Consider the following 71,689-nt stretch of genomic DNA (forward strand, 5'->3'; position numbering starts at 1 on the left):
AGTAGGGTTTGTAGGTAGGGATTGACGGCTCTGGAACTCGATGGTGCAAGGAACACAAAGATTTAGACAGTTTCAGACCGCGAGTTGCGTAATACCCTACGTCCTATGTGGTGGTTTGTATTACCTTAGATGTAGATGTCTTTCGAGGGTGTCTCTGCCCGCCCTTATATATCCGGGGGGACAGGGTTACATGGAAAGTCCTGGCCGAGTATAGTTGGAGTCCTTCTACAACATGACCGGGTAGTTTTCTTGTACTGCAGCTAGTACTACGACTATTCGGGTAGTTACAAAAGAGGTAAGGTACATCTATGAGCTATTCCTTACTCTAGAACATTCTACGCCTGTGAGCAGTCCCGCTGTCCCGGGTCTGACAAGCCCCCGAGCTTTTCATAGCCGAGTCTTGCAGGTGTCGAGTACTTGGCTGGGCGTCTTCGAGTACTTCAAGTAGTCAGAACATCCTTCTGGTTGCTTTTGGTCCTTCCTTTAGATACGTCGAGTAGTCCTTCAAGTACTTCAGTTTGCTCCAAGGCTGTGAGGTGCTCAAGCCCCGAAATCTTGATCATATATGGTGCGCGAAGTACTCGCGCTCCATATGGAGTAGCCCCCGAGCCTTAGGTTGAATCGTAGAATCAGGCAGAGGGTCACTTCAGTTTTTTTCTTCATCTTTATTTTTCAAAAAATTGAAAAATAAATCTCTGATACATATATTCCGCAGCCCCCGAGTCTTGAATTTAAATCTCTCCACTGAAAACTTCCCTGAGAAGGAAAGAATCTGTTGGCATCCCAAATATTCACAAGATTACCCCCGAAGACCATATAAAACCGGTTGAAAACTTCCAAGGGTTTTTGCCCCTTGAACTCCTCACCGCCGTCAGACTCAGAATCACATTCACCTCTTCTCAGTCAAAATCCAAAAGCCCCTCTCGTAGCCCCCGAGCTAGAACTCGTGACTGTGAGATGGCTCCCAAGAAGAACAAGTCCAAGATTGAAGAGGAACCAATCGCCAATATATCCACAGGTTGGCGTAAAAGCAAGATGTCTGAATCACTGGTACGGGAGTTGGAGAGTATGGGTCTCCTCCAAGAGCAGGGCGTAAGCCAGTGGCGCGCTGGTGAAGGAGAAGATTACCCCATGGAAGGTACCCTTGAGACCATTATGTTTCGCGATTTTGTAGAACGTGGTCTCACTCTTCCCGTGTCAGAGTTTTTCTATAGACTTCTTTAGTTTTGGGGAATTCAATTACACCATTTTACTCCCCAATCCATCTTGCATCTTTCGATTTTCACTCACTTCTGTGAGGCTTTTCTTGGAATTCTTCCCTATTTCCACCTTTTTCAACATTTCTTCTTTCTTGTTCCTGTCCCAAATGCCACCAATCCCGCCGTCGTCGGGGGATGTGAATTGGTACTCCGTCCGGAAGCCCGAAGCGAGTACTTGGCTTATGATCCGGTGAATAATGGAGCCGAATAGAAGAAGTTCTGGTTCCATGTCGAGAACTTTGAATCTCCACTTCCAGAAAGGATTGCTGGTGCCCCACAAGTCCAAGAAAGCTGATCAAGTAAAGGACCTGGTGGCAAGCAAGTTGAAGCCATTCTTCGTGCGATTGCCATTATTAAGAAGAAAGGAGTCACTGGAGATCATGTGGTTTTCTCTTTTATCAGTCGCTGGACACAGCCTCTCCAGCTGCGAAAGCATCCAGCCTTTAGATATGAAGGCACACAGGATCCCACTAGGATGTCCCCACTGTTGGGATATGGGGTAGCAAAAACAAAAATTTTCTACCGCATAAACCAGAATTACTACAGTTATAGATCACGGGATTACCACTAGACGTGCGGTTGCGGAACTTCTGTAGCACGTCGGTGTAGTCCAGATGGAAGCCGGCAGTGCAGTTACGAGAACCTCCTCTCGTGCGGCTCGTCCTTGTGCAGCAGATGCGGCACCTCCAAGGTATCCACACGTACAGGAAGAAGTGTCGCGATCCGGACTGCTAGGTCCGCGAAGGTGACCTAGGGCTTGGGCGCGAAGGAGGGGCGGCACTGTAGCGCACTGTGTGACACCCCCGTCCCAGGGCTTAATAGGATTAATAGGATACCCATACCAACAAGTTGCAACTTTTTTTCCGGAAGCCGGTCTCCAAAGAACTCTGAGGTTAAGCGTGCTTGGCCCGGAGCAATTTGGGGATGGGTGACCGACCGGGAAGTTATTCCCGGGTGCGCACGAGTGAGGACAAAGTGTGCAGAAAAGACATGTGTTGGTCTGTGAGGGCAGTCCATGTCCTAGAAAGCAGCCAAATGTAAGCGGGCCCGGCCTCGGGGAGGCGGGATGTTGCACGCCGCAGCTACTGTTCACAGCGGCATTACTATTCACGTGAACAGTACCCATGAATAGTAAAAGGTCTAGGCGCCCCCCTCCCTCTGTTTATATAGCCCCTTGGGTGGGCTGCTAAGTAAGTCGGTTCACATCTTGAGTACATACGACAATCTCAGGTCTTAGGACACAGCATACATATTGTGTAATGAGAAGTCATCATCTTGTGTTGGGTCAGTTTAGTCTCATGTCTCACATGAGCCCACATTATTAGTTTGACATCTCCATATCCATGACTTGTGAAACGTAGTTAATCAACTAATACATGTGCTAGTCTAATATTCATGTGTGTCCTCACATGAACTCCGACTAGGAACATTTTAGAATATTCATACAAGTATAGAGTTTCACAAATACTTCACATAAGCATTAATCAATACAAGTTGTCATCCATGAATATTCAAGGTACACTTTATTAACCATGAATACAAGGAAATATGATTGCCTCTAGGGCATATTTCTAATAGTCTCCCACTTGCACTAGAGTCAATCTAGAATGTATCTAATACACATTGCTCTTGTATGCCTCTCATGCTTGGGCTGTGGAAGGGGTTTTGTCAACGGATCTGAAATGTTTAGGTCCGTGTGTATTTTGCATATCTTGATCTCACCCCGATCGATGAACCATCGAATGAGATGAAATCGCCGCATAACGTGTTTGCTCTTCTAGTGATTCCTTGGCTCCTTGGCTTGCGCAATGGCTCCACTATTGTCACAGTAGAGATCCAGCGGGCTAGAGGCATTAGGGAACATACCAAGCTCAATAAGGAACTTCCTTATCCAAACACCTTCCTTTGCAGCTTCCGAAGCTGCGATGTACTCGGCCTCTGTCGTAGAATCGGCCACCGTCTCCTGCTTGGAACTCTTCCAGCTAACAGCACCACCATTTATTGCGAACACATAACCTGATTGGGACTTTGAATCATCTTTGTCAGTTTGGAAGCTAGCGTCAACACGTAGCCTCTGTTTGGAAGTAATAAAGAGATGCTTCAAAGTACTCGATAACTTCGACAAGTCTTTGACGCTTCCAACACTCTTCTCGGCACAAAATCCTCCCGAGAATGCCTGGGTACTTGTTTTGGATACCATGTCGAGTACTTTGTAGTTAACCATTTTTTGATCTTCTGACTAAGTATTGGCTTCTTTCTGCAGAAAAATTATAAATCCTGGTATTGTATGCCTCCGTCTTCTGTAAATGCTAATTCTAACGACAGTAAGAAATGGAAGGTGGCTCCCGGATCAATGTTGCAGAGGAAAGTTCCTCATCTCAATGCCGGCCAGTAAGTATATAATATTTTGTTGATTGTATCCCATTTGCCTCAGCTTTCTTATTCAGAATCTTGCTTGGCTAGGATCCAACATCTTTCGGTGCATGAGAAAGATCAAGTCCAAGACTTCCGCAACTGGGTGTCGAGTGGTTCGGAAGGAACTAGTCGATCAGCCCCCGAATCTCCTGTAATTGGGTTGATTGAGACCCCGGCTGCGAGTTTGCCAAGTGCAGACACAGCTGAGAATCCAAGCGAACCAAGCCCTGAAACATCTGATACTCCTACGACTGCTGAAGGAGCCTCCAATGCTGGTAGATCTAGGAGTAGTGGAGCAGAAGGGTCAAAAGACCCTTCCGTCCGACTGGTACCATTCCAATCTATGCCTCAGTCAGCCCAGGATGAGTTGGGAAAGAAACTATTTGATGATCCACTGTTGTCTCTAGACAACATGAAGAAACTTGCAGATATTATGCAGTGGAGCTTTAAATTTACCAAGGTGAGTCTTCTGCCACTACTTGTCTTTGTCGAGTAGTTGTTGATGTCTGATCAGATTCGCCTTATATGTCTCAGGATGTAGCCAATCGATCTTTCTTGAAGTCTCATGCTTTATATAAGACTATAGGCAATCAGAAGATCTTAGAGGAGCAAAAGGCCATAATTGCCAAACGACTGGATGAAGCCCTTGCTGCTCGGAACAAACTTTATGAAGCAAATCAGCAACATCATCTGGAGGTTTGTGACATGAAGCGCCAGATTAAGAACCTTGAAGAAGAAAAATCAAAGCTTCAAGAGGAAAAATCCAGGCTTCAGAAGCAATTGCAAACTGCCCAAGCCTGTAAGCACTCGATCTTTTGTCTTGATTTTTCTTTGTCATATCAATTTCTGATATATCTTCCCATCAGGTTCTTTGGAAGACCATACTTGACTAATAGCAGCAGCTCAAGCTCTTGTGGATGTGGTTGATACTGAAGAAGAGTCGTCAAGTAGCAAGTCCTTGGTGGAGCGTTTGGAAGAAGCTCCCCAGAAAATTTTTGATGTTATGACGGCTACTTCCAAGAATTATCTAACCCACATGATAGGAGTTGTCAAGTCATACTTGCCTCAGTTTAATTTAGCTCCGATAGCTAAAGGAATAGCTCCCAGTTGCTCTGATGAGAAATTCCGAGAGTATTGTAAGTAATCAGAAGTGATTGCCGAGGAAATTCTGAAGAACATGGCAGAGTAGACTGCTTGTAACAACTCTTGTAATCTTCATTGGATTCTTGTCGTTGTCCATAATTCGTATCCTGTTAGTGTGTCTTCAGAAGCATGATCTGATACCGTAGGATAAATATGAACGAATCGAGTAGAATACTTGAATGGAGTAATCCTTAAAGTTAATCATTTAGGGTGAGACCCGTCAGACTACCCGATTTGAGAAACTTGTAAAGGTATCCATAAACTACTCGAGCAAGCGAATAGTGTTTCCTTACCAAGGACTGGAGTAATCCGTAAGACAAAACTATTAGGTACAAACCCCGTCAGGTTGCCCAAGACGTAAATGTCATAGGGATATCCAAGGCTTACTCGAGCAAGGCGAGTAAGGTGCCCTTTAACCAAGGACTGGAGTAATCCTTAAGGCAAAACTGTTAGGTATGAACCCCGTCGGGTTATCCAAGATGTAAATGCCAAAAAGATATCCGAAACTTACTCGAGCTTGACGAGTAAGGTGTCTAACTTGTAGACTAGAGTAACTACTAAGATTGACTTGTTAGGGCGAACCCCATCGGGTTGCCCAAGATGGACAAAATATAGTAGTATCCATAATGTACTCGAGCGAGCGAGTAGTTTTGCCTTTACAACAAGGCTGGAATTCCTCATAGTTGACCTGTTAGGATGAACTCCGTCGAGTTACCCAATATGGACAACTAGTAAAGGTATCCAAACACCTTCCCGAGCTAGGCGAGTAGGTTGCAACACCTTCCTGATGGAGAACTGTATAAGCTATCCTGAACTGATGATGCTGTCAGATGGAGAGATTGCCTTTAATGTAGTCGATATACCGTTAAGGACTCTTGCTTTATTAAAGAAATCAACTGACAGCACTAGATTGCCTGGTCAAGGAAAAAACTTGCGCAAGTGCTCGATATTCCAGGAATTCGGTACCTCCTTGCCATCTGCATCAGTGATTCAGTATGATCCTAGTCTTGTAACCTTGGTTACGATGAATGGTCCCTCCCATCTGGAATTTAACTTGTGCAGTCCTGTCTCACCCTGAATCCTGTGTAGTACTAGATCTCCCACATTGAAGGATCTTTGCTGGACATTGCGATCATGATAGCGTCTGACTCCTTGAAGATATCTAGCCGATTGAATTAAGGCATTGATTCTGGCCTCTTCGACTGAGTCTAACTCAAGTTATCGAGCTTCATCTGCTTCTCCTTCTTGATATGCTTCTACTCTTGGAGATTTCCACATAATATCAGCGGGTAGTGTAGCTTCTGACCTGTAAGTGAGGAAGAAAGGAGATTGTCCAGTTGCTTTGCTAGGCTGGGTTCGCAGCCCCCAGACTACATGAGGTAGTTCTTGAATCCACTTGCCACCTTTCTTGGTATTGGCGTCATAGAGTCTTTTCTTCAAGCCGTCGAGTACTAAACCATTGATGCGCTCAACTTGACCATTTGCCCGAGGATGAGCTACTGAGGCATATTTGACCTCAATGCATAAGTTGTCACAAAAATCCAAAAAAGATTGTGACGTGAAGTTGGAGCCGAGATCTGTAATGATGGTGTGAGGAAAGCCGAATCGGTGGATAATGTCATAGATGAAATCCACTGCTCTGTCAGATGAGATCTTGACAATGGGCTTGTACTCGATCCACTTGGTAAACTTGTCGACTGCTACAAACACATGGTTGAATCCTCCTGGAGCTACGGTTAATGGTCCGATCATGTCCAAACTCCAACAGGCGAACGGCCATGACGGAGGGATTGTTATCAAGTTATGTGCTGGGATGTGAGTCTTCTTACCGAAGAATTGGCAGCCAGGGCACCGTCTGACCAGGTCTTCTGCGTCCGAAACAGCTGTTGGCCAGAAGAATCCAGACCTATACGCCTTGCCGACTAGTGTCCTTGATGCAGCATGATTGCCGCAAACTTCTTCATATTTTTCTCGGAGGATGCCTTTGCCTTCTTCGATGGTAACACACTTCATGAGGATGCCTGAACCAGAGTGCTTGTATAGGTTGTCGCCAACGAGGACCAAACCCTTGCTATGCCTGATGATGCGGGCGGCTTCAGCGCTTTTAGGATCAACATGAGGTGGAAGCTTGAACTCCTTGTTCAAGTCGATAAACTGAGTCCGCCAATCTTTTTCAATCATCAGCACTTCTCTAACTGTGGCCGGGGCCTCCGTGTCAGTGGCTTGTTGGCTTTGTTCCTTGACTGATGGGTGGTTAAGTTCATGGACAAAAACTCCCGGTGGAACAGCTGCTCGAGTGGACCCAAGTTTGGAGAGGACATCAGCTCCCACGTTGTTGTTGTGATCGACGTGGTGGATTTCCAATCCTGAAAACTTATTTTTGAGCTTTCTGATTTCTTCAACGTATGTGTCCATTGTATCCTTGTTGATGTCCCATTCTTTATTGACTTGTTGAACGACAAGTAGAGAGTCACCGTAGACAAGTAGTCGCTTGATGCCGAGAGATATTGCTAGTCGGAGACCATGTAGCAATGCCTCGAATTTAGCTTCATTGTTGGAGACCTTGAACAAAATTTGGAAAACATACTTCAATTGTTCTCCTTTGGGAGAGATGAACAAAACTCCCGCACCGCCTCCGTCGATCTTGAGTGAGCCATCGAAGTACATCACCCAATGCTCTGGAACGTTCTGGGGTGCTGGAATTTGATTTTCCCGCCATTCAGCCAAGAAGTCAACTAGTGCCTGTGACTTGATTGTTGTTCTTGGCTTGAAGTTGATTTCCAAGGCTTCCAGTTCAACTGCCCACTTTGAGATTCGTCCAGTGGCATCTCGATTGTGGAGTATATCCCCCAATGGAAAGTCAGTTATGACTGAGATCTTGTATTCGTCGAAGTAATGCCGGAGCTTCCTGGAGATGATTAGAATTCCATACAGAAGTTTCTGAATTGATGGATATCTAACCTTTGATTCAGAGAGTACTTCACCGATGAAGTAGACTGGTCTCTGAACACCGTAAGCGTGGCCTTCCTCCGGGCGTTCGACTACTATCGTCGTACTGACTACATGGGTAGTCGCAGCGATATAGAGGAGTAATTCCTCACCGGGTAGTGGAGCTGTTAGAATCGGCAGTGACTGGAGATGATGCTTGAGATTCTCGAGTGCTTCCGCAGCTTCTGTAGTCCACTTGAATTTATCTTGTCACTTTAGGAGTTTGAAGAAGGGTAATCCCCGTTCGCCAAGCCTGGACAAGAATCGATTCAAGGATGCCATGCAGCTTGTAAGCTTCTGGACGTCCTTGATGGTAGCTAGAGCATCCATGGCCATGATGGCATTGATCTTCTCTAGATTAGCCTCAATCCCTCGGTTACTGATGATGAATCCAAGTAGTTTTCATAGGGTACACCAAAGACGCACTTTGTTGGATTGAGCTTCAAGCTGAATTTTCGGAGGCTGTTGAAGGTCTCTTCCAGGTCAGTAATGAATTGATCCTGGGTCTTGGTTTTGACAACGACGTCGTCAACATAGGCTTCAACATTGCGATGTAGCTGATTGGAGAAGCACAGCTGTATCGCACGCTGGTAGGTAGCGCCAGCGTTCTTTAACCCGAAGGACATGGTCTTGTAGGCGTAAGCCCCGTAAGGGGTGATAATGGCTGTCTTGATTTGGTCTTCTTCTTTCAAGGCGATCTGATGATACCCTAAGTAGCAGTCGAGGAAGGATAACAGGACACATCCTGCTGTCGAGTCGATTACTTGATCAATACGTGGTAGCCCGAAACGATCCTTTGGACAGTGCTTGTTTAGATCAGTGTAGTCGACGCACATCCTCCACTTGTTGTTATTCTTCTTCTGGATGAGCACAGGGTTGGCCAACCAATTAGGATGGTAGACTTCCTTGATGAACCCTGCTGCGAGTAGTTTTGCCAGCTCTTTCTTGATGGCTTCTTGCTTGTCTGGTGAGAACCGCCGTAATCGTTGCTTTTTTGGTGTAGCTTTAGGGTCGACCTTCAGGGCATGCTCGATCAACTCCTTGGGCACCCCTGGCATATCCGCTGGTTTCCATGCGAATACGTCTCGGTTGGCCCTAAGAAAGTTGACGAGCTCGAATTCCTATTTGTCACCCAGTCCTGCTCCGATGATGGCTGTTTTGGTGTCGTCTCCCTCTTGTAACTGGATAGTCTTGGTGCCCACATCACTGGTTGGTTTAACCGATGATTGGCTTGCCTTCTTGGAAGGCATCGACTCCTTGAGTGAGAGTTCCTTAGCAGCAGCAAGTATTTCGCTGACAGAGCTAGGGACCCGGATTGTGGCAGCATGATCAATTGTTTCCTTGTCACACTCGAAAGACTTGAGGAGGTCTCCATATAGTGAAAGGACTCCTGTGTTGCCTGGCATCTTGAGGAGCAGGTAAACATAGTGTGGTATTGCCATGAATTTGGCTAGTGCAGGTCTTCCCAAGATAGCATGGTAGGAAGATTCGAAATCGGCTACTTCGAATTTGATGTATTCTGTCCGGAAATTTTGTTTTGTACCAAATGTGACTGGGAGAGTGACCGAGCCAAATGGAGTAGAGGAATTTCCGGGGACGATGCCGTAGAATGGAGCCTTGCTTGGAGTAAGCAGACTCATATAGTTGAGGCCCATCTTTACCAATGTGCTTGCAAAGATCAGGTTGAGCCCACTTCCGCCGTCGATGAGTACTCAAATAAGCTTGGAGCCCTGAACGACTGGATCGAGTACTAGCGGGAACTTTCTAGGTTCAGAGAAGCTGGTCCACTGATCCTCCCTGGAGAAGGTAATGGGGACCTCGCTATATTTGAGTGGCCTCTGAATTGCTGGCTCGACTGAGAGGATCTCTCTGAGTAGGAGCTTCTGAGCTCGCTTGGAGAAGCTAGGATCTCCTCCAAATATGACGTTGATGATGTTTTGCTGCTATTGGAAACCGTCACGGTCTTTCTTGTCGTCTTCATCATCTTTGTCTTGTTCTTTCTTTGGAGCAGCTGTAGGTGCCGAATGGAAGGATTTGTGCAAGATTGTGCACTCCCATATCGAGTGGTTGCTCTTGGGATGGATTGGGCATCTTTTTGTTGTGTAAGATCTTGTCGAACTAATCCTCCAGCTTGTCGCCCTTCTTGCCATGCGGTGTGCGATCCATAGTGCCAATAGTGTCGTCAGGCTTACGCTTGCGTGTAGGATCCCGCTGGTTGCTGGGCCCTCCACGGTCGTTGTTGCACTTCCCGTTATTGTCGTTATTGCAGTGGGGAAAGCGACTACGTTCTTGCTCCTCTTCATCTGCCCAGCGCTGCATCATGTCACGTAGATCTACCACCATTTTGGGCTGATTACGCCCAAAGTCGCGGTTTAGTGACTGGACGGTGATGCCACTTTGGAAGTAGTTTTTAACGTCGTCGTCAGCGACGTAGGGGGTGGTAGCTCTTGTGTCGAAGAAGCGCTTGACGTAGGATCTGATCGACTCACCTTGCTCCTGCTTGATCATGGATAGGCCGTGGCGAGTAGCTACTCCGTGTAGCGACCCTTGGAAGTTGTCGACGAATGCCTTCTTGAGGTCCTCCCACGAGTGGATTGACTCGCGCGCCAGGCTTTCGAGCCACGTGAGGGGTGCGGGCTCCAAGGCCATCGGGAGGTAGAGGACCTTGGTGTTGGTATCTCCCCTTACAACACTAATAGCGGTCGAGTATAAACGTAACCATTGAGCAGGGTCTTGCTTACCGTCGTACTTTTGTATGTTCGTAGGCTTGAAATCCTTCGGGTACTCGATGTTGTCGAAAGCCTTGCTCAGGGCTTGAAAGTGGTTGGAGTTGTCCGCAAGTTGCGCTCTGCGTCTTGCGTTGATAATGTCCCGTGCGTCCACAATGGAATCAGCTACCTCTTCCCTGTTATTCCCACGGTTGTTGTTGTTGCGGTTTGGCTGAGGGTCAGGAGCTTGATTTGCTTGTGGTTGGCCACCTCTGGGGAGATGACTACTCGCAGCTTCCTGATCCTCTTGGTTTCTTCGGTTCTACTGCTCCTGCTGCTGTTGACGCTGGTGGCCTCCGGGGGTACGGCTTGCCTGAGGTATTGCTGTTGCAGTAGCCCTTGATCGCGTACCGTGGAGGGAGGACAGGGGGTTCTGTTTCTCGAGTTGTTCAACAGCATTTTGGGTGAGATTTATGATTCGTTCCAACTCGGGATTCTGGGGCATCGTCATGAGTCGCAGGGTTGCTTCTGTCATTGCGGCAATTGGTGTTCTGAAGATAGGATCCGCAACATTGTTGAACTCGTTATTGAGGTAGCGCGGTGGAATTTGGGCACGTTCAGCTGCATGAACCCTGCGTGCTTCTTTTCGTTGATTCCTTGCCCTGCGGGTTGTGCGAGTGGCTTCATCTTCGTCAGCTGGAGCGTCTTGGGTCAGATTGTCTACTGAGATCTGATCCAAGGTTTCGTTTGGATCATGGTGGCTTGGAGCACCCCCGGGTTGGATGATTACCTGAACCAAACGCTCGTGAGAGAAGCTTTCCAGGTCTGATTTGTAATCAGCTAGGACAGTTCCACCAGAGCCAGTTTCCCTCTCAGTTTCGAGGGGAGTGTCGTGTTGAAACGGGAGATCATCAATGCTGGCGACCTCTCGCAGATTGTCGAGTAGTTCTGCAAGGATATGGCTTCAGAAAGATTTGAGTTGCATCTTAGCCAGTGCATTGGTGATGAAGTCCAGGCTATCTTGAGGTGACTCGACTGGATCTGAATATTTGTCAAAAACAGGTGCCTCCCGACTAGCGGTGACTAATTGGTTTTCGACACGGAGTAGGCGATTCAAGCAATTTTCATAGATGGATCTAATCATCTGCCTGTAAATAGATAATGAATTGCGCAATCCGAAAACGGGTTGAGCAAAAGGAGTCCCAATCCGAGTGGATTTTGGTTTGGAATCAGTCTGAGTCCGAATAGAACTCGAGTTGTTTTCGAGTTTCGGCTCGATCTCCTTGGCGAGGTCGGGAAGCAACATAATGCCGCGATCATGAGATCTGGCGAGCTTGTTGGAGTCTTCCGACGTGGAGCTCTTCGGCGTGGGAGAGTTGGTTAAGTGGCTATCGAAGCCGCCTGAACCATTGGCAACGCAAACCCACGAACCGAAGATGAAGGTGGCGCCTCGAGGAGGCGCCATGTTGCTGAAAGCGAAAGTGGCCATCGAACTCGACGATGAAATCGCCGAGTCCCCTACCTGGCGCGCCAGCTGTCGGTGTTTACTGCCAAGCCTGCTCAGAGATACCCTTAGCAGTAGGGTTTGTAGGTAGGGATCGACGGCTCTGGAACTCGATGGTGCAAGGAACACAAAGATTTAGACAGGTTCGGGCCGCGAGTTTCGTAATACCCTACGTCCTGTGTGGTGGTTTGTATTGCCTTAGATGTAGATGTCTTTCGAGGGGATCTCTGCCCGCCCTTATATATCTGGGGGGACAGGGTTACATGGAAAGTCCTAGCCGAGTATAGTTGGAGTCCTTCTACAGCACGACCGGGTAGTTTCCTTGTACTGCAGCTAGTACTACGCCTATTCGGACAAAAGAGATAAGGTACATCCATGAGATATCCCTTACTCTAGAATATTCTACGCCTGTGAGCAGTCCAGCTGTCCCGGGTCTGATAGGTTCCTGATCTGTGGCCACTCTCTTTGCATGTCCAAGTACTACAACATCTGGTGCCTGCGATCACAAATTGGCGATCAGAAAGTATTATCCTACTCAATGAATGTGCATTGGTGATCAATTTTCATATTCAGTTCTATGAGTTGTACTATGGACATCAGTGACCAAATATTATGCTAATTTCTGGGAGCTGTTGTTGCCTGCACTGTGGCCTCCTTCCAGGTTCCGAAACTGACGGAGACTGCTCTCGGAGACCTTTGCAAGGTGTGTAAAGAACTTGAAGAGAAGGGCAAGAGTTTCATGAAATGTGGCCACTCTCTTTGCATGTCCAAGTACAACCACATTTGGTGCCTGCGATCACAAATTGGCGAACAATGCAAATGCTGCCCATATGGATCCAATTATTAAAAAAATATTCCGCTCATTGAAGTCTGTGGAACAATACTTCACTTCTGATGGACCTGGTGCTCATGTACCAATCATGAGTGTCCCTGACATGTACTATTTTGATAGGTCCACATATATGGTAATTCTTCGTCCAACATGTTTGCAATTGAATTCTTGCATAATATATTATTAGGATCTTTGCTAAATTATGAGTCTTGAAATTCTACATATATCTTGACGTGTATAGTAACAATCTTATTAACCGCCACAACTTCCATACTTTGTGTGTGTGGGTGTGTGGGTGTGTGTGTGTGTGTGTGAAAAGGGTATTAAATGGTCGTTAAAGATTATATTGTGCTGGATGCTTAGTTGGGAAAAAAAGCTTGGCAATAATTATTATGATACTAGCTAAGCATTGCATTGGAATTTACTTAAAGTTAGAGTAGGGGCATGATTTTGAGTCGGTAAGAGTAATAGCTGGGACATTTTTGTTTATAACAGCGTAAAGATTAGTTGAGGTTGGCTAGACAGAAGTATAAACCCATAATAGAATAATGGATTTTTATGTATATCATATTATTTGTAATCTTCAACAGTGGCAAACCTAGTATTTCAGAGAGGGTATGCCGCAGGTATTTTTTTACACTTGCAATTCGGTATAATCCATATATAATTTGGTAAAAAAATTTAAACTTCACCGAGAAATTCAGTTATCAATAACATAAATTACACTCCAAATCTCAAATTCAACAGTTAAATACTAAAGTTGCATAAATTATGATACAAATACTTCAAACATACCAGTTTATATGAATAAAAGAAGATATTTGTCTGGTCAACGATTTCTAATGTTCATGAAAGTCTTGATTATGACATATTCATCCACCTCAGAAAGAATTATCCCGCTCAATGAATGTGCATTGGTGATCAATTTTCATATTCAGTTCTATGAGTTGTACTATGGACATCAGTGACCAAATATTATGCTAATTTCTAGAGCTGTTGTTGCCTGCACGGTGGCCTCCTTCTAGGTTCCGAAACTGACGGAGACTGCTCTCGGAGGCCTTTGCAAGGTGTGTAAAGAACTTGAAGAGAAGGGCAATAGTTTCCTGAAATGTGGCCACTCTCTTTGCATGTCCAAGTACAACCACATTTGGTGCCTGCGATCACAAATTGGCGAACAATTCAAATGCTGCCCATATGGATCCAATTATTAAAAAAATATTCCGCTCATTGAAGTCTGTGGAACAATACTTCATATCTGATGGACCTGGTGCTCATGTACCAATCATGAGTGCCACTGACATGTACTATTTTGATAGGTCCACATATATGGTAATTCTTCTTCCAACATATTTGCAATTGAATTCTTGCATAATATATTATTAGGATCTTTGCTAAACTATGAGTCTTGAAATTCTACATATATCTTGACGTGTATAGTAACAATCTTATTAACCGCCACAGCTTCCATATTGTGTGTGTGTGTGAAGAGGGTATTAAATGGTCGTTAAAGATGTATATTGTGATGGATGCTTAGTTGGATGTGCTGGATGCTTAGTTGGAAAAAAAAAAGCTTAGCAATAATTATTATGATACTAGCTAAGCATTTGCATTGTATTTTACTTAAAGTTAGAGTAGGGGCATGATTTTGGGTCGGTAAGAGTAATAGCTGGGACATTTTTGTTTATAACAGCGTAAAGATTAGTTGAGGTTGGCTAGACATTAGTTTAAACCCATGATAGAATAATAGATTTTTATGTATACAATATTATTTGTAATCTTCAACAGTGGCGAACCTAGTATTTCAGAGAGGGTATGTCGCGGTATTTTTTTTCCACTTGCAAATTCGGTATAATTATCCATACATAATTCGGTAACAAAATTTAAAAATTTGGTATAATTATCCATACATAATTCGGTAACAAAATTTAAAGTTCACCGAGAAATTCAGTTAGCAATAACATAAATTACACTCCAAATCTCAAATTCAACAGTTAAATACTAAAGTTGCATAAATTATAATACAAATACTTCAAACATACTAGTTTATATGAATAAAAGAAGATATTTTTCTGGTCTAAGATTTCTAATGTTCATGAAAGCCTCGATTATGACATTTGCTTCCACCTCAAAAAAAATTATCTCGCTCAATGAATGTGCATTGGTGATCAATTTTCATATTCAGTTTTACGAGTTGTACTATGGACATCAGTGACCAAATATTATGCTAATTTTTGGGAGCAGTTGTTGCCTGCACTATGGCCTCCTTCCAGGTTCTGAAACTAACGGAGCCTGCTCTCGGAGGCCTTTGCAAGGTGTGTAAAGAACCTGAAGAGAAGGGCAAGAGGTTCCTGATCTGTGGCCACTCTCATTGCATGTCCATGTACTACCACATTTGGTGCCTACGATCAGCAAATAGGCAAACAATGCAAATGCTGCCCATATAGACCCAATTACTTAAAAAATATTCCGCTCATTGAAGTCTGTGGAACAATACTTCGCATCTGCTGGACCTGGTGCTCATGTACCAATTATGAGTGTCACTGACATGTACTATTTTGATAGGTCCACATATATGGTAATTCTTCTTCCAATATATTTGCAATTGAATTCTTGCATAATATATTATTGGAATCTTTGCTAAATTATGAGTCCTGAAATTCTACGTATATCTTGCCGTGTATAGTAACAATCTTATTACCCACCACAGCTTCCATACTTTGTGTGTGTGTGTGTGTGTGTGTGTGTGTGTGTGTGTGTGTGTGTGTGTGTGTGTGGCACTAGCAAGAAAGAGAGCCCGTAGAGGAATTGTGAGTGACGGCTCAGCCATGGTTGGATACTGATGTTTCCTATAAACGGACTCTGATAATTTCTCAGGCAAGAAAGGAACCAAAAAGAACCTTGTTTCTTTGGTATCTTGTCTTTAAATACTTAATTCCACTGTTGGTTAATTACGGCGATGATGGGCTATGGCAACGACAACTTCGTGTATGCAACAATGTCCATGGCTTGCTGGGTCGAGACTCGGGATACCTCAAGAGAGGATTTTTTGTTTCTCTAATTAGACAATTAGTGGAGCGGATGGAATAATTTTTTGAAAGACACTGGAGGGAATCATTGTGATTGGGTTAAGCCAGGATGCCACTGGAGTTAGGACAAGCTTAACTCAGCTACTTATCGGGCATATAGTTTTAGCTGGCGTCATCTCTTACTGATAAGAACATTAACATGATCAAGTGTCCGCGGTTTCTCGACTAGCACAAAGCACCAAGTAATTTTCTTCCCAAGTCCCAACTCTACCATCCAATCACCAATCATGCATCGGCGTTGTTTCTCTTACTTAGTTTAGTTGACCTATCTATTTCCACTGTTCAAAATTATATGTTTTTTTTTTACTTTTAGATACATAATTTTTCTGTACGCCAAGATATAAGATATATATAGAGACACACACATAGAGAAAAACTATGTTTCTAGAAATATCAAAATGACCTATAATTTTAAATGGATGGAGTACATGGCTATACAACCCACACCCTTGGTCGAAAGAAATGAGCAAAGGTATTTTTATTCTACATTTTATCCCTCCTTTTCTTGGTTAGGAGCTGCTATGTCTCTCCTCTACCACAATTAGACTGCAAAATAGTTGCCTATTGTTGAGCGAGACTAGCGCCGAACCAAACGCTCGTTGGGCTTAGATTGTTCACCTTCACGTAGACCAGGGTCCAAGGTCACCTAGCGATGCCCTCCGTTATTAGATGATGCTCTTACTTCATTATGGTGGAGTGCTGTTACGTATCACCGAAGGTGACAAAATATATTGTTTCTCACCTGAAACTTGCCCTACCGCAACCAGATCACAATCATCATCTCATAATGTCCTAAAGATTTCATAGACTTAAAAATTACATAGATTTCAAGGCAAGTATCTAAATAAAACAATTACAGCACTATGTTTTTTGCAACAAGATCTGCGAAACAAGAGGGCATTTGACCATATTTAGATGATAGTTTTTCATAACATTTAATATATATATATATATATATAATAACTAACACTATTAAGTAAAATACTTGAACAATAGCAATAAGTTATTTCCATGATTAAAAGATTTAACATAAATCTAAAAACAAATAGTACACCACAAACAAAAAATTGATCATCACATACATTTTATTATGTGAAAAATTAGAAAATAAAAAATACATATAAATTATTATTTGCATGAACAAATAATTATATACAGCAAATAAAATGTTAGGCATGAGTAATAAATGATTGTACAATGTAAACAAAAAACTACACATGATACACAAATATAAATAAAATTTTGAACATCTCAAACATTAAATTATATAGGATAAAATGTTGGAAAATTAACATCACGAACACCGATAAATAATTGTATCCAACAAACAAAATATTAAACATAGTGACAAGTGGCTCCACATGTAAAAAAAATAATCGTACATGAAGGACAATGCGATATCATTACAAATAAATTATTCCTGCATGTGAATATATTAAGTGTACATAGAAAAGAAAAAAAAAGACAAGAAAACACTTTAAAAAATAAAGATACAAGAAGAGAAGAGAAAAAAAAAGAAAAGAAAAAACTTTGAACAGGCCTGCTACCACGACACGCTAGACAAAAACTTTGTTGGGCCGATTGACCTCTTTCTTTGAAAGATGGGCCGATTGACCTCACGGTGGTCCATGTACATACTTTAAACGAAAATTAAAGGACGAAAATGTATAGCTAGCTCCCGTAAACCAAAGGCTACAATGGGTTTGTGGCTTATAAAGATTTAAATTCGCTACATATAAACCGTGTCGAACCAGCCGTCCTTGAAACGAGCGAACAAGTCCTTGAGCGGTTCTGTGGTCCAGATCTACCAACTAGTCTAGATCTGACGACCACAATCAAAAAAGATCCAACAAGGGAGAAGAAAGAAGAATAGCGCTACTTTCAGCATCCCTTCCACTCGGGGGCGAATCCGGGGGTGCGGGGGGCTCCAGACCCCTCCGTCATGAAGCTCCGAATGCTCTCCCAACAATTTTCAAACGTGAATAAAGGACTTGTAGAGAGGAAGAAAAAGAAAACAACAGTCATGGAACCAGTCATTCGCTGTGTTCGCTTGGCTTGTCAGCCAACCCGCCAACAGTACTGTTCTTTCATACTAAATCAGCACCAGCCACCAACTACCAGCCAGTCAGCAGTACTGTTCTCTCATAACAAATCAGCACTAGCCGTCAACCGTTGCCAAACAAACACAATGATTAGCTACTCGAACGCCCGGCCCCGCCCAGCATGTAGTCGCCCCACGACATTACGAGTATTAATCTTCAGAACCCTACATCACTTTGTGAGACTAATCTAATAAGGTATTTGACAGCATGATTTGAGGATGGCTACTATTATAATATTACCGTATCCAATTGTGATAGAACTTGGCTTAGTAGATTCGTCTCAAAAGTTGTACCATCTATAAAAGAATTTTGCAAATAAATTTGGTTTAATATTCCATACATACTAAATTCCGTTGCGCTAGGAAGTAGCTTAAACTAGTAGTAGTAGTCCGACGACTTGTATAGCTAGCTGCAACTCTGGCTGTTCTAGGCCTGCATGCCTGGACCTGTGGACCAGCACCGCCACCGAGGAAGAATAACAATTGGAGACTGGATCACTGGAGAGAGGACCCCGCCGGCAGCCGCCCTCGTAGAGCCCGCTTTCGGAGACCGGCGACCCAACCGACGACGAATCCAAGCCCCCCCACGCGACGCGGCGACCACGTCGTACCTTCCCTCCCAGGCTCCCCCCGTCCCCTCCTCCCCCGGTGGATGGATCTCCCCATAATGTTCCTGATCATTACGTGTTCCTGCGAATTCACGGTCACGTGCGCGCGCCGTCCGCCGCGTACAGATAAATACTCCCCGCGATCGCCGTCGCCGACCTCACCCCCAGTTGCCGCCCTCACCAGCTGCCTTCCCCTGCCGATCGACCTCCCCCTTCAATGCCTTGTCTTCTTCCCTACCGGCGCAGGACCCCAGGCCGCGACCAGCCATGACCACCAAGAACCTCAAGCAGCAGCAGCAGCAGCACGTGCTGCCCATGGTGGTGGCCGGCATGGCCGCCGCCGCCACCCCGGCTTGCCCCGTCCGGACCAAGCTCCTGCTCTGCGCGGCCCTCGGCTTCGCGATCGGCGTCGTGGCCACCGTCTCCCTCCTCTTGAGCTCCGCCTCCCCCTACACGGCCTCGCTCCACGCCCACGGGGGAACGCTCGCCGGGCTCTTCATGCCGGCCTCCGCCGCCGCGAACGCCGTCCGGGACCGGCAGCAGGAGCCGCCCGCGGCGCCGCGCCCGCCACGGCCGGAGCAAGGGCCGCCGGCCGTCCCCGCAATGATCCGGCGGCCTCGGTCGTCGCCGGAGCCGCCGCCGGCGGCCACTAGCGCTACTACTGCCCCTCCGCCACCGACGCCGGCTGGCGTTGGCGGTGCCTCCCGCGGCAGCGGCATCGGCATCGGCGGCGGGGACGACGACGACAAGGAGCTGATGGCCCTGGCGGCGTCGGCGCCGCGGGCGGTGCCGGCCGGCGCGGCGCCCAAGGTGGCGTTCCTGTTCCTGACGCGCTGGGACCTGCCCATGGCGCCGCTGTGGGACAAGTTCTTCCACGGCCACCGCGGGCGCTACAACGTCTACGTGCACACCGACCCGGCCTTCAACGGCTCCGAGCCGCCGGAGACCTCCGCCTTCCACCGCCGGAGGATCCCCAGCAAGGTGCGCCCCATTATCCGCCTCCGCTCCCTTCATGGCGCGCATTAGCAGAGAATCCAATCGCCTACTTAATTACAGAGAAGATCAGAGAGAGAAAATCATTAGCGGAAATCATTCACCTCATCACCGGCACATTAATTAGTGGATTTGCAAACGCATGAATGCCTAGTTAAACCGCGGTAATCGAGCTAGTCCGCCATTGACGGGCCGGGAGGAAGCGATCCGGGCATTCCCATTGGAGTAGGTGGCACACTAGTACATGGTTTGCAAGATGACAAGCGAGTCCACTTCACCGGCAAGGCATTTGGGCCGGCGTGCCATCCAATTGTCCAGCGGCGTCGCACGGAAAGAATTTTCGCCTTTTCCACATGCAAACAACCGGGAATTCCACGGGCGATGGGTTCGGAGCCCATGTTTCGTTGTCTGGATGGCAAGGATTTCTCTTGTTCTGGAACGGGCAAGGATCATCGTTAGGAATATTCATTTGCTAATTAATGGTTGATCTCTACTACTGCTTCACCGAATGATCACTTGCTAATTAGTACTAGCTATAACTAGTGGGCACCACAAAGGAAAGGTATACTTGCTACATTAATCATTAGAAGATTTCGAGTGACTAAAAACATAGAGACAAAAAAACTGTATAATAAATATTGAATCAAGAAAGCTTTGTACTAGCTAGCTAGGACTGTTGAACCAACACCTAGAGGCAGGTATCATCCAATAAATTTTAAATCAATAAAAACATGGATCGACCGGAAAATAGCAAATTCCCATTAAAATTGGTCTGATGAACTCTGAAGCAAGGAAGGCGAAGGTTCCCCAGAATCGCCTTGCTTGAGTTGTGAGAGTTGTGGCACGACGTGCCTTGTGCGCTTGGAAAGCACCGCTAGCTGCTTCATCAGCAGGGTTGGCATTCGACGCACTCAAAGTTTCCCCTCATTAGCTAATGCCTAGCTACTAGTACGTTGAACTTTAGTGCCAGCATGCCAAGTGTCAATAATATACATACACTTGCTTCCGTGTGCGTTCCGTGTGACTGATCGAAACAACGAACATACACTTGCATGCTTCTCGGAAGTGCAAACATTTTCTTTTCATTTTTATTCTTATCTTTCACAATTCAATGAAGAAATAGAAAAAGTCCATATTACTCCCCTCAAGTATAATCAAAGTCTAGATAACCCACTAAATTATTGCTTAATTAAATTTATCCCCTAAGTACATGATTTACCAAATTTAACTCTTAATAAGATTAATCATTTTTATTTATCCATGCACAAGCGATGTCTTGAGTTAAAATTTTGTAAGATGATAGGGGACGACATAACACATTGTAGACAATATGTCAAGAATTTTCATCATTATTTTGATAGGGTATGATATTTAATAATGAATTAACCCTTATGATATAAATTTTGACATACATTGTGATGCCCACAATAACTATGGTAAAACTTAAATTAAGATTCTACTTGTATGCGGAGAATTAAAAATGATAAATTATATTAGGAGGTAAATTGAACAAATAAATATAGTTTAGGGGCCAAACTAACCAAGAGATTTTTTTTTTGCGAGGAAAACTAACCAAGAGATAGTTACAGATATTCCGGACTTTGGCCATATTTGTGGGGAGTAATTTGAACTTTTTCTTATGCTAAAAAAATTAAACTTTTTCTTAAGGAATAACATCACTCAACTTAAAATGGGGGAATTTCTCATTTTCTTTTTCTTTTTTTTTGCGAAAGAATTTCTCATTTTCTTGATATGGAACAATGATTAAATACTCAAAGACTTGCCCAATCAAGAAAATACCTTTGCAAAGATTGACGATGAAGCAGTATGGTATACTGTATTTTAGTATATTAACATTGGCACGTTTTAAAATTAAATTTGCAGGAGGTGAAATGGGGCCGCGTCAGCATGGTGGAGGCGGAGCGCCGGCTGCTGGCGCACGCGCTGCTGGACGACCCCTCCAACGCCCGCTTCGTCCTCCTGTCGGAGTCGCACGTCCCGCTCTTCGACTTCCCCACCGTCCACTCGTACCTCGTCAACTCCACCGAGGTGTTCCTCGAGTCCTACGACCAGCCCGGCGCGACGGGCCGCGGCCGCTACAACCGCCGCATGAGCCCCGTCGTGACCGCGGCGCAGTGGCGCAAGGGCTCCCAGTGGTTCGACCTGGACCGGGGCCTCGCCACCGACGTCGTCGCCGACCGCGTCTACTTCCCGGTCTTCCGGCGCTTCTGCAGCCGGGGCTGCTACGCCGACGAGCACTACCTGCCGACGCTCCTCCACATCCGGCGGCCGGCGGCGGCCGCCAACCGGAGCCTGACGTGGGTCGACTGGTCCCGCGGCGGCCCGCACCCAGCGCGGTTCCACAGGGTGCAGGTCACCGTCGACTTCCTCCGGTGGCTCAGGAGCGGCACCACGTGCACGTACAACGGCAGGACCACCGACGTCTGCTTCCTCTTCGCGAGGAAGTTTTTGCCCAACTCGCTCACCAGGTTCCTGAGATTCGCGCCCAAGGTGATGGGTTTTGGCTAAACCGATGAGTGCATGGGCGGTGCTCACATTCTTTGATTCATGTGTTGTTCCGGCGGATGTGCGAGTGTAAAGGGGGGATGGATTTCTTGTGATTTTAAATCTTCTTTTGTAAAGGCAATTCTCTCGAATACAAGATATGCATGTCATCATTTATTATTAGGATCCATGATGGTCAAACTTTTTAATTTTGACCACCGATGTTAAAAAAAATCACTAAGAATGAAAATGTAAGACAGATGGAAGTGTTCATCATGAAAATGTCTTTTATTAACTATTGATCAAATTTTCACTTCAGACAGTAGACTATATCGATGTCCTAATAACGATATGAATTTTAACCCAAGGACAAAGTATAGTATCTATAGAATAGTAGGGAGCATCTAAAGGCTGCTTGAGCGTATTAATTTGGACCAACAGATATTCCATTTTAGCGTTGTTGGTTCTCGATCTAGCATTCTACATCTTCCATTTCAACCAATCGTCATCTATTCGAACTTGGATCTTGTTTAGATTCAAAATTCAAATTTTCAAAAATATCACATCGAATATTACGGCATCTGCATGGAAAATTAATTATAGACAAAATAAAAAACTAATTGCACAGTTTGCTTGTAAATTGTGAGACGAATCTAATGAGCCTAATTAGGTCATAATTAGATACTAAACTGTACAGTAACACATGCTCTAATGATGGATTAATTAGGCTTAATAGATTCATCTTGCGATTTTCCGTCCATTCATGTAATTAGTTTTATAATTATATCATATTTAGTACTTCTAATCTTTGGTTGAAAATTATTACAATAAATTTCATCGAAAATTTTACAGGATGTAAATAAGGCCTTGCCTCCAATGCTAATGTACCCCATCTTTTTTCCATGCCCTCGTGCCATTCCAGCATCATCCCACGTGACAAAACGTGCAAAAGGAGCTCAATATTAGTAAGAGCGCTCCGATTGTTTGCCAAATATCATGCAAAACAAACCTAAATATGGTTTGAACAGAACCGGAGAAAAAGCTATTAGTACCGGTCATATGATTTGATTTGTACCGGCTGCTTCAACCGGGCCGGTACTAAATAGAGGACCACCTCACGTAGAGCTTCTTTTGTCATCTCACCTATAAATCACATATGATTGTGTGTAAGATACTTTCCTTTTAAAGTACCCTTGAGATCTATTTAATACCGGACCAAGACGCCAACCCGACACTACATGTCACCTTTTAGTACCCGTTGGTGTCATTAACCGTACTAAATGGTTGTGACATTTTAATACTAAAAGTTGACTTAGGTGATGTTATTACTGGTACTAAAATGGTTCCGGAGGTTTTAAAATTTGGATCTGGTACTAAAATGACTACGTTCCAACTTTTGTACCTGACCAAACTATGACAGGTATTAACGTGTAGGGATAAAAGATCATTTTTCTTGTATGGAAAAAACACAACTATTAGGTACAGTGACACTCTGTAAATCTCACACAAACGGAAACGGTGGCATGGGTTTAGCCCAATAAGCTTTCGGCCAGCCAGATCCCAAAGGATGGCAGAGCCCATGTGCTGTCTTTTTTTTTCTTTTTTGTATTTTTTCTCCTCATTTTTTCTTTTCTTCTTTCTTTGCCAATTCAGATAATCGTTTATCCTATTTTCTTGTGCTTGTAATATTCATATCATTCATACTTATTTTTTGAAATGAATATACACATAACTAAACTCGATTGGTTAATTCTATATTGAAAATCTATAGTATGTATTTGAATTGTTATGATGATAAAAAAATTTATTATTGAGTCATATGTTTTTTCTATTCTAATAGTGAAAAATATTTAGTGGTATATCTTGAGATTATGCCAACCATGGAATTTGATATCCATAGTATACTTGATTGTTCCATATATATTTTATATTGTTCTAGTTGTAAAAAGTTATTGTTTCGTGGTATATTTTGGTAGTAAATAATTATTGTTCATGAAATAGTCTAAACCTAGTTCCAGTAGAGTAAAAATATATTTCCTTGAAATGATGCATCACCTATACTAAAATATGTTGTTTTAATAACTTATTTCAATTTTTCTATGCAACATTTAATTTCCAATGATAAAAAAAACCATTATTTTGGTAACTTACTTGGCGTTTATGTACCAACTTGATTTATCTATGGTACATATTGAATTGTTCTGACCATGGAAAAAACATTCTCCGTGGTATCCTTTTAATGTCCTGTAATCAATATTCATTGCTCTGATAGTATCTTTCAATGTTCCTATATTTTTTTACATTGTCCCAAATTTATGTTTTACTTTTTGTTTGTCAAATGAATCTATGTTTAGTAGTTAGTGTTTAGTCCAGCCTTTTTCGCAAGGTTGGGCCTGGCCCTTCCATCAAATTTAGGCCTATAGAATCGAAAATAACTCAATTCAACTTGTGCATATGGGCCGAATGTATGTTTTCATTTAAGCCCAAGATAAAAATTAGACCGACGTCTAAACTGGGCCGAAAAGGCGCACCGACATCAAAGGCAAACAAGAATCAGCTGAGAAGATTAAGCACCGACATCCAATGCACAGCTGAACAATACCAACTCCTCACGCGCTATCTACTAGCTTGCTCCATGTGCACATTATTTCATATAATTTCCCCTTATTAACAAGCACAAGGTGTATCAGCTGAGAAGATTAAACCACGTTGACATCCAATCAAGCAGCATCGTCCATGGCGGTTGGTAGCAAGGTTTTAAATAGCCGGCTATAGCTGCCGCTATCTTCCGCTATAGCCTTTTTAGAGAGCTACCGCTAGGAGAAATAGCCCGCTATAGCCGGCTATAGCCCGCTATATCTGGCTATAGCTTCCGCTATCAGCATTTTAGGATAATTGCCGCTAAATGTCATAGCCCACTATTTAAAACATTAGTTGGTAGCCAGGTAGGTAGCAGTGAGCTGAGGTCAACGCAACGCCACGGGACTTCGCAGCCAAGCTGAGCTTCCATGAAGCTGGTAAGCAAACCTTGGCCAGCCTATGCCCGACCTTAGCTTCCATAATGGATCCTAACATGCCATGCCTAGCTCTCAAACATTCCCAGGAACATGCCCTGCTCTCTCCCTGACAGAGCTTCTCCATGTGATCGGCCTTCTTCGTTCTCCAATCCGTGCAGCATCCACGGGCAGCTGGGCACTATAAATAGCGAGCCCGATTCGATGTTATGGAACATCAATACAATAGCAAGATCAAAGGAGTTCCAATTGAGGGATTTGTAGTAATTGCACATTGAATTAGGTAGCCACAGCGGCCATGGCGTTGCCATTGCCGTCGCCGTCTTCTTCTAGGCACCATCCCCGGCCGCTGGTGGCAGCGTTGCTGCTGCTGCTAATGGCAATGGCGGCTCGGCCGGGAGTGGGGTCGTTGCTGTACGACCAGGTCGAGATCACCTGGGGCGGCGACAGCAGCTTCTTCTACATGGAGCGCGAGGGCGTCGACGTCCTCGCGCTCTGCCTCGAGAAGACCAACGGCGGCTCCGGGTTCGCCTCCAAGGACACCTACCTCTACGGCCGCTTCGACATCGACATCATGCTCGTCGCCAACAACTCCGCCGGCACGGTCGCCACCTTCTACGTAAGTCCGGCCTGTTGCACCCCAACGAGATCATGATTCATGCTGAATTGCTGACACGGTTTGGTATCTCTGATCGATATGCAGCTGATGCCGGACGGCGAGGTGCCGTGGGCGTACCACGACGAGATCGACCTGGAGTTCCTCGGCAACGCCACCGGCGAGCCGTACACGCTCCACACCAACATCTTCGCCAACGGCGCCGGCGGCCGCGAGCAGCAGTTCCGGCTCTGGTTCGACCCCACCACCGACTTCCACACCTACTCCATCGAGTGGAACCCCAAGCACATCATGTAAGCCTCTGAATTGAATTCTCCCTCTTGATGATCATCAGCAATATATGAAACTCCTCGTCAAAGCTCAACCCCACATTGTTCTTGCAGAATCCTAGTGGACGGCACGCCGGTCCGCGCGTTCGAGAACCACGCGGCCCGCGGCGTGCCGTTCCCGACGTGGCAGCGCATGCGGCTGCAGGGCACGCTGTGGGACGCCGACGAGTGGGCGACGCAGGGCGGCCGCGTCAAGACGGACTGGACGCAGGCGCCCTTCTACGCCTACTACCGCAACCTCCGGGTGACGCCGTGCGCGCCGTCCCCCGGCGTGGCGTGGTGCGGCGACGAGCCGCCGGAGTCGGCGTGGTTCGAGCAGCGGCTGGACAAGGCGGCGCTCAAGGAGGCGCAGGAGAAGCACATGATCTATGACTACTGCGTGGATGAGAAGCGGTTCAAGGACAAGGGATTCCCCAAGGAATGCAACGCTGACTAATCAAATGTATAATGTAAATAAATGCCCATCTATTCGTTGACATGTGTCCCCTCATGTGTCTGTAAAATAAGTCAATTGATTTTTTAACAAGATAAATATTTCACTTTTTTTGTTATGATCATTACCCATAGTGTAGCCATTTCCTTCATCAAGTTTATGACGGAAATTTGTAAGAATCTCCCTCCTTTTCAGAAGAACAGGAATCTTTGAAATCCAGTAGATTCGTGAGAGGAAGGGGTGGGCATCCCTATATGTCTCACGGAAGATGGTTAAGCGATGCTTCGCACGGCCCACGATGGCCCATCTGCTCTATACTGTGTTTCATCGGCCCATGTGGAAACTAACACCTCAGCAGAACAAGGAGCGAGAAGGAGCGAGAGCCCATGGACGAATCACGGATAGCACAGGCATGTCACAGTGTAGCAAAGGTGGTAAGTATGGTATCTCTTTTTATTTTTCATTTAAACTATGCCAATACTATTTTTCTAAATATCTTGCGACCTAGTATATGTGGAATATTAACAGATTCAATATTTAATATACAAGATTCAACAATCAATCAGATTTAGTTCAACAATTCCAATAAACTCATTCAACATTTTATGAGATGTTGAAGTTGTATATAAAAAATATTGAATTTATATATCCTAAATGTTGATTTTAATTTTTTTTAAAATGTATACATATGGGATTTCATTTTGTCGCATTAATTCTAAACAACACGATGGTTCAAACGGAATCAAAGACGGACTTACGATTTGAGAGAAAAATGCATTTTATGGTAGCAAATCATTTAAACCACCACCCACTCAACCAACCATATTGTGACAACTGTCACCCTACTGTTTAAACAGTCCACTCCTCCCTTCCGCCTGCAGGAATCACAACCATTCATTTTTATTCTACACGAATCTTAAAGCAGAAGTTCAATAGCAAAATTAACTTCCAGAAGATGTATATGTTTTTCTAACGCCAGGGCCTAGGAAAGAGTCGTTCCTTCTGTTAAGATTGGGCCAGGCCATTTGACCATCTCCTAATGACACTGCCTAACAAGAACGGGGCAGAGCCAGGAAGGTTGTCAAATATGGGCCAGGCCATTTGATTATCCCCCAGTGATGCCTGACAAGAATGAGCTGAGCCAGGAAGGTTGTCAAGTATAGGCCGGGCTATTTGACTATTCCCTAATGACACTGCCTGAATGGGCTGGGCCAGGAAGGTTGTCAGGTATGGGCTAGGCTAGGAAGGTTCTTAGGTATAGACCGTGCCACTTGACTGAACACTGCCTGTGACCTCAACTCGCAATGGTTTTTCAAACCTTTATATTGCATAGATCAAAAGACTTCAAACTAGGTTATTCAAGATCATGTACTCCGATCCCAACTTTCAAGATATATGTATGAGACTTTATAATTAAATGTTAAATTTTTTTGACTCATATATTCGAAACTTCTTACATCTACAACTTTAAGTCACATGTCAAAAACCTTTATGCATGAATTTATATACCTGTTGACGACCAAAATTGGCATGATTGTGAAGACCGGTCAAACCGGTGTGCACAAATGGATCAGACCTGCATGGGTGACTTTGTCAAAAATTCAAATTTGACATCACCAATGTGTAGCTCTCGTCAAGACAATGAAATTGTATATATGGAACGTCCAATTTGGAGTTTGAACGAGGAAGTTATGATCTCAGAAAGACTTGACCATGCTTGTACCGGTCGGACAAGTTGTCTAGGGCGGTCAGACCAGTTTAGGCAGTCCAGTCCGAGTTAGAAGTTGTATTTTGACATGAAATTAATTAGGGGTTCAACTCCTAATGGGGCAAGACCTACCCTCCCTATAAATATAAAGGGCCACAGCCGATTGTGGGGATCCAACCCAATTGAATCTATCAACTATATTTATCTTTCGTCTTTACCTTTTCTATTTACCCTAGCTTTTCCAACCTCAATATGTTAATCTTCCTTCATCTCTATGGCGTTTGAGGACACTCTAGGTGGCCTGCCGATCCTAGAGCAACCCAAGGTGTGCCTACCCCAATGGGGTCCCTCTTGGGTGGGCATTCATTGGATCCTCATCGGGCTACCCTGATGAGACTGGTCCGACCAGTCCACCATACCAGTCTGACCGATTGGTGCAGTGGCGCTATAAGGTGCACCATTGCGTGTTGCACGTTCAATGCTCAAGTATTTGGCACATCACATTTTCGCGTCAACTTACTTTTTTGGTGACTCCGCTAGGGAATAAGATCGGGCTATCATGGTTGATCCATCAAACCCTAGCAATATGACATCACATGAAGAGCTACTTGAGTATCGACGAGAATCCAATCGGATGGATGAAAAATTGCTTCTATCCTATTTCCATAAAACTGGACAAGGCATCATCAAGATAAAAGGAGTGGCAGCCACCATCCATAATTGATATATTAAAAGAGATAAAATCTTTATCTAATCTTCTATCCGACTATGTGAACTATTTGATCAATAAGGAAGATGATGCGGATCTAGATTTCATTAGTGATGAATCTATTATCAATCCTTGCAATCATGTGATATCAACTTGTGTTGTTGTCCATGAAATCAAAGATCCAATTCGGCCGTCTCAACCCGAAATTATTGATCGAATCCTTCTAGTGAAAATATAGAAGCTATGTCAAGTGCTTCTGTACTTGAGGGGCAACAATTCAAAGATTCATGTTTTGTTTATGACCGATTAAGTTCAAATCGGTCAGAATCGGAGCAACTAGTCTTAGAAACTAGAGCATCCAATTCCAACTCTAAACAGTCAAGTATTGGCCTAGACATCAGATCTGAAAATAAGTCTAAAACTAAGATGTTAAAGCCAAAGAAACTTGAGATCGGTGTTTCAAAAAATGTTCAAGCCAAAGGTCATAGCAAACATCAAAAGGAAATGCATGTTCTTGAGAAGCTTCGGGCTAAATCCCAAAGGCAAATGAATGCAATGATACTAGTCAGCCAAAACTTCCAAAGCACTCAAAATCCTCTCCAAGATGACAATTAAATGATCAAAATCGGCCATGGAATAGTTTTCATATATCGATAACGTTTCCTTCATATGAATCATCTATGCATATGCCATGGGGATTTAATTGTGTGGGCCATATCATTAATATTCACCATGGTATTACAATGCATGTTGTCATCTCTTCCTAGATATTTTTATCAAGATTACATTACATATAAGGATCCGGCAACTAATGAGCCATCACCAACAAATAATGTCTGTTTTGATCATAAAAATTAGCCTGTGCTGAAAACAAAATACAACATGATTAAACAAGTCTATTATGTCAAGAAAGATGGGTGATTGACTAAAATTTCAGATTTGACACAAGATAAAGAAAAGTCGACTGTTGAAGAAACATCGGCTAGTTCCGTTGATCAGAATGTCCCTAACGGAGACCACAATTCATAGGATATAGCTGAGAAATGATCAAGTTCGGCTGGGGGGCAAGATGATCTCAGAGTGACTGGTTCTGAAGGAACCGATCTAACCGGTGTCTAAACCGGTCTGATCGGCCATGCCAGAAATTCTGGCAGAGCTAAAAATGTCACATTAAGGAATAAGGTGATGAAGAAGAAGCCAAGCTTTGTTGAGTTGTTGCATAAGTACCAGAAGATAGCCGAATAAAAGCGAAGCAATTGATGAGGAGATGATCAAAGTAGGAATGTTTCATCACCAAAGGCAAAAAGGCATCAGTGGTCCTCTCATCAGCCTTTATCATTTGTTCCATCAATGCATGTGCCATGGACTTCATATTCAGGTATATCCAATTTTAATCCATGGTTGTGGTATAATCCATGTTATGGATATCAACATCCTACTTATGCTTCACAAAGGAGCCATGGTTTATATGATCAGCCACCATGGCCGTATCAAGATTTCTGTTGGTAATGTTTAAATAATTCAACTGCCGAAATATTTGCTTCATACATATTCAGACAATTATACTTGGTAAAATCTAATTTCGGCTATAGTAGCATGCATAACAAGTATAGAGTGGCTGATGTATTGTACTTCATCATCCTTAGAAAATTTTGGTCCAGGGACTATTTTGCCGAGTTCCTTAGAGAGAGTTGTCTCGCACCCCTAGGTATTCTCTACCTACCCACCTGTGTCGGTTTCGGGTACAGGTACCCTTTTGTTGAAGGTCGTTCGAGCTTTTTCTAGGAGTATGGCATGGGTTACATACTTCAGCGCCGTAGCACCTGGTATGAGCCTCGTGGAGAAGCAATGGCTAGTCCACATGGTTGATACTTGAGCGCTGCAGCGCTTGGTACTTGGACCTCGGCTCGAGACATTTTCTCTACCCCTTCTTACCCTGAAAAAGCAGGGTCACCTTGTGTCCTTAAACCTATAACCATCTTTCGTCTAACATAGCCTCCTCTGTCATTCCATGACAAAACAAAATGCTATCTTCCAGGCAAATGTAACGCATACACTTCCGTGTTTGTCCCATTGACGAAGGACAATGAGACTGTTATACGAGTTTTCTGAGGAGCAACTTGACATTTCTTCATGCAGCTTGAAAGCTCTAGTGGAATTGCTACAGCATCCTGACATTTGCACATTCTATATGTGACCACATCAGGGATTAACCCTGGACCTCTTAGCCCACTAAGGATTTCCTCAGCTGAAGATGTGCATCCTTGCCCACAAATTCTATAAGCGAATTGAAAGATAGGATAGTTGGATCAACTCGGAAATCTCCTCAAATGAGTTCCTTATCAATGCATCAGATGCCACGCAAAAAAAAAACATTATTGGCCCACCATTGATTACAAGATTTAGCTTTGTAGGTTTTGCCATAAAATAGGGGACATATGTCGACCAAAACTAGCATGACTGTACAGACTGATCAGACCAGTGTGCACAAACAGGTCAGACCGATTTTGGTGACTATTGGTGGTACTTAACTGCAAAATATGATTGTCAACTATACTCAATAATAAAGGAAAACTATATATCTTACTTGCATATGTGTATCACTAACCTAGCTCCACAATTGATTTGCCTATCTAGCCATTTCAGGCAAGCAAGTATGAAATAAGATGAAAACATGCAGCAGACACCACAAGAATACACAAAAGATTGTATCTGGTGTCACATTTACAAAGAGGGTCCACCTATTAGAGCAAACGGGTGCGCCAAGCAAGATACATGTCAAGATCATCACTAGGGCCCACATGTCAGCCTGCCAAGGAAGGTTGAGCTAGGGAAGTGCCACCCATGGGGAGGCCAACCCCTAGGGTCGGCCAAACCTAGACGGCCTGCTATTCAGGTGCCCTTTGACGTGGCGTGCCCTTCACTCTTCCTCAAGCCGAAGGATAAGGTTACCATGTATAATTTTGAGGGAACCGACCTCCTTGGGCTATAAAAGGGGCCTCCCTCACCCCCTCAAAACACACACCACACCTCCCTCTCTTGCTTTGCTACATGTAATCCCTAGGGCTAGTGGAGCTAGGCTAGAACTTCTTCTTTAGCGAATTCAAGTCATCCTCGAGGTCGGAGAGCAGTCCTCGGCCTTTTGTATGTCTTTGTGTTCGACATGTCAGCACTCTATTCATAAAATAGAGTTTATCGATGGCTGTTATGCTATTTCAATAGTTTATCAATACATGCTTAGTTTATTCATGAATTATGCCAAGTATATGGATTATGTTAGATGATTCGGGTACGGATATCGGTTCGTCATGCCTTCAAGCTTGCCTTATCATTTTACTTGTCCATCCAAAGGGTGAGAGACCTGGGGACGCTAGGATAGTGATTTCATACATGGGCATGGTGCTCGGTTATGCGGGATCCATAGTGTGACTAGTATAGATGACATGTGGTGACAGTCCTGTCTGTCCACCACGACAGTTTTGTCACGGTTAGCGCACTCCCCGAGCTTCGGGTACAGTGTAGGAGTTAATGCAAAGATATAACAACCCTAACAGTATCATTGTCAGGACATTCTCCCTGGTATTCCTATTTTCCTGGCACCTACAGCCAACCGCATGTGTAGCGTAACCCATGCTAACATGAATAGATGCCTTAGGACTCCAGTTCTTTGCCTAAGCTCCTGCTAACCTTAGTGCTATTCTTTTATTCTTTATTTATCCATTATCCTTGAAAGTTTGCTAAGTGTGTGTCACATTACCCTTATTATCATTTATTATGGCTTACCCTTATAGGAGTTGTGTACTAGCTTATGCATAATCTCATGATTATGTACCAAGTAAAGTACCTTTATCACATGCCATGCTTTGGGAAAATATAAATAACGATACCCGAATACTCTCCAGGTGAAATGGTACAACGGTATATCCGTGCGCTTGTGGATCCTTCTATAAACATTATGTTATACCGGGCATACTACTACAAAAATGATTTGTAGGAACGCCTCGATTTTTTTCTAGTGGTGGATCAAAATTTGACCAGCTGCTACAAATAGTGCGGAGTTACTGTAGCAACCGACCCACCCCTAAAAATACATTTTTAGGGGCAAGTCAACGCCTCACCCGCCTCTAAAAATTAAATCATTTTTAGGGGCGGGTGAGAGAGTGACCCACCCCTAAAAATACCATTTGTAGGGCCGGGTTACCCCCTCACCCGCCCCTACAAAGTTTGAACATATGGAGCGGGTAAAAATCAATGTCAGCAGTAGCAAGGGGCGCGACCGGCCACCCGTTTTCTATTTATTTCTATCCTTATCCTCAGCCTCCCCTCTCTCTCTCTCCCCCCCATCTCCTCTACCACCAGCAACCTCTCCCCCCCTTCACTTCCCCTCCTCCTCTCCTGGTAGCTAGCTGGCACGGGCCTTGACGCGGCAGCCAGCGGGAGCGGCCCGGTGAGGCGAGCAGCGGAGGGTATCTCTAGGAGACTCCACCGTCGAGCTTGAGTAGCTCGGAGTACCTCTGGCAGAAGCAGCAAGCCGCGGTGGTCAGAGCATCTCCGGCAGAAGCAGCAAGCCGCGGCAGCTAGAGCACCTCCGGCAGAAGCTGCAAGCTTGCGGCGGGCGGTGGAGCTCACGGTGGATCTGGGCCTCCCCCGCCGCATCCTCGCCAGAGCACCACGGATCTGGGATCAGCGGAGCCCGTGGTGGCCGGACCACGTTGGGTGGCGCTCGGACCACCGGCGGCTCACCACAGGCGGTGCGAAGGTCGGCGGGAGCGGATGCCGGCGGGAGAGGGCGGCTCGGCCGCCGGCAGGTGGTACGAGCGTCCCTCCAGCAGGCCTTCGCCTCCTATGGCGACGTCCTCGACTCCAAGGTTCGTTTGCTTCGAGTTCTATCTCGCCTGAGGGGCGTTCTATGATTGGGTTCCTGCCGATGCCGGTCTAGCAAGATCTGCCACGTTTTGGCCCGGATCTGAGCTCACGCGGATCGAACACATGCGCTGATCCTATGTTTTTTCTTCCATCTACTTGCAGGTCATCACCGACCGTGAGATGGGGAGGTCCCGCGGGTTTGTCTTTGTCACCTTCTCCACAGAGCAGTCGATGCTGGACGCCACCGAGGCCATGAACGGCAAGGAGTTCGACGGCCACAACATCACCATCAACCAGGCCCAGTCCCGCGGCGGTGGTGGCGGCAGAGTGGGCGGTGCGGCGGCTGGCTGGTTTTTTTATAATTTTTCAATTTATTTTGTAGGAGTGGGTTGGCTCATGGTCCGCCCCTGAAGACCCATCTCTAGGAATGGGCCGTCTCGTAGTCCGCCCTTACAAATCGATTTCCAGGGGCGGGTGAGGGTGTGACCCGCCCCTATAAATGTATTTTTAGGGGCAGGTAACATACCCGCCCCTGCAAACTACTATTTTTAGTAGCGAAAAGCAGGGGCGGGTGCAGCGTCCGCCCCTACAAATGCTATTTCACCCGCCCCTATAATTTTTTTTGCAGTAGTGCTTATTATTATTTATTATGGCTTACCCTTATAGGAGTTGTGGACTAGCTTATGAATGATATCATGATTATGTACCATGTACAGTACCTTTATCACATGCCATGCTTTGGGGAAATATAAATAACAATACCCGAATACTCTCCAGGTGAAATGCTACAACAGTATATTCATGCGCTTGTGGATCCTTCTGTAAACGGTATGTTATACCGGATATATTTCCTAGCGCTGTTGCTATGGATTAACAATCTTAGTGATGATGCTAAGAAATGCCAACAGCGACTTTGTCAGAATGCAAATTTGACTTCACCATTATGTTGCTTTCGTCGAGACAATCAAAATGCATACATAGACCATCCAATTTGGAGTTCGAATCAGAGAGTTATGACCTTGGGAAGGCTTGACCAGACCCGGATTGGTCAGACCGGTTGGCTAGGGCGGTCAGACCGGCTCAGACATCCCAGTCTGAGTTAGGAGTTGTATTTTGATACAAAATTAATTAGGGTTTCAACTCCTAATTTGGCAAGACCTCCGCTCCTTATAAATATAAAGGGGTACGGTCGATTGAGGGGATCCAACCCAATCGAATCTATCAAATACATTTATGTTTCATCATTTTTATCTTTTCTCTTTACCCTAACTTTTCTAACCTCGACATGCTGTTCTTCTATCATCTCTATGGCATTTGAGGATGCTCTAGGTGGCCTGCCAATCCAAGAACAATTCAAGGTGCGCCTTCCCTATGAGATCCCTCTCAGGCGGGCGTTCGTTGGATCCTCGTCAAACTACCCCAATAGAACCGGTCTGACTAGTCCACCATATGGGCCTGACCGGTTGGTGCAGCGTGCTGCAAGGTGCACCCTTGCGTGCTACACGTTTAGTGCTCAAGTATTTTGGGCAGCATGTTTTTGCATCAACAGTACCCTCATGCTTCAAGTGACATATTAAAAATAGTTGAACTTGAATTTCAAATCTGATCACACATTCAAAACAGTGCAAAAGCACCTTTGTAGACAAAATCCACAAGTACTAGTTTTAAGTCAAATACAAAAACTTTAGACCTGTGAGGAAAAACTTTGCACCGTACCCTAATTGAAAGCTTTAATTCACAGTGAAAAATAAGTTTCTTTCAACTTAGGTAAGGGAAACAATGGGCCAGAAATCAATAAACTATTAAAATTGACTTAATTTGGAGATAGTTAAAGTTGCATCAATAGTTACTTCCAGGATATTTCCAGAAATCTTGCATTAGGTATTTGTGATATAAAAAATAAATGGTAAGAGCATCTCCAACCGTTCCTTATTTTTTTTCTTCCCAAAACTTGTTGTTTGCCAACTAGTATGGGGAGAAAAAAAAAAGAGTTCTTCTCCAAGAGTTACCTATTTTTCTCCCCACCAATAAAAAATTGTGGATCCACAAGATTTCTGCTCCCGCGATTGCATCTTCGTCGCGCCTCCCTGCACCCACCCGCGATTGCATAGAATCTGACAGCTAATTGACAATTAGCTACTGATCTAATGTCTACTAGAAAATTAGCTATCCTGGATCAATGATACTTCCATGAAAATTACCTACTGATTTAATGGTGGAATTCGAATTTTACCTCCTTTACAGCATAAATTGTAAGCAATACTTCCATGTTTTGACTTAATTCTTTCTTGATACCAAAATACTGCATCACAGTATTGATATTCGCTTAATTCTTTCTTGATACCAAAATACTGCATCACAGTATTGATATTCATGCTTTTCTTTTCCATTGTATGATCGATTAGGGTATGATTCTTTCAGGTATTGCATATGCTCTGGAGAGAAATACATATCAATGTTTGGAATTGACAAAATATGATGCCTTCTTTTGTATATTTAGAATACGTATATTACTTCGCTTAACTATACTTTGTTTAGTTGCTGTATTGCTATCAATTTCAATTATTTTTCGCTTTTTATTTCTTGCCATTACTTTGGATGGTCAAGTAGCTATTTTATTTGCTAATTATAGCTGATTTTTTAACTAAAAGAAAAATGTTACTTAGAAAAGAACAACAGATGAATGATCAGAGATAATTGTTACCTTTTGACTTTTAACAGCCAGGGTGGTCCTTTTCTTTAAAGTTACATCAACAGTTACTTTCTGCATATTTCTAGAAATCTTGTATTACGTAATTGTTAGAAAATGGTATAAAAAATGGCATATTTCCAGATGAGATAATATAAGGATAAGTTATTAGGTAATTATTATAAAATGGTAACTGTTACATATATAGTCTCTCCAATTTAGAGATAAGATAATGTAGGGATATATGAGATGTTGGATTAGAATACTCTGGTTCATTTTATACTCCGTACACTATTGGGACTATGCCTCTGTTGAGAGTTACCGCTATTGATGCAAAGTTAACACCACTATCTCTTGTAGCATTGTGCACCACTGAACATCAAGATGGCACAGCAACTCAATGGCTGATCTCTGCTGGCGGAAATCCAAGCTAGGAATAGATGGCAGCAGCACAAGTATGTGTGTTAGAGAGCACAAGTGATTGTGGAAAGAAGCTGAGGCTGCAGTGGATAGGAAGATGTGGTAGATGTTAGAAAATTAGGCAATTTCAGTGGTAATTTAATCCAGAAAAATATAATCAACATATTTGTGACATCAGATATATGCATGTGTGATCTAAATGTGAGTAGCATACAGGTGATACTGATTATCAAAAGAGAAATATACCCAGTGGCAGAGCCGGATGCACTAGTCGACATAGTGCCTGTTGATGTAGCCGTCCCATTCGATGCAGTGCAGAAAGAAAGCAGTGCAGATCAACAACGAGATGCCGGGAAGAAGACGATCGTCACCAACACCAGCGAGTAGTCGTGCCGCTTGCGGACACTCCCCAAAAACGTGATTGCCGGCCTTCACCCGAGCAGGTGAACTCACAGACAGCAGCGTTTCGGAGGCCTACTCTTCTAGTGCTTGTGCGCGCAAGAACTGGAACGGAGACAACTTGATGGCAGCAGAAGTTGTGGGTTTGATTGTGTATTAGCTTCAAGAAAAGATGTCCAGGAGAGGTTGTTATAGTCTCTCTCTCAGGAGTAACTACATGGGAACGTCAGCAGACGGAAGATCAAGAAACGGAAGAAAATGCTCTTAACTCCCATCATTATCACGCCAATGAAACTTCCTTCACCATGCAGCCATGCCTCCAAGAAACTCATTAACCTTCCTCATTAACCAGTGGCAAAACCAATTCCGTGAATGCTCTCATGCATGCATGCACCACGTTTATTGTTAGAAACGGACCAGCATGGTCATGCCGCATAAATTTCTCAATGCAATATTTAATACGTGCCTTAGAATTTATTTGATTTAATTAAATAAAATATGGATCAAGCCCATATTAAATCTAACAATCCCCACCAAATTCTATGACGCATGTTAAATAATCTCAAATCCACTATTCTTTGATATACCAGACTTTCGATGGAGACTGTTAAGTTGAACATCCGTCTAGAGCAGAGATTACACTCATTCACAACTGAACAATGGACTAAGCCTTGAATTGATAATTTTGTGCGAAGTGAGTTTCACCAAAGTTTTTTTCTGGTACTAAGCTGCAAAAAACATCCCCCTCTGGTTGAATTATATAAGTCATACTTCGAGGCTTTTCATGAGTCTCTAGAGATTACCCGATCTCATAGACTGTGACTAGTAGTCGAACTCATATATGTGTGTTCCTTCTAGGATGTTCTGTAGGACAACATCCCTGCTTAAGCAAGCCACCCAGATCACATTAAGGAATTAACCATCCTACCATACAGCATAGGAGAAACGTGCATCTCAAACGATCTGGACCTTATATAAGGGGTCTCTCCATTAGTCAACCACTAGCTTGTTTCACCATTCTACTTCACGGGATCTCCGCTCACATAGAACAGGTTACTGCTATGGAATGACTTCTCCAGTGGGTTTCAGGCCCATTTCCCTCGATGCACCCTCTATCACATTACGTGATAGATCCTTAGTAAACTGATCTGCCAAATTTTTAGATGTATGGATGTAATCCAACACAATTACTCCGGAGTTTCTCAGTTTTCTGACAGATTTTAACCGCCTTTTCACATGCCTTGTCGACTTCATGTTGTCCTTCGAACTGTTCACCTTGATTATCACCGTTTGATTATCACAGTTCATAGAAGTAGCCGGTATTGGTTTCTCAACAACCGGTAAATCCATAAGGAGTTCACGAAGCCACTCAGCCTCAACTGTGGTAGTATCTAATGCTATGAGTTCTGCTTCGATTATTGACCTCATTAAGATGGTCTGCTTGCAAGACTTCCATGAGACAATGCTACCTCCAAGTGAGAACACATATCCACTTGTGGCGTAAATCTCATCAGCATCAGATATCCAGTTTGCATCACAATAACCCTCCAGTAACCTCGGATACCCGGTATAGTGAATGCCATAACTCTTTGTCCCATTTAGATAGCGCATTACCCTCTTAAGAGCATGCCAATTATCATCTCCCGGATTTGAAACGAATCGGCTGAGTTTGCTCACAGCAAACGAGATGTCAGGTCTAGTTGCGCTAGCCAAATACATAAGAGAGCCAATGATTTATGAATATCTCAATTGATCTCGTGCTATTTTCCGATTTTTCCTCAATAGCATGCTCGGATCATAAGGAGTTGGAGCAGATGTGCAATCGCTATATCCAAAGCGATTCAGCATCTTTTCCGCATAGTGGGATTGCATAAGAGTAACCCTGCCATTTCCTTCCCTTAATAGCTTTATGTTAAGAATAACATCAGCCTCTCCCAAATCTTTCATTTCAAAGTTACTAGACAAAAAGCCTTTCACTTCCTCGATCACATTAATATTATTTCCAAATATTAGTATATCATCTACATATAAGCACAAGATCACACCTTCTCCCCCACCATACCGATAATAAACACATTTATCAGCTTCGTTTACAACAAAGCCAGCAGATGTCAAAGTCTTATCAAACTTCTCATGCCACTGTTTAGGCGCTTGCTTCAGACCATACAAAGATTTCAATAACTTACACACCTTTCCTTCTTGACCATTTGCTACAAAACCATCAGGCTGATTCATATAGATCTCTTCCTCAAGCTCTCCATTTAGAAAGCTGTCTTAACGTCCATTTGATGAACAAGAAGACCGTGTGAGACTGCCAAGGAAAGTAGCACTCGTATGGTCGTCATGCGGGCAACTGGTGAATAAGTATCAAAATAATCTTCTTTTTGGGTATAACCCTTGGCCACAAGCCTTGCCTTGTACTTCTCAATTGTATCATCAGGCCTAAGTTTTTTCTTGAACACTCATTTACATCCAACAGGTTTGCACCCGAAAGGACGATCAACAACTTCCCAAGTACCATTAGACATAATTGAATCCATCTCACTTCGCACCGCTTCATTCCAATAGAAATCATCCACAATGAAATCATCACCAAAAGACTTTGCAGTCTTTTGTCTCTTGCTCCTCCTAAGAGCCTCATTGTCATCCTCCTCCGGATTTTTCACATGGGTTTCAATGTCAGTGTGTGTTACTGGTTCATGTGGCTCAGGGAATAAAATAGATTCATGACTAGATGTGCTAGGTGTATTTTTCATAGGAAACTCAGTCTCAAAAAATGTAGCATCTCTGGACTCCAAAATATTGCCGACATGCATGTCAGTTACTCCAAATTTTATTGTTAAGAATCTATACCCAACACTATGAATAGCATAGCCTAGAAAGATACAGTCAACTATTTTCGGTCCGAGTTTGTGTTTCTTAGCAATTGGTATGTTCACCTTTGCTAAACAGCCCCACGTACGCAAATATGAGAGTGTCAACCTTTTATTCTCCCATTCCTCGAATGGTGTCTTCTCTTTGTTTTTCATAGGAACTCTGTTAAGAGTATGGCAAGCTGTCAAAACAGCCTCACCCCACCATTCCCAGGACATTCCTGCTGTATCTAACATGGCATTAACCATCTCAGTAAGAGTACGATTCTTCCTTTCAGCCACTCCATTTGACTCAGGAGAATAGGGTGGTGTTCTCTCATGAACAATGCCATGTTCCTCACAAAACAAATTGAACTCATTTGAGAAATACTCTCCACCTCGATCCGACCTAAGATGTTTTATCTTTCTCTCAAGTTGATTTTCAACCTCAGTTTTATAGATCTTAAAATAATGTAATGCCTCATCTTTTGTTTTCAACAGGTACACATAACAAAATCTAGTGCAGTCATCTATAAGCGTCATGAAATATCTTTTGCTACCTTTGGTTAACTCGCCATTCATTTCGCACAAATCAGAATGAATTAGTTCTAATGGTGCCAAGTTTCTTGCCACAGCAGTCTTGTGAGGCTTACGAGGTTGCTTTGATTGCACACATACATGGCATTTAGAACCTTTAACCAAATTAAATTTTGGGATTAAATTCATACCAGCTAAGCGTGTCATAAAACCAAAATTTATATGACATAAATGCGAATGCCAAATATTTCTCTCAGTGTCATGGCTCACATGATTCACAGAATTAAAACAAGCATCTGATAAAGACAAGCGGAACAAGCCTCCGCTTTCATAGCCTTTACCAATAAAAGTTCCATACTTAGACAGAATACACTTATTGGACTCAAACACAAGTTTATAGCCATCTCGACACAGCAAAGAACCACTAATTAAATTCTTTCTTATTGAGAGGACATGCTGCACATTCTTCAGTTGCACGGTCTTTCCCGAAGTAAGCTTCAGATCGACCGTACCAACACCACGAACAGCTGCGCGCGCTCCATTTCCCATCAACAAGGAGGAACTCATCCCGACCTGATAAGAAGAAAACAAAGAAATATCAGCACACACATGAATATTGGTTCCAGTATCAATCCACCAATCAGGTGTATGACAAATTGAAAGAACTGTAGGTAATAAATTACCATACCCCGATGTTCCTCCATTAGCCTCAATTATGTTTGCAGATTTCTTGGGCCTATACAAGCTCTTCTCGCATTCTGCAGCATAGTGTCCCTCGACACCACAAGTATAGCACTTGCCCTTTACTTTGTTTTGTTGATTCTTCTTCTTCCTACTCCTAAAGCACCGATTTATTCTTCGCTAGCTCCACTCAACAAAACACCCCCCCCCCCGCTGAGGAGCCAAACTGTTGTGCACCCAGCAAAATGTATCCAGAAATCCATCTCCATCAAAATCAATGGCTCACGATCTTTGAATGATATGCTCAACTTGATCCGATGGTCAGTCTTCTTTGGATCATCCTTTGCTTCAACACATCCCCCTCCTCCCCGCCGGCTCGCCCACCCCCGAACGTGTAAGTCATCCCCCATTCCGTCGGGGTTCGAATCTCACCAATGCCACCTCTCCACAATTTTCTAAATTTTCTCTCCCTCTCTTCTTTCTCCCCACCGCGGCCGCTCGCCTGCGCGCCGCCACCTCCTCGTGCGGCCCTCCCTCGATAGCCACGTGCCTACCTGCGGCACCTCCCTATGTGGCGGTCCGAGCTCCCTCTCCCGGCGGCGAGGCTCCCCCCGCGGCCGGCCCTCCCCGCGTGATCTCCCTGGCGACGTCCTCCTCTCCAAGCTCTAGCCCTCCCAGGCTTTGCGCGATGATCTCCCCCCGCTCCTCCCCTTCCCCCCGCCGCCCTCTATCGCTAGATCTGGCGCGTCAGTGGGAGTGGACGTGTATAGGTGGGCGGGCGGGGTCGGCAACGGTAGGCGCGGGCGGCGTCGGCCTACAGTGGGTGTTGGTGGAGAGTGTCTCCGGAACGGACGGACACTACAACCGTAATGAATGAACACGCAAAACAAGGAGGAAAGGTTCTCTCTCTCTGTTTCCTCTCTCCCATCAATGGGCATGACAAGGAGTATTTATAGGTGGCGTTACACCTCCTAGATACAATTACGCTTTTGCACCCTTACAACGGTCATATTCTTGGAATATTCCTAAATGTACATGTAATTTTGCTAGGGCAACGTGAGTGTGCTACAGCTGAGATGGACCCATACTTCTAGGCGGTCCTCTTCGTCCATCTCGTCGAAGGTCATGGGACCCACTTGATGACTCCTCGCCCAGACGGTTTCGTCGCCGGGTCTTCGCATATCTTCATCTTGCCACCCGAAGATAAGCGAAGAGGATGTCCTCTACGTTCGTTCCTGGCATTGGCTTCAATGCATACGCCGTCTGGTCTTCGCGGACCTTCGGCGTCCGATCCGAAGGTGGTGTCCCCAATAGTAGCCCCTCGGAGCCTCGGCCCGACCTTCGGGAGGGGCACGGCTTCGACCCCGTGGGCGCCATCAGCGCCCAGAAGCGCCACCCTTCGGGCTGGGCGCCGCGATGGTGTCCGGCGAAGCACAGTCTGTGTTACCCTGCAAAAAATGTTATACTTTCACCAAAGGAGCAAAGATTTCAGAATTGAGTCGTTAGTTTGTGCTCAAATTATCGAATTAAAAATTCTTGGCGGGGAAATTTCTCTTTGACTCGTGGCTTTGAAAAGGCCAAAATGGCCCCTCGGTTCTCTAATATTAGATGCGTAGCGCGGGGTACTGCCGTCTTTCCACTTCGCGGCGCCGCGCGTGCTGGGTCTCGCGCTCGCCCCCCCCCTTTAAATAGCGGCGTCACGACAGTGCAAAGGTACTTCACGTTGCCTTTGCTTTCCAGCCTCCTCGTTTGTCATCTCGCGGAGGTTCTATCGGAGCTCATTTTTGTTCGAACTCTATTGGTAATACACTTCGAGAGTGGCAACCGCGGAACAATCTAGATCTTCGGATATGGCTCCGAAGAAGAATCACTCGGGAGGTCCGACGACCACCGTACTTGGCTTGTTGAAGATGACTCCGTCCCTCCTCGATGATTTGGCTTGTCGAGGCTTTGTCTCTGCGGACGATGTCCGCGCTCCTCTGACGGGTGAGACTGTTGCTCATCCCCGTGCTGATGAAGTGATCGTCTTCCATGACTTGTTCCACGCCAGCCTTCGGATGCCCTTGGACCCCGTGGTGGTGGACATCTTTCGTCTGTTCAAGGTGTACTTGCATCAGATGACACCTACCTCGATCGTGCGGCTGAACCTATACATGTGGCTAGCGAAGACCTGCCGCCTTTCTCCAAGTGCCGAAGGCTTCGCTCATGCCTTCAGGGCGCATTATCAACCGAAGAAAATTTCTGTGCAATCAGCCATTCCCCAATATGGCTGTTACACCTTCACCTTTCACAAGAACCTTCCGAGTCCAGTCACCGCAAGCAAGAACAAGTGGGCCAACGATTGGTCATCCTACTGGTTCTATCACAAGGTGACATTGGACCCCATCATGAAGACCCATCCCCTCATCGTCGACAGCATTGCTGCTCTTGGCGATGTGCCGAAAGCCGCCTGTCATGTCCGAGCCGAAGATGAGGCTCTTCTCACCCTGCTGTGGAAACTATCGAAGACCTTCAGCACGCGCGACATCATCGAAGAGTTCGTCGCATGCAGCTGCTTTCCCGTCAGGGTCGGCTGGGACATCTCCAGCTAGTTGGCCGAGGACAGCTGGATCGAAGGCATTCCGGTACCTGATTTTGTGACCGTCTTCAGCCTTCGAACCGACCGTGAGTTTTCATGCTTAAGCTCTTGTTATGGATGTCTATGCTTCGCTCTTTTGCTTACACTTTGTGCATCTTCGGCGATGCAGGGGTGGACCCTGTTGTTATCGAGAGCCGGGCCGACGAGATGGTCGGGTCGGTCTTGAGGGACGAGTACAAAGCCATTGTCGGGCATCTTAGCGGGGCTCGACGGAACCGGGTGTTCCACGTCTTGGGCCTCGCCGCTCCTCAGCAGGCGGCCGAATTGAAGCTTGCTGAGGGCCAGGGCGGCCCGGAGAAGGCGAAGGCTTTGGAAAAAGCAAAACAGAAACGGGTGTCTTCGTCCGCAGAGCCGAAGAAGAGAGGCCGGCTCCTCGATGCCATCTTGCAACAGTCTCCCCTGCAAAGCAAGGGGGACTTCGAAGACGACGGGAGCGAATACAGCAACACCGCGGCTGCCGAGGCGCCACCCTTCTCTGCTCCTAAAGAGGCGCCACCCTTGAGGGTGGTTCCTCCGAACCTGGAGCTTGAGTTCAGCACCGCTCCAGAGAGCGATGACGAGGAAGGCGACGAGGAGGTGAACATCGTCATCGACTCCCCCCGTTGCTCGTCTGCGCCGCCCCAAGTCTCTGCCTCTGGCAAAGATGCCGAGAAGTTGCCTGAGCACAACACTGCGTCCAGCTCTAGGACGAAAAGGAGTGCTGGCGAAGAGTCAAGCAGCACGTCGGATAGTAGCAGCTTCTTCATGCGCAATGCTGACCCCGAAGCTGTTGCCACGGAGCTCGGAGCGAAGCCACGGCCGTGCGTCTTGGCGACAAAATCGTCAAGTCTCTTAGTTTTGAGAGCCGGGACCGTGAGCATGAATTACTGGCGGAGGCGGGTGGCTCGTTTTGCTTCCCTCTAATGGAAAAAGACCTGATGGCGAGTGGACTAACGAACATGCTGGAGAGTGCGCAAGATTTGTCGCTGAAGGCCTTCGTGGCTGCGCGCTATGTCGCTCGATAGTTGGCGGCCGAAGAGAGCTCAAAGGCTGCCGTCGCGGATCTGGAGGTGAAGGTGGCTGCACTGGAGGAAGAAAAAGAAGCACTGCAATGGCACCTCGACAAATCTTCCGAAGAAAAGGCGACCCTCACTACGAAGTTGTTGGCGGCAGCTGACCGGGTGGTGAAGGCGGAGGATGCAGCGAAGGCCGCGAAGTTGCTCGAAGACGACGCCGAAAAGCGGCGGACTCTTATTGACAAATGTTTCCATTCCTTCAAGGAGTCGGTGAGAGCGGGGGCGACCATGCTTCAGAAAGAGCTTCCGGATATCCTGAAGAAGTACGGGCTTGATGCTCCTGATGTATCTTCGGGAGACACCGTCGGGGTGGATGACTTCTTCAAGTGGCTCCGAGCATGTATTGCTATGCTAGACACTGGGGCTCATTTCAACGAGGATATTAGTGCTATTGTCGCCATTTGCACGCTAAGGGCTGCGGTGTACAGCTTATTCCCTTCCGAAGCTGCCAGCGCCAGCACTGTGATGAAAGCCCAGCTCCGTTGCCTCCACGATGAAGGTTTTCCCTGGCCCGGAGAAGCTGCAGTTCGCCCGGAGGCGCTGCCCGCTCTTGCGAAGAATATTGCCAAAAATTTCATGGACCACTTCTTCAAGGGCGAAGGCCGCGCGATCGTGCGTCGCAAAGTTGATCGAATGAAGGCCCAAGTAATTTCATCTTCTTTTTGATGCGCCTTTTCTTCACCCTGAAATGCATCTTTACATCTGTGGGAATTCATGTTTTTTAGCTTCAAGCCAAAGCCGACGCTGTTGCGGAGCCCATCCTTGCCAAAGCTCCGACTGTTGATGCCGAAGGTGGTGGCGACCACGCCGGCGGAGGCGTTACGCCGCCTTCTGGCGATGATGGCGCCGAGGGAGCGGTCGTCAAGGGAGGAAATGCCGGCGGCGGTCGTGGGGCCACCAACCGAGCCCCGGCGGCCGAAGACCAAGCCACGGGGGGCTCTTTTCACCCTGCAGTTGGTGAGGTGTGAGGGCCGTGGTCGTGTGACAGTCCACTTTTGTGTTGTAATTAGGATTTTTTGGAAACTAACACCTTCGGTGCCTGCGCAGGACCCTGCGTTGGCCCCTGCGCAGGTGATCGAAGGCGTGCTGCCTCGCCAGCTGAAGTGAGGGAATTTCTATGTTGCTGGTGCGTCCTGGGCGAAGTTCCATATTCGTTACCCTCTGGTTTCATTTGAAGAATTTTGGGCAGATAGGGAGCGCGTTTACGATCTTCGGAATGCCGATACGAAGCATTTTTTGCCGAATTTCAGTGAGATCCTAAAAAACACACGAAGATCCTTGCTGACCGCGCGCTTCATCACAAAATAAAATGGATTCTCTATACTAATAGGCCATATAGTGCTCCCGCCGGTCTCCGTGAGCCGAAGCCAGAGCCGGTGGACGAAGGGCCCCTGTCGCCTCATGAATTTATGTACCGACTCGAAGGCATCTTCGACGAGAGCTCTAGTTAATTTGCGTTGCCCTCGGTTTCAGGGGACAACTTTGAAGCATTTCTTCGACAGACAGCTGAAGAAATAATAGATGTGGCGGTCCGGGAAATCATATCTGAGGTGGACTGCCTAGTCTTCGAGGAAGAGACCTCGGATGTAACTATGTAATTTATTTCTTCGTGGCTTCGCGCGAAGTGTATCTTCGCAGTGTAATAAACTTGTATCTTCACGGTGTAATAAACCTGTACTTTGTGCATAATAAATTATGTAATTTTTTGGCATTTAGCCTTTGACTGTGCACAAATATATTCTGCGACGCGGGCGAGGTTACAAACGCCTTTTTGTTCGTTCATTTTCACCGGCGTCATGCGTGTTCCTTGTTTTGCGAAGCGCCACCCCCCTTCACTCGACTGGCAGGGATGATGGCTGTGAAACGTGTTTTAGCCCCTCCGGCCTCTTGTTTTAATTATGCACACCTTTGCCTTCAGCTTTGCTCGTGAGGGCTTGCACAGGTTTCTTCGGCTCTTTTGCCGGAGAGGTTCGCGCCTAGCCTTCGGCTTTCGCATGACAGGACTTTCCACCCTTCGCTTTCATGCGACAGGTTTTTGTTAGGTGACCTTTGGCTCTTTAGCCGGAGAGGTTCGCGCCTAGCCTTTGGCTTTCGCGCGACAGGACTTTCCACCCTTCGCTTTCATGCGACGGGATTTTGTTAGGGGACCTTCGGCTCTTTAGCCGGAGAAGTTCGCGCCTAGCCTTCGACTTTCGCGCGACAGGACTTTCCACCCTTCGCTTCCATGCAAAGGGATTTTGTTAGGGGACCTTCGGATCTTTAGCCGGGGAGGTTCGCGCCTAGCCTTCGGTTTTCGCGCGACAGGACTTTCCACCCTTCGCTTTCATGCGACGGGATTTTGTTAGGGGACCTTTGGCTCTTTAGCCGGAGAGGTTCGCGCCTAGCCTTCGGCTTTTGCGCGATGGGACTTTTCACCCTTCGCTTTCATGTGACGGGATTTTGTTAGGGGACCTTCGGCTCTTTAGCCGGAGAGGTTCGCGTCTAGCCTTCGGCTTTCGCGCAACAGGACTTTCCACCCTTCGCTTTCATGTGATGGGATTTTGTTAAATTCTTCGGAAGTGAAGCTAAGAGGAGCGAAGCCCTTAATCGGGGGTTGCGCCTCGTGCTTACTTCTTTCAAGCGTTATGGCTTGTACTTCGCGCCGATGACTCCCCTCTTCGCTTTGACGAAGAGGGATAGACACTTCGGCGCCTTTGCAGCGTGCCTGTTCCTTCGACTCTTTTGTGGGGGCCTTATTTATATTTCACAAGGGGTTACATAGGGTTCCACCTCGTTAAAAACCTCACACCTTTGGCGCCCGAGTGGACACTCGAATGCTCCCCCCATGAGGAAAAGAGTACGGGCCCTTCGGTACATTGTGCGCATTTACACATGAGAAAAAGGAAAGATGCAAAAAAGAAAAAGAATTTGCCCTACAAGCCCCTTCGGTTATTTTCCTCCGGTGGCTTTTACACATTTCCTACACGTAGTACTTCTATAGCATGTCCTTGTTCCATGAATAAGGGTCTTCGGTGCCTTCTAGCGTGCAGAGCCTGCAGGCCTCTGGCCTTGCCATAGATGCGACGATGAATGGGCATTCCCACTTGCTGTGCATCTTGCCCTTTTGCTTGGCCTTTGGTATTCTTCGAAGCACCAAGTCTCCCTCTTTGATGTTTCTGGGCTTCACTTTCTTATTCTTCCACCTTCGTGTTCCTCTTGATATTTTCCCAAGTTGATTGCTGCTTGTATCTTGCCAGCTTCGATTGTGTCAATTGAGGGCTTGATGTCTTCTTCGATGTTTTCTGTCCCTTCGGCTGTTCTCCAGGATTTGAGTTTGATTTCCTCGGGTGTTACGGCTTCTTCACCATATAGAAGCTTGAAAGGGGTGAACTTCGTGGTCCTGGACTCTGTTGTGTTATGAGACAATATGACCCTCGGCAACTCATCTGCCCATTTCCCTTTCGGCAACTCAGTGGTGTTTTCTTGATGCCTGCGAAGATGATGCCATTGGCCCTTTCCACCCCGCCGTTGGACTGCAGGTGGTAGACCGAAGCGAAGCATAAGTTGGTGCCAAGTTGAGTGGTGAACTCCCGGAAAGTTGCAAAGTCAAACTGCTTGCCATTGTCCACTGTAACCTCCTTCGGGACCCCGAAGCGACAGACGATGTTCTGCCCAAAGAATTTTTGTAGGGCTCCTGCTGTGATATCCCTGAGTGCCTTGGCCTCGACCCATTTGCAGAAGTACTCTACCGCCACAGCAGTGTACTTGTAGTTTCCTGGAGCTGTAGGCAGTGGTCCAACAATATCAATGCCCCATCGTGCGAGGGGTCATACCGGAGGCAGTAGCCGCACCTTGTCGGGTGGGAATTTGGTGTATGGGGCGTGCCTTTGGCAATTTGGACATGTGCGAACCACATCGTTGTGATATGCGAAGAACGCATCCCTGCATGTATCTCTTCAAGCAGCTGTTTGCCCTCTTCGTGTGAGATGCACTTTAGGAGTGGTGCGCAGACTCTCCGTCGGTATAACTCTTCGCCCATGATTCTGTAATTCCTGGCCCGAAGTGTCATTCTCTTCTCTTCCTTCTCATCCTCCGGGACGAAGTGTCCACGAAGATAGGCCATTATGGCGGCCCTCCAGTCTTCGCTGGTTATGGCGTTGACGAATTTGGCTGGTTCTTCGGCACAATTGACGGAGGCCTGCTTTAATGTTTCGAAGAAGACATCTGGCGGTAATGGATTGAACTGTGCTGCTGCCTTCGCCAGTCGATCAGCTTGTTTATTCTTCGTTCTGGAGAAACTGCGGATACTAAACCCGAGGAAGTATTTCTCCATGCTTCGAACTGCTGCCAGGTACTTCGCCAATTCTGGCTTGAGAGCCCTGTTTGACTTGTTTATTTGGCCTGTGATCAACTCTGAATCAGACCTGATCGTTAATCTTCGTGCGCCCAGCGCTCTTGCTTTGTGAAGACCCAAGAGAAGGCCTTCGTATTCTGCGACATTGTTGGTGCACCCATTGAAGTCAAGTCTGATTGCGTACTTCAGTTGCGTACCCGAAGGTGCTGTCAGGACTGCTGAAGCTCCTGCTCCGTCTCTCTGGTAAGCCCCATCATACTCAAGTTGCCATATTGCTTCTATCTTCGGCTGCTCTTGCGAAGGTGCGACTGGGGTCCAGTCTGCGATGAAGTCAGCCAAGATCTGTGACTTGATTGCTGATCTAGAGACGAAGTCAATGGTGTGCTCGGCTAATTGAGTAGCCCATTTGCCTATCCTGCCGGAGGCTTCTCTGTTCTCGAACATGTCCCGAAGTAGGAAAGAGGTTGGAACCTTGATTTTGTGGCTCTGGAAGTAGTAACGAAGCTTGCGTGCTGCCATGACCACCGCATATGCCATTTTCTCCATTTCTGAGTATAGCAATTTTGACCCGTTTAGGGCTTCGGAAATGAAGTATATAGGCACCTGTGTCAATGCCCCTTCGATCGCGCGCTCTTCGACGAGTGCAGCACTTATGGCTGCACCTGATGTGGAGATGTATAACAGCAACTCCTTCTCCGAAGGGCTGGACATGACTGCCAATTTCTCAATGTACTGCTTGAGGTCTTCAAAGGCCTTCGCCTGCTCTTCGCCCCATTATAAGTTGCCAGAGCCTTTCAGCACCTTGAAGAATGGGAGGCACTTCTCTGCTGACTTCGAGATGAATCTGTTCAGCGAAGCCAACCTGCCTGTTAACTTCTGCACCCCCTTTCTTGTGGTAGGCGGCATCATCTGCCTAATGGCTTCGATCTTCTCCAGGTTTGCCTCGATTCCCCTTTCAGTGATCATGCAGCCCCATAGTTTGCCTCTTCGCATGCCGAAGACACATTTCTCCGGGTTCAGCTTGAGGCCATGGCGACGAAGATTCGCAAATGTTTCGCGAAGATCTTGGATATGATCCTCCTTCTTTTTGCTTCTTACAACCACGTCATCGACGTATGCGGAGATGTTTCTCCCCAATTGATCCCCCAATACTTTTTTGATCATTCTGTTGAAAGTGCATCCGACATTGCGAAGGCCCTCCGGCATTCTCATGTAGCAATATGTCCCGAAGGGGGTGGTGAAACTGGTCTTCTCTTCATCTGCCTTGTTCATGAATATCTGGTGATAACCTCAGAAACAGTCCAACATACTGAGCATCTCCGAGCAAGCTGCTGCATTGACCAGGGTGTCAATTCGTGGTAGTGGGTATTCGTCCTTCGGGCATGCCTTGTTCAAGATTGTGAAGTCAATGGACATTCACTACTTCCCGTTCTTCTTCGGTACCATGACAACATTTGTTAGCCACTCCGGGTACTGGACCTCGCGGATGACGCCCGCATCTAGCAATTTTTGTACCTCAGCCTGAGCCGCTTTCTGCCTTTCTTCGGACATTGACCTTTGGCCTTGCTTTACTGGTTTTGCCTTCGTATTCACCCTGAGCTCATGCTCGATGACTTCTCGACTGACCCCTCGCAGATCCGAAGAGGACCAAACAAACACATCTTGATTGTTGCAGAGAAACTATATAAGCCTGGCCTCTTCGGCCTCTTCAAGCCCTTTTCCGATGATCACCATTCGGTCGGGCACATCTTCGCACAATGGCACCTTCTTCGTGTGTTCCGCTGGGGATACCCCCCTGACTTCTCTGGCTCTTCGCTGTTTACTACCTCATTGTCTTCATTTGGGGTTTCAATGACATGGACATTCTTGTTTGCGGTTGATGCATTGTCTTCGCACCTTCTTGCTTCTTCCTGGTTGCCGAAGACTGTGACAATTCCTCCGGCCGTAGGCAGCTTCATGCATAGGTACGACTGATGGATTACTGCTGCGAATTTGACCAAGGTGTTGCGGCCGAAGATGGCATTGTAGGGATAGTTAATGTCGACCACATCGAAGGTTATTGCTTCGGTTCTCTGCGCTGCACCTTCGCCGAACGTGACATTGAGCTCTATCTTTCCAAGAGCTTCGATTCTCTTGCCTCCGAAGCCAATGAGCAGATATTGTGACTTCTTCAGCACTGTTTCTGTGAACCCCATTTTGACGAAGCACTGCCACACGAGGATATCTGCAGAGCTCCCATTGTCCAGCAAGATTCTTCCTACATCATCCCCTGCGAAGTGCACTGAATTCTTGATGATGTTTGCCCTTATGACGAGGGGATCATTATGTGGGTAGTGCTGCAGCCGAAGGTCAGCCTGCATGAAAGATATTGGGACATGCGACCAAGTTGTTCGGAAGCATCTTCCCACGCTGATGTGGGAAACGGTTCTAAAATATTCTTTGCGCTGCTTCTTCGTCTCATGTACCGGTTCGTTGGATCCTCCGGAGATGGCATTGATGATGTTGACCCTGCTGCCGGAGGGTCCCTCGCTTGCTCTTTCTGGTAACTGCCCCGGTTTGAGCTTCGGAGGTGGGGGTAAAGTTGTCGGGTCGTAAGACTGTGGCGTGGAGCTCCTCGACCATGTCTGACTATAGTGCGGAGGTGGTAGCATCGATACTGATTGTTGCGAAGGTGGCGCATACGGTAGCGGATTGTAGTTGAAGACCGGATATGACACCGGCCAATTTGGCGTAGGAGCCCAAGTGGTTGCCGTCGCCGAAGATTGAGGTGGCAGCTGCGAGGTATGATTGACTGGCTTCGCTGGCTGGGAATTTTGCCGATCAAACTCTTCTTTTCTTTCAATGGCGAAGGGGCATTCATTTGTCCAATGGTCTTTGTCCTTCCCGTGGAAGAAACAGAATGGAATTTTCTCTCTTCGGCCACCGCTGTCTCTCCGGCTTTTGTTGTGTCATTCTTTGCGATGGTGACGATCATCGCGGTTGGATCTTTCTTCGTGGCGGTCCCTCTCGCCTTTGCCCCTGTGATGGTGTCTATGCTCTCGGGGGGTTTCTTCTTCGAACACATTGTTCACTGTTCTTTTCTGCTTCGGCTCGTCAGCATGCCATGGTTTTGAATGGGACCTCTCGTTGCTTCGCGACTTCTTCTACTCGTTCTTCTCCTTGAGCCTTCTCCTCTTCGCACGGTCGGATATGCAATATTCTTGCATTATTTCGAACAGCTTCGTGACTGTCTTCGGCTTGCGCCGGGATATGTACTCTCCGCGTGGTCCCAGGTTGATCCCCTTCACCACCGAATCGATGATGCTCTGGTCGGCAACATTAGGTGCTCTTGCGCGAAGCTTCATGACACTCTGAAGATATTCTCGCAAGGACATGCTTCCTTGCCTTAGATCGTGAAAACCGCAAGATGTGACTTCGTCGGGTCTCACGGCGCGGAAACTTGCACATAACTCGAGGCGAAGCTGCTTCCAAGACAGAATGGTTCCTGGTGAGATGTTTGCATACCATCGCTGCGCCAAGCCCTTCAATGCGAGGACGAGCGCCTTTGCTTTACTCGCGGTGCCTCCTCCTGATGCTTCTATGGTGGCTTCGTATTTAAGGAGGAACTCTTCGGGGTCTGACTCCCCATCAAACTGCGGTAATATTGCTGGGTTAAGGCAATGAGGCCACGGCACCTCCTCCAGCTCTTCGGACAATGGTGATATTCTTTGATGCCTTCTTCGGTAATGCTCTTCGGCATCTGACTCAGAGTGGTCAGAGATCTCTTCGACCGGCACGAGCTTTGGGCAGAACCTTGGTGGTTCTTGTTGCCGCGGGTTGACCCCGATCATCTCCTTCTGCGGTGGTGGTGGTGGAGGTGCCTGCAATTTCTCGAGCTGCAGCCGCTGGGCACGGAACTTCTCCTGCATCGCCTTGCAGCGAAGCTCCTCCTCCATCAACTTGTTGTACTGCTCTTGACGTTCTGCTTTGCTGAGCATGGTCTGCTTCCCCTTCGCTCTTGTTGTCATCTGTGGCTCCGAAGGTTCTGCTTCCAAGGCCTGCTGCTGAGCCCTTCGCGCCTCTTCGATGCGACGCATCGCCGTGATGTCTTCGGCTGAGACGCCGAGGTCTAGAAGGTTGACTTCAAGCTGGCCATTTGCAAGGGCGTCGACGGAGACGCCGTCGTTGCTAGCCCCGTTAGCCTGTTTTGCTGCTACTTCGCCTTGCGGGGGTGTTGTCATCATCATGTCCTCCGAAGTGGCTCCTGTGGTTCCTCTCTTCTTCGTCGCCGCCATGTGGTGTATCGAACAGACAGGTGGGCGCCAAACTGTTGGTGGAGAGTGTCTCTGGAACGAACGGACGCTACAACAGTAATGAATGAACACGCAAAACAAGGAGGAAAGATTCTCTCTGTTTCCTCTCTCCCATCAATGGGCATGACAAGGAGTATTTATAGGTGGCGTTATACCTTCTAGATATAATTACGTTTTTGCACCCTTGCAACAGTCATATTCTTGGAATATTCCTAAATGTACATGTAATTTTGCTAGGGCAATGTGAGTGCGCTACAGCTCAGATGGGCCCGTACTTCCAGGCAGTCCTCTTCGTCCATCTCGTCAAAGGTCATGGGACCCACTTGATTGACTCGCGTTTCGTCGCCGGGTTTTCGCATATCTTCGTCTTGCCATCCGAAGATAAGCGAAGATGGATGTCCTGTACCTTTGTTCCGTTGGCTTCAACGCAAATGCTGTCTGGTCTTCGCGGAGCTTCGGCGTCCGATCCGAAGGTGGTGTCCCGGGCGGGCCAAGGTGGGCGCAGGCGGCGTCGGCGGCTGAGCAGGCTAAAGCTGGCGCGGGCGGTGTCGAGAGGGCGTGCGGGCGAGCGGGCTGCGTCGGCGGGCAAGCAGCGCCGGCGGCATGGTTCTGCACCACATTTGTGAACCCATCCGAGGCTCTCTCTCTCTCTCCCCCCCCCCCCCCCCCCCTCCAGATCTAGAGCAGCACGATCGAGCGGAGAAACGCAGCAGCACGTCATCATCCTGATGCAAGCGGGTGCGACGCGTTGGTCAGGCTCGGGGCCGGCGGCTACGGCTTCCTAGTGACCATTCCACTCTTTCCCCGAAAGGTCAGATGAAATATCGAGATCCTCCCACTTCTCTCTCAGTCGATTATTGCAAGCACCACTAAATCGAGCAGCGGCAACCGCACCCTTCCCTGCCTCAGATGCAAATCGAAGCAGCAGCCAGCAGCAACACGTTTCATTCCTCTGCTTCTACTCCAAAGCACGGCTCCAAATCAGAGCAGAACATAGCGTTGCATCCTGACCTCCTGTTTCTTCCTCCAAATCCAAGCTGCAGAGCAATGGGCAAGCACTAGATTACATGATTTGGATTAGGAAAATACAGATTTGTATTGTAGTAAAGCTAGGACACTGCAGCTAAATTGCCTTCTCTTTTCATTGTTAACGCACAATAGCAAAATGATTGGGAAAAATACCCAATTAGATGCTTGTGTATACTGCTTGCTTTTATTCTCTAATAATACCAATATACCATCTTCCTTGTTTGAGTTACAGTCAATGGTTGTTAATTGTGGGTGATTTGTGATCTCAAAAGCCAGCCTGCTGTCTGCTCCAGAGGAAGGAATTTTTAAATTTGCCATGTCGTGTGTTTTTTCTAGCAGTAAAGAATATTTGCCCTAAGCCCTATTACCTCTACTACTACTAGCTCAGTAACAGAAGCTGGAGGTGGGTAAACCGAGGCGCGGGAGGCAAGAGGCGAAGCGACACGCGGCACGGCTGGGCGGAGATGGTTCTGACGCCACCCCCTACATATGGGCATCGTCCAGGTCTACTGCTTCCAATCCCTTTCCATCTACATTATGTGCTTGTGCTATCAGACTATCATTTCAGCCATAATAGAGGAATATATCCTTTGGCAGAATTGTGCGGATCGTGCCTATAGAATAATAATGTCTTAACTGAATGTGTTTTCTGGCAACTGTAGCTCATCCAGGTCTACCTTTAGTATTTGATGACCTTAAATATGTGTAGGCATATTATCTAAACAGTTCACTGCTACTGAAAAGCTAAACAGCTCGATATATTTCTATGATTTATGCTCAGAGTTCTACAACTTGTGTGTGTCTATACTGAATATTCAGATGCTTCCATTTTCATAATGTATGCATTTTTTAAGAACTTCATAATTTATAATTGAGACTTGCATTTATTTACAGTCGAGGCAGAAGGCTCAAGAGGATCTGCAGAAAGTGGAAAAGAAACTTGCCTTTTATTTCAAGTTTATTTGCTTGCCATTGTTTTTTTTTTTTGTCTTGGGTGGCCCTTAATTCTCGAGGTCATCCTATCTCAACCATCGAATTTTTTTTTGTGTTCTGTTCTTGCAGGTGTTTTCAGTTGTAGGTCCTGTGTTGAGCAGAGGCCCAAATTAAATCCACAAATCTGGTGTGCTAATTTTGGCATCAGATTTCAAGAGTTATTTGTTGCTAATTTCAAAAGTTCCAAAAGAAGCTGTGATAATTTAACCTAGCTGCTTTTGAGTTGTGAGAATTATTTCCTTTTTCAAACAAGAGCAGGCTCCATTTACTAATTGTGCTAATTTGTTACAAATCTTGCAAATGTTGTGCTTGAGAAGCACAAGAGATATCTGGCGCTGCGAGGTAGAGCAAAATCCATCCATAGGTGAAAAGAAAGAGGGGATCCTTGCCAAGGTGCGACTTCCTATCCTGTGTTGCCTTTTTCTTCCTTTATTACAAGATGCTTGGGATTTCCTTGATGTTTTGTTTTTCTTATGCTCATCTGATTGATGCTAAAACAATTTTGAACCTCCTGTGAGTTATCAACTTGTTTTGGCGGGCCGCTGTCAGTAATTATCTTCTCACTTCTAGCTTCCTGCCTTAATTACAACACTCAGTAATAATCAATGTTGCAAGAATCATTGTTGCGCCAAAGAAAACAAAAGATATTGCCATAGTTTCCAATTCACAGGGGTTATGGATTCAAATTTCAACCAAGACAGTTTCCATCTGAATAAACTTATTTCAATTCACAGGTTACAATTTCTTTTTGTTGGGGAAACAGGAGATGTAATCTTTAAGATAATTAAAAATTCAGAGCTAGGTTTGGTTATAATCTACTTTCACTGAATTGATGCTTCGCTTCTCATTTCTTGCCGAGTACCCATATCTGACATAATATGTATAGTTCTCTATTCATCCTGCATTTGAGTTGATGTTGTAGAACCTTTGAACAGCTACAGTTTTTTTATTTTTATTTTGCATTTGGATGCTTCGGACAAGCAAGTTTCACAACTGAAGTTGAACTTCTTGTCATTTGAGCATTCGAAGCCACTGGAATTTTTTTGACAATGCAAACAACCAATATTTGTGGTGGTTCTCTAGACTTATTGACCAGTAAGCATTGCTTGTGCCACTGACTTACTTATCATGCATTCATGCTCCATTGTGTAGGCCTCTTACCATTCCTTATATGAATAAATATATCTATTGTCCCAGATTAATTGGAAATTTACTTGTAAATTAAGTATTCCTCTTGCTTTAGCAATATGTTAGCATGAGCTTTTTTGGGAGGTGGTGGGGGCCATATGAGCTCTGACCAGTGATATATCATTAGCATTTTTTCCTAAAATTCTGAACAATGGCCATTTACTTTCTGTTTGCAGGTTCATGTCTTCCGTGAATGTGATTCACTATGACCAGTGGACAACCTATTTCTCTCTCATGATGACCATATGAACTTGTTCATGGAATTGTTATCAACAACCTGTTAGCTCTGATCATATTTGAAGTTTTGGAACTTCAATGCTTCTTTTGGAGGTACATCGATGCAGTTGTCCAATTTCAGGCCATCGAAAGTTGAATTCAATTGCTCACTTTGAAGATGGTGCTTTAAATCTTGTCGCTGCCTTGCAGGCTTGGCAATTTGAGTGGTAATGGTTCTTTATTGGGCATGGGTTAGGCTGCTGTCATACAAAACTGCAACTGGGTAAGGAACTTAACGCTTTGCATAGAATTCGGTGTTCTAAGCTTTATAAAAGCAACTGCATTCCAAAATTGAGCAAGAAAGTTATAATGCTTGTGTTAGCTGAATGTTGCTATCATGATACGGTGATTCAGAGCAACTGAGATAGCTTGAAAAGGAAGAGTCTGGTGCTGTTCGTCAGCAGGTATGATTTAGAGTAATGTTACCAAACAATTCAGAAAGAGACTTAGATTCAAAGTCAGAGATAGGTTCACTACTGATAGAGTGATAGGAGGCGGGCTGATTGATTTCTTTGTAGATTTCAAGCTTCTCTTTTGTTTTATTTCTCACCTCAAATTGGAACCTATATTTATTTTGTAAGTCTACAATTTATCCGTGGCGTTAGCACGGGCACCTTACTAGTCTTCTTAAAAGGAGTAGTATTCTTTTGTTTGAGCTCTTGCTTGAATTTCTTCTTGTGGGAATTTTGAGGACCTTTCTGTACCACATGGGCACTAGAATTTGCCTCAACAATTTTCTTGCCACGGACGTCTTTAGCTCTCGTCTTCTCTTCAACATCCAAAGATCCAATGAGATCGGCAATGCCAAACTCTTGTCTCTTATGTTGCAGAGAAGTAGCAAAATCTGTCCAAGTTTGTGGCAACTTGGCAATGATGCAGCTCGCCACAAACTTCTCTGGCAGCACACAACCAAAATTCTCGAGTTCTTTCACCAGTGTTTCTATATCATGAGCTTGTTCTACTATAGAACGGTCCTCAACCATTCTATAGTCATGAAACTGCTCCATGACGTATAACTCACTACCGCCGTTAGAAGCTCCATATTTGGCCTCTAGTGCATCCCACATCTCTTTACCAGTCGACATTGTCACATATGTATCCACTATGGATTCTCCTAACACGCTGATCATTGCCCCCTTGAACGTATTATCCGCATTAATGAACTGCTGCTCATCCTCAGCAGTATGTGGTCCAAACGGTCTAGGTTCGACAATGAAAAAGCAGTGCATAGAAGTAAACCACAGAATACACCTTTGACGCCACCTCTTGTAATGAGCACCCTCAAAAGTATTTGGTTTCAACATTTGTGCAAAGCCGGTAACCGAAAAATGCCTATCACGTTTTTGGATTATTAGAAAATTAGGCAATTTCAGTGGTAATTTAATCCAGAAAAATATAATCAACATGTTTGTGACATCAGATGTATGCATGTGTGATCTAAATGTGAGTAGCATATAGGTGATACTAATTATCAAAAGAGAAATATACCCAGCGGCAGAGCCGGATGCACTAGTCGACATAGTGCCTATTGATGTAGCCGTCCCGCTTGATGCAGTGTAGAAAGGAAGCAGTGCAGATCAACAACGAGACGCCGGGAAGAAGACGATCGTCACCAACACCAGCGAGTAGTCGTGCCGCTTGCGGACACTCCCCAAAAACGTGATTGCCGGCCTTCACCCAAGCAGGTGAACTCACGGATAGCAGCATTTCGGAGGCCTACTCTTCCAGTGCTTGTGAGCGCAAGAACGGGAACGGAGACAACTTGATGGCAGCAGAAGTTGTGGGTTTGATTGTGTATTAGCTTCAAGAAAAGATGTCCAGGAGAGGTTGTTATAGTCTCGCTCTTAACTCCCATCATTATCACGCCAATGAAACTTCCTTCACCATGCAGCCATGCATCCAAGAAACTCATTAACCTTCCACATTAACCTTCCTCATTAACCAGCGGCAAAACCAATTCCGTGAATGCTCTCATGCATGCACCACGTTTATTGTTAGAAACGGACCAGCATGATCAGGCCATATAAGTTTCTCAATGCAATATTTAATACGGGCCTTAAAATTTATAAGATTTAATTAAATAAAATATGGACCAAGCCCATATTAAATCTAACAGTAGAGAGGAGGCAGCGAGACGAGCAACGGCAAGTAGGAAGAAGTTAACAATATTCTTTCTTATAGTGTAAAGCAGCACTGGATGTAACTGGCCCTGCAACTCAATGACTGATCTCTGCCAGTGGAAGACCAAGCTGGAAAGAAATGGCAACCGCATGGAGTATTGCGTGGTGCAAAGAAGCTGAGGCTACAACGGGAAAGAAAGATGTGGCAAAGAGGAAGCAACAAGGAGAGGAGCAGCGGCAGGTAGGAAGAAGTAGCGTTGTGAGAGCAAGTGGGTGTGGTGGTGATAATAGGGAATAGAGATCTACCATGCTGAATGGTGTAGAAAAAAATAAAGCACTACATATACAATAGCAGTTGGTGGACTACCTATGCAGATGTAGTGAAGGTGTGAAGCGATCTTCAGAACAGACGAGAGATGTTCTAAGCAGACCAGGCATCCTTGTCATTGGGAGAGGAAGTGTCGTTTTAGAGTGTCTCTTTACATTCCTTTATCCTTTTATGTATGTGATCTAATGAAGTCCTTGTGATGAAGTCTTTTTTTTTTTATGTAACCTCTAGTTACGGCCACACTATTTTCTTTCTCCTCTTGTTGCGGCCTAGGACTGTCATCTTCCGGAATATTCCAGATCCTTTATTTTGCTGGTCCTGCCATTTGCTAATAAAGGATTTGAGCACTATTGTGGATTTAATTTTTCTGCTGGAGCAGAGAAAGATTTTTCTGCTAGCTAATGGGAATTTTTTCCCTGCCGGAGCATTCTAGATTTTTTTCCCTGCTAGTGCGCAGGCATCTCCTAGCATAGGATCTGACGGCAAATGGACAACTAGCTACTAACCTAACTACTGATTGAAAATTAGATATCGTGGATCAATGACGAGCGCCGGAATGCACCAGCTCTAAAGGTGAAAAGATCAGCTACCACAGGACAAAACTCTTCAAAAGCTATCATTTTCCTATTTAATTAACAATGTTTCTTACATGGATTAGATGGATGCTTCACCTACACTCGCTGGAGTTAAGGAAACTCAGCACATCCGGGTGTATATATACATCTTATATAGTGACGCTTCCGACAGGGTATACAAGTCTTCGTTTTTCCTCTCAGCTATTTCAAGCGCGCGGATGGAGCATCCTACTCCTGAAGCACGGATAATTGAGGCCGGTCTAGCTGCCGCGCTGTCAAGGCCCCTGCTAGATGTTTTGCAGGAGTTACGCCGACTGCGCGTCGCCGACAGCCAGGGAGGATTTGTGGGGATCTTGGATAAACGCCAGCAACTGCTTAATTTCACTCTGATACTAGAGACATTCCTGCAGCTGATCACCTCGTGGCTGGGCACTCTTGCCTTCGTCTGGGCTACGGTTGTCCTACTTGGCGGCTTCTCCACTGCTCTCATCAGAATAGATTTCTGGTTTACAACGGCTATTTTGTTCATAGAAGCAACCAAGTATGTGATCTAAATCCTCCTCTTCTTATTCATAATGTGCCGGTAGCGATCCACAGAGTCCACATAACTATGTTTGCATGTTGTTTTTTTACTTGCATGAGCCAGCCAGTGGCAAGCACAAGCATCTGCAATAACAATATTTTCTTTATGAGAAAAGGGTCAGGAGCTTAGACTTCATTTCAAGTAGACGAGAAACAAAATTGAAAAGGAAATCCGGTACTCTTTCTAGCCACAGACATGATTTCTTCCTCAAACACATGATGAGCACACAGATATGATCCAAAATTAGAATCTGTAGGGTTATAGCTGTTGCAAACAAATTTTAGGGTTTGGCATCATTTCCATAGGTATAAACAAGAGCATGATCCAATGTGCTTGTAACAAAAATAACAAAAATGAATATGAAGTTCAGGAAGTACCTAAGGGCAGGGCCAGTTCCGAGGGAACCAGATGCGCCATTACTCAACATCGCTAATCGAGCCTGTTTGATGTAGCCGATCAAAGTTGATGTAGTGCAGGTGATAGCAGTGCAGCTGTGACTCCGGGAAGTAACCGAAGTAGAGAGAGCAGTTGTGTTGATGCGCTCCCCAAAAACTTGATCGCCCTCAACTCGGTGCAAAGTCTTGAAGCGGACGGAGTTTCAAAGGCATGCTCTTCCAGCAAGTTTGTGCGCCCAGACTTACTAGAACGGAGATGCAAAAACAACAGCAACAGCAATGAAATGTTTTCTCTATGTCTTTCGTGCAAGGAAGAGGAGAACCAGCTCATGTAGAGCCCTGGTAGACCAGTGGACATCCAGATTGCATCAATAACAGCCATCAAATGTCAGTTACCAAAAACCTTTGCCATAATAGATATCAGTTACCGAATATTTATGGCCAGCCATCAATCATCAGTTTCTAGTTACTTACAGCCATCATTCGCATCAGTTACTTGACATAAATAGAGATTGAAAACAGCAAAACACGCCTGGCTCGGCTCGGCACCCTGGATACTCCGGGTATATGCCCGGTTCCTCCGGACACCTGGCTCGGCTCGGCACGGCAAACCGGATACTCTAGGTATATATCCGGATACTCTGGACATATGTTCGAACATCCCGGATACTTTGAGTATATGTCTGGATACTCCAAGTATCCTGCTATCCCTTCTTGTCCTTGGAATTATTTGATTAATTGACTTAATAGGCTCCTGGCCCAATTAATCCAACAATAGCTGGTGTGTTGTCTGAAATTATATGAAGACAATGCAGACATCGTTGCAGAGGCTTCATATGCAATAAAAATATTTTTTATTTTTTTCTTGTTTTTATTTTTTCTGATTTATTTTCTAGAAATTGATTTGTAGGGGCGGGTCGCCCTGGGCAAAGTTAACCGAGAACCGAGAATCGAACCGAAGTAACCGAGAACCGGAACCGAGAACTTCGGTTCTCTGTTCGGTTCCCATTTCTCAGGTGCTGAAATAATTCGATTCTTTCGGTTCCTGGGCTCAGTTAACCAAAACGAACAGCCCAACATGAGAAGAGCAGGCAGCCCAACAAGTAGTAAACTAAAGCCCATCAGCCTTCAGGCCATCAATCCTGAACCCTAGTCTCCCATGCCTACAGCCCATCTGTCTTCCAATCTTCGCGAGCCAGCCGCCGCTCCCCCACTTCGCCTCCGCCTGGGCGCTTGGCATCCTGCAGACCCGCACCCACCGGCCACCACACTCCAGCTCCCTCTTCCGAGCTCCACTGGTCTGCCCTCCGCCCAGGCCGGCAGGCCCTGCGTTGAGCCTCCGCCTCCCGCCTCTCCGCCCATGGCTAGCCCGGTGACCGACGCCGTCAACCTGGCACTGCCATTGGCCGCCTGCGATCGGGCCAGAGGCATGCGCCGATGCTCCCCGACGCAGTCAGCTGGGAGCTCGCTGCGGCAGGTCTCGCAATGGAGGAGGCAGAGATGACGCTCTTGGCCGCTCGCACCTCCTCTCCTCACCCCAGCGGCGCACCTCCTCTGTCGTCCTCTTCTCCCCGGAGCGCGCGGTGTCAGACCCAGGACAGCGAGACTGCTCATAGGCATAGAATGTTCTAGAGTAAGTGATAGCGCATGGATGTACCTTACCTCTTTTGTAACTACCCAAATAGGCGTAGAATTAGCTGTAGTACAAGGAAACTACCCGATCAAGTTGTAGTAGGACTCCAACAGTACTCGGCTAGGACTTCCCATGTAACCCTGTCCCCCCGAAGTATATAAGGGCGGCCAGGGATCCCCTCGAAACATAACAACACCTAAGGCAATACAAGCAACCACACAGGACGTAGGGTATTACGCACCTCACGGCCCGAACCTGTCTAAATCCTTGTGTTTCTTGCACCATCGAGTTCCAGAGCTAGTCGATCCCTTGCCTACAATCCTACTGCTAAGGGTATCCCTGAGCAGGCTTGACGGCTAAACACCGACAGCTAGCACACCAGGTAGGGGGTTCGGCGAGTTCACCAGCAAATTCGATGGCCGAATCAAGCGACGCCAACACTGTGCCTGAAGGCACAACTTACGTCTTCGGTTCTTGGGCTTGTACGGCCGATGGTTCGGGCGGCTTCTGTGGCCACCTAATCGCTCCCAAGGAACCTGAGACAAAACTCGACGATCAAATTGCAAGAACAGATGACGCTCCTAGACTCGGCGGAAATCAAGTTTTACTTGAACCCGAGACGGAAAACATCGAGAACATGTCGACTCCAACTCGCTCAGACGAGTTAGCCGAGTCCGACACAAACCCAAATTCCGAAAATCTTCAATTTTCTCAAAATTTGGGAAAATATGTGGCTTATCTCAAGTCAATCAAACGCCCTAAGGTCGTCAACTCAGAACTACTCGACGGAGTAGATCGAGTTTCACGATCAATCGAAGGATGCATTAAGCTTGCAGAATCTACCCTGGGCTCATCCAAGACACAGCAGAACTCGAAAACCTCGAACCCCTAGCTTAAACAGATGGGTGACATGTTCTCTGGGATCGATCGAGTCGATTCCTCACTCATCGACTGCATTAACATGGCTGAGAGCACTCTGCAATAGGAAAATCCTATGGGAAACTCGAGAAGGCAAACCCCCAGGTTGAACAGATGGGACTGGCTCTCTCAGGGAAACCCCAGGATCCTTCAATGAACCTTGATCACAATGGGACTCCTGAACCAACCGACATCTCTGATCCGCTATTTGATCAAGACTTCGACGAGTTCATGGAAAGTCTTGACAACATCGAACCATATGATGATCTCGAGGATTGGTCAGATAAAGTCAACTTGTACATGGATGCTATGTAGAACTCACCACACATGGCCGACATCCTCTGGGAGGAAGCCAAGCGCAAAAAGCAAGGAAAAACTTCCAAAACCCCAGAAAACTCCGGCGAGTCAATTTTCGACAAACCATGGACCAAAGAGCCAGAAGGTCTAACTCCTACTCAGTCTTGGCTACACTAGATGAACGAGAACACCCTCCAAGTAGAGATGGGCATCCTGCTCCTTGCTCACCCAAAACACACAAACTCAAAAATTGGAGGCCTAACTGATTCCGACTCCGAATACACCTCTAATTTGGAGAATGAGCTGGACAACCTAATCCGGTACAGTAAAGAAATTGAAACCAAGTTGACTAAGGACACCAAGACCGATCAGGACTCCTTGCCCAACTTGGTCATATATGCAACACTGGAAGGACGGACGGTGCTTCTGGTGTTGGGATCTTAGCTTCTTAGATGCCCAAATAGGGAGCATGAACAGTACAAAAATTGCAATGAAAGAAGGAGCTTAATTCTCCAGTAATAACCAGAAAATTCAACGCTTTACACTGTGGAGAAGGAGGGCTATTTATACCACTAGCCCTCGGCTAGGTTTTCCTAAATTGCCCCCTTCCAACCCATTTACAGCTCACTAACAGCCGGTTTCGGGGTAAAATTACAAGGCGAGAGGTGTACAAATCCGACCTTCTCACATATTCATGTTTTACACGCACGCATATTCCCGACGAAGGTCTCAGTGTCCTTCGTCTGGTCTCATCCTGATGCTTGACAACCTTCGGGCACCGAGGTCCTTCGCAGGCCCCCGACCACTTCTGAGTGATCAACCGTGACCATTGCATCCGAAGGTGACCTCCCAGGTTCTTTCGAAGGCCTTGCTCTCCTGGCTTGTGCTTCCGGGCGAGCAACTGCATCCTTCGGTCCCCCGAAGGTGAGTTCCCAGGCCTGGGGTGATCTCGCGAGCGACCGTCGCCCTTCGGGTGTGCTTGCCTTCCTTCGTTGGAGCCCTGCAAACGAGTTAGGGAGCATTTCCGAGGGTGGGATCGACCTCCGGGAGACCATCCAAAGGTCCAATCCCCAACAGTAGCCCCTCGATGGCGAGGTCCGAAGCCGACGGTCCGAAGCCGCGCTAAAGAAAAAGATTGCTCGTATCCTTCGGGAAGCTCCCGAGGAAAAACGTCTCCCGAACCATCGGCTGCAACGGTCGGTTTTGGTTGTGTACGTGTCAGGCTCCGATTACGTCGCTTGGGTGGCCGACTCCTCGATTTTACTGTTGGTACTATTGGTTTCCCCCGCCTATATAAGCGGAGAGGGGGCGAGATTAAAACCTGTGCCCTCTTGAGCTTTGCTTACCTTCGACATTTTTTTCCATAAAGCGCTTCCTCCGAAGGTTCCGCTTCGTGCGTGATCAAGCTGCTCGTTTTTCTCGGTGTAAGTATATTAGCGGTTTATGGCTCGCCCAAGACAAACGGCGAAGTTAATCGAAGGTTCGTTTGAACCCTTTTTTCTAATTTGCCTTTCGCTTTTATGTAGATATGACATTTATTAAGAGGGTGGTTCTCCGCGCAGACTCTGATCCCGTTGAACATCCCGAAGGATCCGAGGCTTCGCATCCGCCAGCCCAACAAGAACAGGCCAGCGGCAGTCTGTCGCGGGTTTCAGCGAGTGTTTCTGACCTGATGGCTCCTGAGAAGCATAAGACCTTGCTCTTCGAGCCATCTGTCGTCTCTCAGAGTACGATCGATTTCTATGTTTCGAAAGGATATTTTCCCATGGGTGTGTGTCGCCCTCCTGGCCCAGAGGTTTTCCCGGTGCCTCAGACTGGAGAGGTGGTGGGTTTTAAGGATTTTTTTATAGTTGGGTTGCGCATTCCGATGGATCCAGTAGTTCCGAGACTACTGGAGCCATTCAACGTGAAGCTTCACCATTTCACCCCGAACGGGATAGTAGCGTTGTCCAAATTTTTATGGGTTGCAAGGTCGTTCGGACGTGGAGTATCCGTTGCTTTTTGCAGGCTCTTTCAGTTGCATTGTCAGCCTCGGAAGGTTTTTGTGGATGATGATGAGGAAGAGAGCGAGGTGCAGAATGGGTGTTGCACCTTCGTTCATCGCAAGTCCAACAAGAAGACAGGCTTGTCGAAGGTTGTTCTTGCCGCCGCCTAGAAAAACAAATGGGAGGGGAACTGGTTGGAGTACTGGTTTTATGCCAAGATCGGTTTTCCGGATCCCGAGGGTTCGGATGAGGAGAAATATCTGTTAGCTTCGGAAATCGAGCCGTTTGATCACACTTTTCAGCCTGCATACAACAAGCGTGCGCCAGGCTTTAAGCCGTGTGTGGATGCCTTCATGACAGCTTGCCAGGTTTGCGGCGGTTACAGATGTGGTGGAAGAGTTTTTGGCCGCAGGGATTTGGCCTTCGTCCGCTGGTTGGGCTCCTCGAGGGTTCGAGCGGAAGCGTTTTGCTGGGATGGCGTATGACTTGACCTCTCCAATTTTTGGGCTTCGTAGACCCGAAGGTTCTAGCAATGAGGTGATTGTTGCCGAGTTGGAGCGGGAGGCCTCGGACATCTTGGGGCCTTGGAACAGGAAGGTTTGCAAGAGGAACCTTCGTTTGATCAGATGCTTGGCAGAGATGGGCATGGAGTACGGCCTTCGGCTGGTGCCTGTGGGTGCGGTTCCGTGGATGACGCCTCCGAGCAATGTTGGCTCTGAGGTGGCGTCGAAGAAGTCCAAGGGAAAGGCTAGAAAAGAGGAGGTGGGGACTTCAGGCGAAGGTGGCGGAGGGGGTGGTCGGGGTCGCGGCAGGGGGAGGAAACCTTCGAGCTCGAAGGCTTCGGTTGCGAGGTCCGAGAGCGCTAAGAGGAAGGCGCGGGACGAGGAGGTTTCTTCGGGAGATAGTGGTACGCCCTCATTTATGGAAGAGCTCATGGGGACGGTGGGCGGGAAGATTGTAGTTCCCGAATAGAGGCTTTTTAGATCCTGTTATGATCTTAGCGATGAGTACGAGACCATGATTTTTGGTTCCGGCCGTCGGGTTGAGGTGGCGAAGGCACTGATTAACCTTTATTGTTTCTCCGAAGGTATAACATAACGCCGCTCTCCTGGCTTGTGCTTCCAGGCGAGCAACTGCATCCTTCGGTCCCCCGAAGGTGAGTTCCCGGGCCTGGGGTGATCTCGGGAGCGACCGTCGCCCTTCGGGTGTGCTTGCCTTCCTTCGTTGGAGCCCTGCAAACGAGTTAGGGAGCATTTCTGAGGGTGGGATCGACCTCCGGGAGACCATCCAAAGGTCCAATCCCCAACAGTAGCCCCTCGATGGCGAGGTCCGCAGCCGACGGTCCGAAGCCGCGCTAAAGAAGAAGATTGCTCGTATACTTCGGGAAGCTCCCGAGGAAAAACGTCTCCCGAACCATCAGCTGCAACGGTCGGTTTTGGTTGTGTACGTGTCAGGCTCCGATTGCGTCGCTTGGGTGGCCGACTCCTCGATTTTACCGTTGGTACTATTGGTTTCCCCTGCCTATATAAGCTGAGGAGGGGCGAGATTAAAACCTGTGCCCTCTTGAGCTTTGCTTACCTTCGACATTTTTTTCAATAAAGCGCTTCCTCCGAAGGTTCCGCTTCGTGCGTGATCAAGCTGCTCGTTTTTCTCGGTGTAAGTAGATTAGTGGTTTATGGCTCGCCATAGACAAACGGCGAAGTTGATCAAAGGTTTGTTTGAACCCTTTTTTCTAATTTGCCTTTCTTCGCTTTTATGTAGATATGGCATTTATTAAGCGGGCGGTTCTCCGCGCAGACTCTGATCCTGTTGAACATCCCGAAGGATCCGAGGCTTCGCGTCCGCCAGCCCAACAAGAATAGGCCAGCGGCAGTCTGTCGCGGGTTTCAGCGAGTGTTTCTGACCTGATGGCTCCTGAGAAGCATAAGACCTTGCTTTTCGAGCCATCTGTCGTCTCTCAGAGCACGATCGATTTCTATGTTTCGAAAGGATATTTTCCCGAGGGTGTGTGTCGCCCTCCTGGCCCAGAGGTTTTCCCGGTGCCTCAGACTGGAGAGGTGGTGGTTTTTAAGGATTTTTTTACCGCCGGGTTGCACATTCCGATGGATCCAGTAGTTCCGAGACTACTGGAGCCATTCAACGTGAAGCTTCACCATTTCACCCCGAACGGGATAGTAGCGTTGTCCAAATTTTTATGGGTTGCAAGGTCGTTCGGACATTGAGTATCCGTTGCTTTTTGCAGGCTCTTTCAGTTGCATTGTCAGCCTCGGAAGGTTTTTGTGGATGATGATGAGGAAGAGAGCGAGGTGCAGAATGGGTGTGGCACCTTCGTTCCTTGCAAGTCCAACAAGAAGACAGGCTTGTCGAAGGTTGTTCTTGCCGCCTAGAAAAACAAATGGGAAGGGAACTGGTTGGAGTACTGGTTTTATGCCAAGATCAGTTTTCCGGATCCCGAGGGTTTGGATGAGGAGAAATATTTGTTAGCTTCAGAAATCGAGCCGTTTGATCACACTTTTCAGCCTGCATACAACAAGCGTGCACCAGGCTTTAAGCCGTGTGTGGAAGCCTTCATGACAGCTTGCCAGGTTTGCGGCGGTAGAGATGTGGTGGAAGAGTTTTTGGCCGCGGGGATTTAGCCTTCGTCTGCTGGTTAGGCTCCTCGAGGGTTCGAGCGGAAGCATTTTGCTAGGATGGCGTATGACTTGACCTCTCCAATTTTTGGGCTTCGTAGACCCGAAGGTTCTAGCAATGAGGTGATTGTTGCCGAGTTGGAGCGGGAGGCCTCGGACATCTTGGGGCCTTGGAACAGGAAGGTTTGCAAGAGGAACCGTCGTTTGAACAGATGCTTGGCGGAGATGGGCGTGGAGTACGGCCTTCGGCTGATGCCTGTGGGTGCGGTTCCGAGGATGATGCCTCCGGGCAACGTTGGCTCTGAGGTGGTGTCGAAGAAGTCCAAGGGAAAGGCTAGAAAAGAGAAGGTGGGGACTTCGGGCGAAGGTGGCAGAGGGGGTGGTCGGGGTCGCGGCAGGGAGAGGAAACCTTCGAGCTCGAAGGCTTCGGTTGCGAGGACCGAGAGCGCTAAGAGGAAGGCGCGGGACGAGGAGGTTTCTTCGGGAGATAGTGGTACGCCCTCATTTATGGAAGAGCTCATGGGGACGGTGGGCGGGAAGATTGTAGTTCCCAAAGGGAGGCTTTTTAGATCCCGTTATGATCTTAGCAATGTGTACGGGACCATGCTTTTTGGTTCTGGCCGTCGGGTTGAGGTGGCGAAGGCACTGATTAACCGTTATTGTTTCTCTGAAGGTATAACGAAACGCCGGAGGATTCAGAGTCTTGTTAAGACTGGCGCCAAGCCTTCGGACCTTCCGAAGCCGCCTGAGCCGAGACCCACCGGGCCTGTGGCCGGTGCTCCGAAGGCTCCGGTGCCGGTGTCGGCGCTCGCCATACCTACCCCTGCGGCGGGTGTCGAGGAGGGGGAGATTTTGGTTGGTGAGATGCTGCTCTCTCTCAGGGGCGGGGATATCCCGGGTGGGTCCTCGGCTCCACCTCCGTACAAAGACCAGGAGATGCTGGTGGGGTTGAACTTCGACGAACCCGGTAAGCTTCGTTACTTTGTTTTTCACGGGCTCTTGGTTTGTTTGTGACCTAAGGGAGGGCCCCCTTTTTATTGTCTTTGCAGCTGTGTCTGCGTCGATGCAGCAGCTTTTGGTCGTGATGCACGGGCCTGGCACGACCGGGATTCTCCCCCTGAAAAAGGTGAGGCGAAGCCCGATTCCATTTAGCTTTTGCTCATTTTTTGGTGTGCCCGAAGGTGATTTCAGGCTTGGTTCAGAATTTAATGCAGCAGTGACCGAAGCATCCACTGACACTGCCGCCTTCATAGTTGCTGACTTGAGTAAGAAGCTTGCCCAGGCCAGTCGTATATTGATGCAAAAGACTAAAGCTGATGCGGACCTTCGGGTTAAGAGCGCCACCGAGAAGCTGAGCCTGTCAGAGAGACTACGGCGGGCTGAAGCAGAGGTTCTCGCTCTGAGGGATGAGAACGCGCAATTGAAGGGGAAGTGCACTAGGCTGGAAGTGACAGCGAGGGACAACGAGGAGGTTCTTGAAAACCTTCAGAAAACGGTGGAGGACGACGCAAATGAGAAGCAAGCTCTCAAGGGTAAGGTTAAGGAATTGGAGGCAGTTCAAACTAGGGTGCGCGGAGCTCGAGGGGGTGTTCTCGGAGGTTGCCGCTCGGGTCGACGCGGTGTACCAAGAGTACAGGAAGGCTCTTGCTGCCCTTAGAGCGGAGCCTCTACCCTTGCCTGAGCCGGCCGAAGTTCCCCAAGTTTTCTTTCAGCTTTTGGACTAGTTGCTATCGGAGTTCGAAGGGCTCGGAGAAGTGATGGGCGTTGCGAATGATAACGCGGCGTCCGTCTCCTTCGAGGGACTCGTGGGTAACCTGCTCCGAGCCGGCGCCTTCGACCTCTCCAAACTTGGGGGGACTTTCAGTACGTCCCCTACGAGTGTTTGTCTGAGGAGGTTGCCAGGATCCAGGAGGTCAAGGTTGCATATTTCGAGCGTTTCTGGTACCCTTCGGGAAAGGTCGCCGTTCGGACTCTGGCGATCGCTGCTGCTGTTGAGGTAGGGTTGATTCCATCCTCCCATCCTTTGTTTTTCTTGTGCTTGTTTTTGGCTAAGCTTTTTCGTCTTCCACAGGAGTTGATTCCTGATCAACCTTCGGAGGACAATCAGACGTCCAAGGTTCGCAGGTCTCCTTCGGAGCGTGACGCCGGTGGTTCGTCGGGGGCTCAGGTCTAGAGATTAGTCTGTAGGAGTTTGTTTTGGAAGCTTTTGATGCTTGGTCTGTAAATGTTCCCATGATGCAGGATGTGAACAGCGCTGTGGTATTGATGAGCTGGGAGGCTTTCAGCCTTGCTCGTCTCAGATGCAGCGTGGCAGAATACTTGAGCTGGTCCGGTCGTGATTCATTGTAATCTAGTGTTTGTTATTGTGACTTAATTTGGTCTTCGCGACGCTTCTTGAAGTGTATGTTATTCTCGCAATTGCCTTTCACGGGGCTTCTTATTGCGCATCCTTCGGGTTTCCTCTCTGTGTGCATCCTTCGAGATGCCTTTTTGCGGGCATCCTTCGAGATGTCTTTCTGCGTGCGTCCTCCAAGATGACTTTTGAATGCATCCTTCGAGATGCTTTACGCGTGTGCATCCTTCGAGGTGCTTTGATGTGTGTATTCGTCGAGGTGCCTCGTTATGTGCATCCTTCGAGATGCCTTGTTGTGTTCATCCTTCGAGGTGCTTTGATGTGGGATGTGCGAGGGGAGTTTCAAGAAAAATGTCTTCCCCCTTCCTCGCGCATGGCTCATCAAGGTTCTTTTTTGAAGTCTCTAGTGAGCTTCGGGTGATGTTTCTGGCGTATTCACCCCGAAGGTTTGTTAGGTAATGTAGGAATGGGCGACACGCGGGGATTTTTGTTTTTGGAGAAAAACGTCTGCCCCTTTGCCAGCGTGTTGTCGTCCCGAAGGATCTTTTCGAAGGTTGCTTTCTGCAGGGGAAAGCTCCCTTAGGTAAAAATTGGGCGGCTTTGGGAAATGTCTCCGCCTTTTGTTGAATGCCGGACGTGTCCTTCGAGAAGTAAGTTGCTGTCGTCCGAGGCG

The 71,689-nt window shown here is 46.6% G+C and overlaps 2 protein-coding genes and 1 long non-coding RNA gene across 4 annotated transcripts; all 3 read left to right on the forward strand.

Annotated features, from left to right (window-relative positions):
* Positions 1–18,819: 18,819 nt before the first annotated feature.
* LOC120677470 (glycosyltransferase BC10-like) lies at positions 18,820–22,401 on the forward strand. Its single transcript, XM_039958623.1, has 2 exons — positions 18,820–19,625; positions 21,522–22,401. Exons 1-2 carry the CDS (start codon positions 18,912–18,914, stop codon positions 22,164–22,166), a joined length of 1,359 nt encoding a protein of 452 aa, XP_039814557.1. The 5' UTR covers positions 18,820–18,911; the 3' UTR covers positions 22,167–22,401.
* Positions 22,402–25,454: 3,053 nt separating this feature from the next.
* Positions 25,455–26,537, forward strand: LOC120677982 (xyloglucan endotransglucosylase/hydrolase protein 24-like). Its single transcript, XM_039959156.1, has 3 exons — positions 25,455–25,775; positions 25,860–26,065; positions 26,156–26,537. Exons 1-3 carry the CDS (start codon positions 25,455–25,457, stop codon positions 26,535–26,537), a joined length of 909 nt encoding a protein of 302 aa, XP_039815090.1.
* A 27,662-nt stretch (positions 26,538–54,199) lies between these two features.
* LOC120679902 lies at positions 54,200–57,857 on the forward strand. 2 transcript variants are annotated; one of them, XR_005677384.1, is made up of 4 exons: positions 54,200–56,128; positions 57,100–57,253; positions 57,350–57,422; positions 57,554–57,857. It is a non-coding gene; the product is annotated as an uncharacterized LOC120679902 (long non-coding RNA). The 2 variants fall into 2 exon arrangements; XR_005677383.1 differs by having other exon boundaries at positions 54,202–56,128; positions 57,350–57,857.
* The last annotated feature ends 13,832 nt before the right edge of the window (positions 57,858–71,689 follow it).

The sequence above is a fragment of the Panicum virgatum genome, chromosome 6N (genome assembly GCF_016808335.1).
Source record: "Panicum virgatum strain AP13 chromosome 6N, P.virgatum_v5, whole genome shotgun sequence".
NCBI lineage: Eukaryota > Viridiplantae > Streptophyta > Magnoliopsida > Poales > Poaceae > Panicum > Panicum virgatum.

Bases quoted from the DNA above. Each gene is read 5' to 3' on its own strand.
- LOC120677470 (XM_039958623.1), top strand. From the start codon at position 18,912: ATGACCACCAAGAACCTCAAGCAGCAGCAGCAGCAGCACGTGCTGCCC. The intron at 19,626-21,521 runs GTGCGCCCCATT...TTAAATTTGCAG, and splicing joins GCCGGAGGATCCCCAGCAAG to GAGGTGAAATGGGGCCGCGT.
- LOC120677982 (XM_039959156.1), top strand. From the start codon at position 25,455: ATGGCGTTGCCATTGCCGTCGCCGTCTTCTTCTAGGCACCATCCCCGG. The intron at 25,776-25,859 runs GTAAGTCCGGCC...ATCGATATGCAG, and splicing joins GCACGGTCGCCACCTTCTAC to CTGATGCCGGACGGCGAGGT. The intron at 26,066-26,155 runs GTAAGCCTCTGA...TTGTTCTTGCAG, and splicing joins TGGAACCCCAAGCACATCAT to AATCCTAGTGGACGGCACGC.